The sequence below is a fragment of the Macaca nemestrina genome, chromosome 17, assembly GCF_043159975.1.
Source record: "Macaca nemestrina isolate mMacNem1 chromosome 17, mMacNem.hap1, whole genome shotgun sequence".
Lineage (NCBI taxonomy): Eukaryota > Metazoa > Chordata > Mammalia > Primates > Cercopithecidae > Macaca > Macaca nemestrina.
Window position 1 is genome coordinate 54902462 of NC_092141.1, and position 72089 is coordinate 54974550.

Below are 72089 nucleotides of genomic sequence, written 5' to 3' on the forward strand. Positions count from 1 at the left end.
TGCACATGCAAGGGATCTAGGTATATGCTCCTTATGAGAGTCTAATGCCTGATGATCTGTCACTGTTTCTCATTACCCCCAGATGGGACTGTCTAGTTGCAGGGTGGCAGGGAAAGGAGTTCAGGGTTCCGACTGATTTTACATTATGGTGAGTGGTATAATTATTTCATTATATATTATAGTGTAATAATAGAAATAAAACACATAAATGTAATATGCTTGAATCATCCTGAAACCATCTGCCTCCATCCTTCCAGTCCATGGAAAAATTTTCTTCCATGAAACTGGCCCCTGGTGCCAAAAAGGTTGGAACCATGGCTCTGCAGCCTATGGCTTCCTCTGCCATAAATCAGTTCCTGTTTCTCTACTTGCTTTTAGTCGTTAAAAATTTCGGTTAAAATCTTCAAAACTACAAAAATGTAGATATCATTTTCCCCATTTCTTGTGCACTGAAGCCTTTGTATTTATGCGTCATAATTCTAGTGAGGTCTCCGGAGAAATGGAGAAATGAGTGATAAAACATGTTGACTCAATCTGCTATTTAAAACTAAAGTTGCTTCCATTTTATGAACTTCATAAATGAGTTATCCATATAGTTTAGAGTTAATTATGTATTACTATTTATATGTTCTTCTGCATTCTCTTTTCTTGGATTCAGGTTTCTGTTTTGCTGGAGAGCATACTTTAATAATTAATCAAGGGGAAGGAATAAGTTTTCAGCTGCCTGATTCCTTGAATTTCTGAAAATGTATTTCTTTTGCATTCATATTTGAACATAATTTAGATGAGTCTAAAATATTTTCCATAAGCCCTTTATAGGCATGATTTAATGTTTTCTGTAATATCGGAAATTTGTATTAATTCTCTCACTCTGTTAGTTTATGGAATTTTCCATTTGTTCCTGGGCATTAACAAATTTCATCACAATGTCTCTAGGTGTTTTTTTTTCCAATTGTAATTTTAGTACTCACTGGCCCTTTTCACATAAAGACTCAAAACGGTTCAGATTAGTAATTTTAAAAATTATTTTTCCAGTTATTTCTTTGGTAGGAAATATTCATTGACTTCTTACATCTATTCTTCACATCTCTTAACTTTATATATAATATCTATCTATCTATAATTTTCTAATACATATATACACATACATATATACAAAATTACATATACACATTTATATATGCCTATGTATTAATATATAGATTATATATGTATATATACATATATATTAATATATAACTAAAGTGTAGGTATATAATTAATGTAGATCTATTTATATATGTATATATATAATTTTTTCTGATTTTTTCTTTTGCCTGTGTTTTGAGGAAATTCTCTGTCTTAATCTTCTGGTTCATTTACTTAATTTTCAGCCACAGTCGTTCTACCATTTGGCCTTGAGTCAAGTTTCCACCTGCCTGCTCCCTTTTTTTCCATCTACCCATATGACTTATCTGCTGCTTCAGAACAAATTGCTCCAAAACCTGATGTCTTAAAAAAGAAAACACTTATCTCATAGTTTCTGTGTTTCTGGAATACAGGCATGGCTTAACTTGCTTCCTGTGCCCTAAATTCTCCCACAAGGCTGCAATCAAAATGTGGCCAGGGCTGAAGTCTCATTTAAAGACTCAGTTGAGGGAGTGCCTTTCAAGCTCACTCGTGCGATTGTTAGCAAGATTCAGTTTTTCATGGGCTGTTGGAGAGAGATCCTCAGTTTTTCACTAACTATTGGCTGGAGGACTCCATCAGCTTTTTGCGAAGTGGGCTTCTTCATAGGGTAACTCACAACATGGCAGCTGACTTCCCTCATAGTCAGCAAGTAAGACAGCAAAAGCAGCAGCACACGCTGGAAACTGCAGTCTCTTTGTAACCTAGCCTTGCAAGTGTTATCTGTCATGTTTGCCATATCCATTTATTAGAATTGCTAAATCCAAACAATACTCAAAGGTAAGAAATTACAGAAAGGCATAAATACCAGGAAGGAGGAATCATTGGGAGACATCTTAATGGTTCCCTACCATACACCCCCTCCCCATTATGTTCATTTTAATAGCAAAAGATTCTGATTGGTTTTTAAATAGTGATCAGTTAATTTTTAATAAATGTGAAATCATTCTGAAATTCTCAGAGGGTGCTATTTATAATTAATTTGAGCACTTCTTCTGATTCTTGCACTAACTGTTTTGTTCAGTGGTGGGTTCTGATTGTTTAATATGACTGCTTAGTGATTATGGCATAGTTTTTCATATTTATAACTAAAAGACTAGTTTGATTGGTATCGTATGTACCCAACAAGAGAAAAAATCTAGATTGTGCTGGTAGAGAATACAAATACTGATTTGAAGATTCTGCTAGTATGGTCATGCAGAGAAGGGCTGGACAAAGATGGAGCCTGACTGGTCCACACAGCGTCTGTCTCCTGAGTGCACTCGAAAAGTTATTTGAGAAACTCCTCTTTTTCTCTCTAGAATCAAAGCTCATGCTGGGTGTTTTCTGCCTTTAAATAGAGAAGACTATTTTAGATTTAACCTGAGGGCATCTTCTCAGGGTGGAGCCTCCTGTAGCTGTTCCTGTGGTCTTTAATTAATTACATGGTACCTGCCCGATGGCTCACTGAATTTTTTCAACCTGACTGGCTTTGATTTGAGGTTAGGCCATGGCTTTTTCAGGAAAAACTTCCTTCTTTAGTTTCTCTCTCTTTCCTATAGAGATTCTCAGACTGCTCTGTCTATTGAGTTTTCTGGTGAAGTCAATGTATTTCCTTTTGTGATCTAGAATTTCTTTAACTCTTGGTCTCTTAGTGAAACAATTTCTGGTTTTTCAGTGACCAAAATGGTGTTAATTCCCCTTTGCTTTACTAAACTTTAGACAGGCTTCTTCCTGACTCTAGATCCCTGATCTCCCTTTTCTTAGAGCATCCACTTTAGAAAACTTAAAATTGCTTTTTTTTTTTTTCTCTGCTTAGTTAAGATATAAATTTTCCTTGAGCCTCTAGTTACTCTTTTTTAAAAAAATGTTTTATTTATTTTATTATTATTATTATTATTATACTTTAAGTTCTAGGGTATATGTGCATAACGTGCAGGTTTGTTACATATGTATACCTGTGACATGTTGGTGTGCTGCACCCATCAACTCGTCAGCACCCATCAACTCGTCATTTACATCAGGTATAACTCCCAATGCAATCCCTCCCCCCTCCCCCCTCCCCATGATAGGCCCTGGTGTGTGATGTTCCCCTTCCTGAGTCCAAGTGATCTCATTGTTGAGTTCCCACCTATGAGTGAGAACATGCGGTGTTTAGTTTTCTGTTCTTGTGATAGTTTGCTGAGAATGATGGTTTCCAGCTGCATCCATGTCCCTACAAAGGACACAAACTCATCCTTTTTTATGGCTGCATAGTATTCCATGGTGTATATGTGCCACATTTTCTTAATCCAGTCTGTCACTGATGGACATTTGGGTTGATTCCAAGTCTTTGCTATTGTGAATAGTGCCGCAATAAACATACGTGTACATGTGTCTTTATAGCAGTGTGATTTATAATCCTTTGGGTGTATACCCAGTAATGGGATGGCTGGGTCATATGGTACTTCTAGTTCTAGATCCTTGAGGAATCGCCATACTGTTTTCCATAATGGTTGAACTAGTTTACAGTCCCACCAACAGTGTAAAAGTGTTCCTATTTCTCCACATCCTCTCCAGCACCTGTTGTTTCCTGACTTTTTAATGATCGCCATTCTAACTGGTGTGAAAACCCAGGAATGTCTTTTCAAGGCCCTAAAGGCCACTTCCTAGAAACATAATCATGGAAGGAAAGAAATAGTGCTCCTATCTCCCAATCTCTGTGAGAAGGTAGGAGCTTAATTTCCATAATTAGTTAGCAAACACTGACGTCCTAATAACATTCACCAACCTCTTGGATGTTTTGGAGTACCCTTTCCACTAGCTTATCACAGCATTTAAAAACTCCTATTTTTTCTTTAAGCACAGTTGAATTCAGTCTGTTTCTCCTATGGCAATAGTCTTAAATAAAATCTTCCTTCCCCGTTTAACTCCATCCTGTGTAATTTTTCTTTGACATTAGAGCTGCTATAAATTTATACCTATTTTTGGAATTTGTTCTATCATTTCAATGAAATGTTGCACAAGCCAGAGGTAAGTGTGCTTAGTGAGACTTCTGGAATTGGCAGTGCTGATTCAATTATTATATTTTAAAAATTCATTTGTCACTGATTAATAAATTGCTAATGTTGGCCGGTCGCGGTGGCTCAAGCCTGTAATCCCAGCACTTTGGGAGGCCGAGACAGGTGGATCACGAGGTCAGGAGATCGAGACCATCTTGGCTAACAGGGTGAAACCCCGTCTCTACTAAAAAAAATACAAAAAACTAGCCAGGTGAGGTGGTGGGCGCCTGTAGTCCCAGCTACTCGGGAGGCTGAGGCAGGAGAATGGTGTGAACCCGGGAGGCAGAGCTTGCAGTGAGCTGAGACCTGGCCACTGCACTCCAGCCTGGGCAACAGAGCGAGACTCCGTCTCAAAAAAAAAAAAAAAATTAAATTAAAATTAAAATTAAAAAATAAATAAATAAATAAATTGCTAATGTTTCCATTTTATATAGTTCCTAGATTCTCTCAATGTTCTTCTTTAATTACAGTACTTTATTTTTTTCAGAGCAAGTTCAGAGTAATATATTATTTTTAACATAAGGTATATATTTTGTAAAATACTCTTCAGTTTAACTTCAGAATTTAGAAAATCAACTCATAAAATTTAGGATATCTAAAATTACATGTTACATCATATACTTCTCTGTGAGTCTAAACTTTCTATCAAGACAACTGAATATGACACAGATAAAAATTATAGATGTGTGGCGACTTCTGCTTTAAATTTTATCATAATACTCCAGGTCTTTATGCCAATTTGAAATAGGTTCCTCTGAATTTAGTGGTGTCAGGTCTATTTTTAGTTTGGTAATATTATACATTTGGCTTATCCCCTCTAGCCTATATCTTGTATGAGCTCAAATATTTTTGCCTAAATATTTTCTGATTCCTGTGGATTTCTCATGAGAACATTAGTTCTGGCTTTCAGCTTATTTGCATTTTACTCCCCAAAGGATGCTCTTCCTCAACTATCCAATAACCCAGATGTAGAAATCACTTTCTCTTGGTTATCTCTCGACCCCTACACCCACAAACCACATGCACCTGATATTCCTGTGTATAGGAAGCATCCTTAAGGAATTCTGGTTTTACATTAAAGCAAAACAAATAATCTAAACCTTATTGTTAGACATTTATTTCCATAAAAGTCTATAGACTTCTCAAAAGCAAGAATATTTCATAAGATATCTGTTTATTATATACTCCAAGTTTCTCTTAGTGTGCTTTTCTCTGCTCTGTCTCGATGTCCTTCATATAATTTTTGCTCTTCTAGGTTTTGCATTCCTTCTCGTCGGGGTCCTCTTCAACTTCTTTTCCAAAGAAATTTAGCGCTCAATTCATTGTGCAGTTCTAGAACCGATTTTATATAGCCAAGACTCTGTTGGCTCAAAGTCTTACTCTTTAGTTGGTACAAACTAATTAAATTTTTTTTTTTAATTCTGGTTTTCAGTTCTATTGAAAATTAGTAGCTATGATCAGTTTGAATTATAAATGTTATTTTGCTATGTTACAAATGAAATTGTCTAAACTTTCTTATAATGTCATTTTTAAAATGCCTATAACTAAGAGCCAGAGAATATTTCAGCTTTAATTTTCCTGCTAATTATTATGTTGCTGAATATGGTATGTTGTCATAGGATCAGTGGAACAGAATAGTTCCCTAAATCTCCTTTTTTAAATTATGAGCTGTCTTTGTTTTTACATGGATATGTCTACTTTGCCTGGCCAACTTATTTCCATGTGTTTTTCAAATGAAAACCTATATTCAATATATTTAGAAATAATTACTGTTGTCTTAACTAAAGGGTAAGGAAATCAGTACTTAAAAATACAAAAGAGTCTGTATCATTTGAAAAGCAAAAGACTAAAATTAATGAAGCATTTATTCTTAGGGACCCGGGAGGACAAATAACAACAAAATAATTATAAGGAAAGGAAAAGATAAAGATAAAAACCAATAGTTATAAAACAGAGAAAATATTCAGAAAAAGTAGAAACAAAGGTACCTAGGGAAACCGAAGCAAGTGGAGATAAAACCTGAAACGAGTAAAAGAGAAAAAAGACAATACAATAGATTAATAGATAAATCTCTGAACTAGTTCTTTTGAAAAATATAATTAATACATGATGAATTATTTAATCAAGATAAAATATTGGCGGGAGTGGGGAAAGTACAGAGGTACAAAATGAGAAAGAGAATTTAACTACAGATTGTAAAATGTAATTTTGCTCAATTTATCCACATTAATTGAAAACCTGCATGAAATGGATGATTTTCTAGAAAGAGTATAAATTGTTTTATGCTTCTGGAATTTGGAGAATTTTTCTCAGCAAGAAATAAACCTCAAAAGATGAAAAAAATAAATATTGATATACTTACCTATTTATAAGTTTTTTGGCAATAGGAAAATAAGATAAAGAAATTTGAAAGACTAATAACCAATTGAAGTAAAAATCCTTGCTGACAATAGCAAAAACAAAAACAAACAAAAAAGCTACTTTCTTTAACAGATAAAAAAACTCATATAATCAATGAGAAAAAGAATATCAATCTAATAGAAAAATGGACAAGCAACACAAACTAGTAGTACACAGTACACACAGAATAAATGGTTAGTAAAAGTAAAGTCAATGTCATTATGAAATAAATACATGCCATCCATTTTTTAGCTATCAGATTGACAAAAAATTACTTGACAAATTATATTTGGAGACAGTTTGGGAAACAAACTTTAGTGAAATGTGCATGTAAATTCTCATCCTTCATTACAATTTGCACTATTTACCAAAATTGAAAAGACACATAGCCTTCAACCCAAGCAATGCTACTTCCAATGAGCTAACTGATCTTCAAAGATACTGACACATTTGAGCACAAGTACATGTACTAAGTAGTTCATGGTAGCATAATAGCAGAAGTCTAGTTATGGAGTTGGTTAAATAAGGAATGATATCTTCACAGAAGGGAGCAATGTACAGTGATTTATGGAAATCAAATTGGTTTGTCTAATTCTCCTATATTTGGTGAAAAATATATCTACAAAACCATATATGGTTATATAAACATAATATTTCTAGAAGGACACAGAAAAATTGGCAATACTAGCTACCTCTACAGAGAGAGTTTGAGGGGGACTCAATGGAGGAAACAATTTTTTACTATCATCCCTTTGGTTCTAAATGTTTTCTATTTGCATGTGTTGTTTTTACATAACAATCAATTAATATGACAAAACCAAAATGAATGAGATACTGTGAAATGCACAAGCATATTTTACAATGAAATCCTGTGAAGTGTTTAACACTATTGACTCAATGTTCCTTAAAACATTAGCTAGGAATTTGTTTTTCAGCACCTATTCCTGTATTTACCAGCTCTATCAATAGAACTCCAGTTAAACTCCTCTTAAGCTAATTTAGAGAGACAAATACCTTGAGTGTTTTAAAAGAGAAATTCTATCATTGGTCATTTACTTTTATTACTTAGGGTCATTTGGCTTGAGTCATTTATTATTCCTGGGCACTGCATTAGGACTGATAAGTCATTCTATTTTAAATCATGTTCAATTCATGTGGTCATGTTTGTTAACACAAATGAAATTTTACATCTGTTAGAATCTAACAAGGATAAAATTTATGAAAATATTTTAGTTCACATAAAACTTTCTAAAGAGGGACATTTGGGGCTTGAATACTTGCCTTTACCGATTTGAGTACAAATCATGGTTATATCCCTGTGCCAGATTAATAATTTCAATATATATGAGTTCTAAGTACACTATGAATTGGTCTTAGGCAAAACTGTGAAGTATGGAGTTTGTCCTCATCACATTCGTATTTGAGTTTCACATTGTCACTTATGCATTCAGTGAATCTTATCAAACTGCCCTATTCTTCCAAATTCTATCCTCCCATGAAACCAAACTATGAGAAAATTGTTCATTTTTATCTTATTCTAGTAATAAGATCTGACATTTATTGAACACTTTAATACATGCCAAGGATTGCACTAGGCACTCTATCCACATAACTTTATTTAATGGCAACAAATTTTTCACTGCTGAGGGGAGTATAGATTGGTATGGTCATTTTGGCAGCCTTATATTAAAATAAAAATGTTTAGTTTATGTTGCATCATTTCTTTTCTTTGTTTTAACTCTAGAAAAAATGTTTACATTTGTATATTAAGACATCTTCAAGGAAGTTCATTTCAATATTGTTTGCTATAGTTAAAAAACAGAATAGGTTCTTTTTAATTTGAATGTCCACAGGAAGCAATGTGGGGATGAAAACATTATAGGACAGCTTAAAAAATAATATTACCCTATAAGTACTAACCTGAATATAATTCCAGAAAATACGATGAATAAAAAAACAAGTAAAAGAACATTATATAGAGTATAATAGTATCTGTCTATCTAAACACATGTAAGACAAAATGATCTCTAAAATTAGTTATAATTGCATAGGAAAAGTTCTGAAATAATATATAAGTAATATATTTTTAAAAATCAATAAAACTCAGATTATAATTAGTACTGGGGAGGGTGATCACAGGAAATTTTTATCTATGATGCCTAATTTTTACAAAAATAATATATTTACATATTTTAAGTTAAAAAAAATTATTTGAGAGCTGCTCTCCCTGACTTATGAAAGAGTCATGAAAGAAAGACCATTTTCTTTCAAATATTATTGCTGAAGATACAGAATTTCCCCCTTTTGTCTTTGTTGCTTGAGACGTTACTGGTAAATTTAGTGCACAGTTACATTTTATTTGCAGAAGAAGCGGCCCAGGGTAAAGAAGAAGGAGCAACTCTAAAGCCAGTTTCTTTTTTGCCTCTGGGATTATTTAATCTAGATAGCAAAACCGACAATAAGATATGTTTATTATTCATTTTACAGATCAATCAACTGAAGTTCTGTAATTTGCCCAAGATTCCATTGCTTATTAGTGTGAATACATAGCAATAAAACATGGGTGTAGAATAAAGCTTCTAGCCTGCGGATCATGCTTATTCTTCAACAGAATTCAAGGAAATTAGAAAAAGCCTGCTACTTTTCTCTCTTCCTCAACTATTCTGCTGTTTATTGACCAAAGTGACTATTTGGGGTGCGCGCGCACACACACACAACGCACACATGAATTTGTGGAATTCTCTTCCCTTGAGTGTAAATGGGACCTATGACTTGCTTCTGGTCAACAGAATGTCCCAAAGGTGAGGGGATGTCACTCCTATGGCCACATTACCTAATGTAAGAATCCATCTCGCTAGCAGGCTCAATGTAGAGATCCTTCTTTCTGGCCCGATGAGGCGAGCCATGTTGAAAAAGTCTATGTGACAAGAAACTGCAGAGGGCATCCAGGAGCCAGCGACAGCCTCTGGTCAAAAGCCAGCAAAGAAAAACCAAACACCAAAAAACAAACAAACGAACAAAAAAACCTGTAAACTCTTAATCCTATGACTGTAAGAAAATACATTCTACTAACTGAGTGAGCTTGGAAGCATATTTTTCCCCAAATAGGAATGTAGCCCAGCCAACACATTTTTGGCAGCTTTGGGAGACCCTAAGCAGAGAATCCAGCTAAGCCTGGTGTCCAGAAACTGTGATATAATAAGTGTGTATTGTTTTAAGCCAACGAATTTGTGGTAATTTATTACATAGCAGTAGACAACTAATATAATCAATCAACCATAGATGACCACAAATGAGATTCAAATCTCCCAGAATTAGACTTAGCAATTTGAAAGGGTAGCCCGAGGCAGAAACTAGCTCACTGGATAGCAAAGGGTGTCAGTAGAGCTGCCCCTAAGAGGATAACAAGTGGGGAAAGAGGATTTTGCCTAAAGATTGCTGATGATGAACTTTGCTCACCTCACAATTTTACCCAAGGCCCTGTAGTGAATACTGATCGGATGTCTTGATTCCAGTTTTGAATAGAAATAAAGCCTCCAGGAAAGGAAGTGTTTTTGTGTGTCTTTTTTTTTTTTTTTTTCTGTGTAAATATTAAACCTCTCCACCAGTTCAAGTCATATAAGTAAGGATCGGCAGCTGAAGGTTATAGAAACATTTGCTTTTGAACTTGTTATCAAGATGTTACAAATCAGAGGTAAGTTATAATCACTAAGAGATACCATGGCCCATCGGTCAAAAACTCTAATGATTTTCTGGTATCACACTGACCCTGATCATTTTATTCCATCCTTCCTAAGGTGATGTCTCTGCTCTAGCATAATTATTCTGCAGCTGTGGATTTTCAGAACTGCTTCATTGAATCTCTCTCTCAGTCATGACAGGGAAATTATACTTCTCTTAAGGAGTCTCCTCTTTCATTACACAGTGCAATGCTACTGGCGAAGTTTTCCAGATCTTATTAAATGTCAGATAATCAACTTTCTCATCATATCAAGGATCTCAAAGTTTAAGCCTTCAGCTTTCAAGGTTCTACTTGTCTGCCCTATTCCTTCAATTTTTAAGAAACACAGAAATAATTACTCATGGGTCTGGTATAAGATAGGTTTATGTATCATTTGTACTTAGTAAATACATGAAATGGAAAATGAATAAGTCTTGCCTGTAAAAGTCTTCATCTGTCAGCCTAATGTAGTATAAGGTAGAAGGAACATGGAATTTGGAATAAGTTAGACCAGGAATTGAACTTGGTTCTGCCACTTGCTTTCTGTGTCTGTTCTCCTTCAGCATCAGTTTCCTTATTTGTAAATAATAATGACAATATCTACCTCAGATATTGTGCTTGAAGACTGGTGAAGGCAAGAATATTAACATTGCAGATGACTAGACTTAATTCAAAAGAAGCCTAAGGGTCAAACAGAATTGGATTAAATGGCGTTGAAGGGCAGATGCTTGTTAAATCTCTATCTTTTGGCTTTCTGAATCCTAAGTTAGAATTTACATAAATAGTTACTTTTACTGAAGCCTTAATAGTCACCGTCCCCTCTGGCTTCTATCTAAAATCCTTTTGTGACCCGGAATAACTTCCTCCAAGTACTACATTTTTATTTATCTCAAAGAGGAGACCTGAAAGTATTTCCTGTTGGGCTGGAGCTCATCAGTCTGATTTAAAAAAAAAATCCAAAGGATTAAAAAGTGCCTATTTATTTTGTCTTCTATATAAATCTGTGCAACTTCAAATTTTTGACGTAAATGTTCTAGATGATGGGAGAACTCAAAGACTTGAAATATTATAATGGTGAGGAGTGATAAATCTGGAATCGCTTGAGATTATAATTTAGTTGAAGCTGTTTTCAATCATGGAATGGAATGTCAAGAAAAAAAAAAAAGAAAGGAAAAAATAAAACCTGGGAAGGCAAATGTGACAAACGCTCCTCCTGTCTCTTGTTGAAGGCTCTAGTTGTTCCACGTAGAATGTGGAATGTTATAATGATTGGGAGGCAGAAGCATGCATAGAATCAAGAAGACAGTAGATTAAATGCGTAAGGGCTGATTTACAAAATCTCTATCAATTATGCTTCCCTTGCTCCCAGATCTATTATTTACCCTTCCCTGTCCTTTCTGGGCACTGTAGGCTAATCTGTAAGCACTGTGTCACCTGTTCTCTCAAATACGGTGCTTAATAAGTACTAAACTTTTCCTTTGGTCTAGTTTTTCCACTGTTCAGAAATAGTATAATTTTTCCAAAATGTCAGTAATCTCATGAGATAAGAGTCTTAAAAACTTAAAAATGAGAACCCAAAATGTGTTCATAACTCAAATTTATTCACTAGCTTCCACATCTATGGTGTCACACACATATTTCAGGTTGAGCAAATGCTTATTTTTGTGAATGAATAAATAGCCTGTCATTTGAGCTTTAATGGGCTCTACTGTGTTTTAACGAGAGGAGGATCCAACGCTGGTTGCAGCCTATGTCTAGAAAAACGTTAACAGGATGTAACTGACCATATCTGGAGCCATATGGCAAAGCAAAACATTTTCACATGAAAGCTTGCCAAGATGTGAATTGCCTTGCTACCATGTGAAGCTACATTCTAGCTAAAAAAAACGACTTTATATCTTTCAGGTACATCAGTTAAATTATATTCATGATTCTTCAGATAATGAGAGATGATACTTTTACACAAATATAGATGGTGACTCAGACAAGCATATTTATACATACATTCATGGACCTATAAATGCAATCAAATAAAGGCTAGAGAGGAACTGTTACAGTGAATCTTGGTGTTTAAGACATCATTTCAACTGTGTCGACTGAGACTTGGGCAAAAAGAGAGAAAGACAAAGAAGACTTAATTACATAACACTGAGTAGTTGATAAAAATTGTTTCATATGGGCCAGGTGTTTTCAAATATGTGTGACTTAACTCCCACAACAATCCTTAAAAATAAGCATTATTTTTTTCATTTCCAGATAAAGTTCAGGGTTGTTAAATGATTTGGCCAAGGGCACACAGCATATAGAAGAATTAGTGTCTGACTTGGTGCCCATGACTTTAAACACAACACTCGTCTGTTTTCAGAGCATTAAATAACCATGTATCTACAGCCATACTACTCAAACTAGGTTTGGAGGTTGTTCATTACCCTCCCTGTTCTGGTAATACCTTTGAAAATTAGTATTTGAGTTCACTCCTGCTGCTATAGCAAAATATTACAAACTGGCCAATTTATAAATAATAGAAACTTATTTCTTGTAGTTCTGGAGGTTGTGAAGTCCAAACAAGATCATGGTGCTAGGAGATTCAGTATCTGGTGACAGCCTATCTCATCCTAATGGCACCTACTCACAGTGTCCTCACATGGCAGAAGGCAAGAGGGCAAAAGGGGAGAACAAGGAATGAACTATCTTCCTCAAGCCCTTTTATAAGAGTACTAATATTATCAATGAGGGCAGAGCCTAGTCATGGCCTAATCACATAAATTTTGAAGGAATGCATACATTTGAGCCATAGCAGACAGTAATTAATCTATCTCATGGAGTCCTCATAATTCCTATAGTCTGGGAGAAAATGAATATAAGTCTGATGGGAATGAGTAGGTTGATTGAGAAAAACTGCCCAATGGGGCAACAGGATGAAACCAGTCTGTCTACAACACAATTCAATTTTATCACCAAAGATAATAGAAAGGACAAAAGGACCTAGGTTCAAATTCTGGCTTACTGTCAGTTCTTCTGATCAGAATGAGGCTCCCCATGCCCCAGAAAAAAATATATATATATATAAAAAATATGTAATATAGAAAATATTAAAATATCATATTATATATTAATATATTATAATATAATATATTGTTCAACTGCAAAACATGGAATCTATGAAAGTAAAACTATATAAATGTAACTTAAAGAGAAAAAATGGGTTCCATAATTGAGATTTGGTGGTAACCCACTCCTGTGTTGGGGATTAATCAGCCATGGAATATGGAGAAAAGAGGGTCAAAGGGTGTAAATTAGATACCTATTTACATACTCAGGTTCTCTCAACTGTATCCACCCTCCAGACCCATGGACACCACCAGGGACTGACAAGTCACTTGACTAGAGTCGCTAACCAGGCCCTCCTTTGTGCCTCTACTGCACAGCTGTGGTGAGCAGCTTCAGCCTGAGGCTTCTGGCTTTTTCCACATTTAAATGAAGCCCACTCTACAGAGTGTGAGATCTGGCATCTCAAATGACTTCCAAAGTTTGCAAATGATAGAACCCAGTAGTGTGGGAGATTCCTTGTGGTAAGAGCACTGATCAATGGGAAACAGACAGTGGGAGGGAATCAGGCAGATGTATTCTCCCTTACGTATTCTTACGTGGATGTCTCTGAGACATGGTTACTCCGAGACACATGCTACCCTGCTGTCAAGCAGGTTCTCAACACCCTGGTTTCCATTCGACCTGTCTGATAGCCAGATAATTGTTTCCTGTGGCCCTCTCCTAACCCATACCAGGCCATAGACCACCTCCTTTGAGCATGCGCTACACACCCTTTCTCTTCGTGCCTGCCTGTCGTACTGAATTTGTGTTCACTCCATGGTGGCTTCCTGGTTTTACAGTGACTGTGAACCAAGTCTGGCTTGTGGAAACTAGTGAACTTCTACACTGTCCGATGCACTGCAAACACATCTTCAACGAAGTTCGAATTCCTGCCTTATTGTAGGGGTCCCCTTTCTTCTTGTCCTCTCTGGGGTACTCTCGCTCAGCCATAGGGTATTCTTAAGAGTTCTCTCCATATTTTTATAGTTACTTTCCTGTTATAGTTACGAATTCTTTATATTAAACTTTTCCTGTTGAAATTACTGTGTAATTTCTATCCAGTGACTGAACTTTGACTGAATCACCAGGTAACATGCCCCAGCATCACCACGAGACAAAATGGGAATATAAAGTTATTTGAGCCTCACTCTCAGAGGCTGAATCTGAATATTCTCATCTACAAATGGAAAAAATCATACCGAATTCATTGCTGTAAAAATTAAAGGAGATGATATCTATAAAACTTTATAAATTTCAGTGTACTCTATTATAGTTTGGAGAAAGCTTGACCTTTTAATGAAATGAGATTCCCTACCATATATGCAGTTAACTCCTTCTTATCCTTCAGGCCTCTGCTTGGGATATCCATATTCATATTGTAGCACCAAGGATGTTTCTCTATCGCAGCACTTGTTATAATTACCTATTTAATCAAGGTAGTCATCTTCTTGAGGTCAGAGGGTCTGTTCTTTCTACTGTTGTGTCTCCATCTTTTAATGCTTGATGGATGGGAGGCATCTTAGAAATATTTATTAGGTGCATCAAATACATCTGACAGGGCAAGTCAATGTGTCACTGGAAAAAAAGCTAATATAGAATAATTAATAGAACTTTTTCAAAAGAAAAATTTCAGAATGCTATTCTAAGTACCGAGAATATTGCAAATAAAAGCACAAAAGCATCAAAGTGTATGACATTTGTGAGAAACGTGGAGTGGCCAATTGTCCTCAGAGATTACTGTGCCTGAAAGGTGATATGTGTCAGGAAGAGATGCTGGAAAAATAAACTGATATCAGGCTGAATGCTGAGCTAATCAGTCTGGACTTAATCATTAGGGCTTTGAGTACCATCAAAGATTTAAAGCAAGATATAGCATGAAAAGACATAAAACTATGATTCAATTGGTAATTCATAGAGTGTGCAGCAGTTTTCTTTGGCATGGGAAAAGAAGAGGGCTTTAAATGATATACTTTTTATATAATTATAATGTTATATATTATAAAATATATATTTTATATATTATTATATATATAAGAACATAATTCAAGGGTTGCCATCCTATGCTATACACTTGGAAAATTTATATATATGTTTAATATATACATTTTAATATATAATATATATTATATAAATATAAATATATATTAAATAAAATATATATAAATAAAACATATTATATATATTATATATATGCACACAATTCAAGGGTTGCCATTCTGTGCTATACACGAAGTAAAACAAAAAACAAAAACAAAAACAAAATCATAAGAAATAGGGACATCCTCCCAGACTTCAAAGACAGCCAAAAGAGAATAAAATCATGAAATTAATGAACTGCCCTTCATGCTAGAATCCTGGGTGAAATGGTCCTGATTGTATTAATTTGCCTTGGGGACACCTGGGCAGTTGGGTCTGGGGCAATATTCAAATAGAATACAGAACGCGTGGTGTATTACAGAGTTGCACAACTTAGTATCCCTGGGCCTCACAGACGTAAGATTCTAGGATTTGATTCATTTTCTTTAGGGTATGTCACTGTAACATAAATGTTAACCAGACCTGAACTTTTTGTTCGTTACTTGCCAGTTGCCATGAAGATTTGTGGGTTTTTGACAGCTGCAGAGCACTAAGATGATTTCTGGTGACAAGGCTGCATGCGGAGACAAACATTTAGAAATTTTAATAAAGTCAGGTTATCTCTGTTTAAGGCACTAATCTATGATTTTTAGAATGAACTATTGTGGGGGTGCCCTATTTATGAGATGGGAAGAATAAATGTGTGAAAATAACCATAGATTTTAATCTACTGATATTTAGTTTTGAAAGAGTCCATTTCATGGTCTGTTTAACTGTATCACAGGAACAATCTAACAAGATGGGAAGTGAAGGGAATTGCTCTGCTCACATCTTACTTTGTATTCTAAAATGTGACATTTAAAACTAAAAGACCTTCAAGATTTTACAGTTAATATTAAATACTGGCATTGGGAAAAGGACATCTGTTCTTAATCAGCATTTGGGATTTTGTTTGTGTGTGTGTGGATGTGCATGTCCGTGCCCAAGGAAAAAGTGGAGCTTTGAATCTGTGAAAATATTGGTGACATTATAACAATAAGTAGACAACTGAGTATGAATTACTATATCATTAATGCAGATTTCTTGATTAAAGTCAATTTGATTCTATCATTATGATTTATCACATGCCTGAGGCATGCATTAAAGACTTCAAAGCACACACGCCTAGACTTGTTTTATTGTTTAGTTATTTATAACTATTATTGCTTGTTGTAACAAAAATATCTTAATAAAATTTAATAGAAGTTTACTATTTTCTTCATATAAAGTTGTCCTTCTCAGACTTAACTTGGGAAGCTGCCTATTCTCTGCCACTCACCAACTTATTCTCTCACGAACCACATTAGATAAAAAAAAAATGATGACACAACTTTTCACATGTATTTACTCACTGAGAGCCTTAAAGCAATTTATAAACATTGATTAATTATGTTTCAATACATCCCTCAGGGTTACATAGCTGCTAATTTTTCAGCTATGTACAGGATATATGAAACTTGTTTACACAATCTTTTTATTCCCAATTTTGCCCTTGGCTACTTAAGAGTGTGCAATCCTGTGGAGTTAAAAGGTGTTAAGAAGAACATGTTTAGTAAGAATGCAAGAAGAATCTGAATACAATTAAACAGCTATGGTAGAGTGAGTTCTCTGTATATAAATATATACATTTCCATGTCCTGGGACCATCCTTCTTCCCCAAATACAATGATTTTTAAAAATCTACCTAATTTTATACTTGCTATTTTGTCTGCCTAGGATGCCTTTTTGGTTCTTCAGTCTCACTTCAATCTCCTATAAACTCAACCTTTTAGACCCAAAGAGAGGCTTTCTCTCACTGATATCCCCATAAACAGAATAATGATTTTTTTTCTGTGCCAGTTATACCCATTTAATTTGGTTTACAACATTTACATCAATTTACTGGATATATGTTGTATCAACGTATGTCCGGTCTTGAAAATGGAAACAGAGAGTAATTATTAGGTTGGTGTGAAAGTAATTGCAAGTTTTAACATTACTTTAATGACACAAACTGCAATTACTTTTGCACCCTAATAATATAAGGAATTAAAGTCGAGAGAAAGAAAGGTAGAAGGGGCTTTCTCCAAAAATCAGAATGCTGCCACAGTTCCTTTTGTAGCCCATAGGCCTGTCATTGCTGCAGAAATGCTAGTGCATCTGGAGTCACTGCTGTAGATTTTATAGGAAGAATTGCAACCACCACTGAGTAGAAGTTACCTCTGTTACTAATTCTGGAATCACCAATAAAACTGGAATCACCAATGATGTTGGAGTCTACAGTTCCCTCAAGTCTCTTCCTGCTGCTACAATAGAGGCCAGAGCAGAGAACATACATTCTTTTTTTCTCCAAAATGCTAAAATCTCACCAATGTCTTTTATTTTATTATACCTTTTATTGAAAGACCCAGTAAGAGTACAATTAGCAAGAGGGATTTGGAAATATAGTTTTCTTCCTTTCAGCCTAGCAACAGAGTGGAGAATATAGAACAAGTATAGGGCTAAGAACAAACAGACAAACCACTGGCACATATCTGTCTGTATTTTAAACATAGGATGATTCTTGCTTTTGTAATTGATAATTTACTATAAGGTGGCCAGTCAAGGGAAGAACTTATAGCCATAATTTAGGAAAGGAATTCTGGTGACTTGAAAGTAGTAGAGATCTTTAAGAAGTGGTCAGATATTGAATATATTTCAATATAGGGTAGGAATTTCTGATTGACTGGATGTAGACATGAGAGAAGATGGTAGAAAGATATATTTGCCATCACCTGAAATGTGGTACATTATAAGAAGAACTGGTTAAGGAGGTGTTGATCATGAACTCAGTTTTGGACTTCGTTATATTTGTCATGCTGCTTAGATATCTACGTGAAGACATTTAGTTGGTCATATAAATCTGGAGTTCAGGAGGAAAATTCATGCCAAATTAGTCATAACAACAGGTTAAGATCACAAGGGAAGTGAGAGTAGATAAAAAGGAAAAGAGAGTCAAGAACTGATTCTAGGACATCTTAATGCTATAAAGTCAAAGAGGTTAGGAAACATCCATAAAGAAGAATAAAAAGATATCAGTGAGTAAGAAGAAAAGTAGAAGAAGGCGATATCCTGAAAGGCACATAAAGAAAGAACAATTGAAGAAAGTGTATTAGTTCGTTTTCATGCTGCTGATAAAGATATACCTGAGACTGGACAATTTACAAAAGAAAGAGGTTTAATTGGACTCACAGTTCTATGTGGCTGAGGAGGCCACACAATCATGGCAGAAGGCAAGAGGGAGCAAGTCACATTTTATGTGGATAGCGGCAGACAAAAAGAGAGCTTCTGCAGGAAAACTCCCCCATATAATACCATCAGATCTCATGAGACTTATTCGCTATCATGAGAACAGCACAGGAAAGCCCTACCCCCATGATTCAATTATTTCCCACCAGGTCCCTCTCACAACACGTTGGAATTCAAAATGAGATTTGGGTGGCGACACAGCCAAACCATATCATTCTATCCTGGCCCCTCCCAAATCTTGTGTCCTCACATTTCAAAACCAACCATGCCTTCCTAACAGTCCCCCAAAGTCTTAACTCACTTCAGCATTACACAAAAGTTCACAGTCCAACATCGTATTTGAGACAAGACAAGTCTCTTCCGCCTATGAACTTGTAAAATCAAAAGCAAGTTAGTTACTTCCTAGATACAATGGGGATACAGGTATTGAGTAAATATAGCCATTCCAAATGGGATAGATTGGCCAAAACAAAGGGGCTACAGGTCCCACGCAAGTCCAAAATCCAGCAGCACAGTCAAATCTTAAAGCTCCAAAATGATCTCCTTCGACTTCATGTCTCACATCCAGGTCACGCCGATGCAAGAGGTGGGTTCCCATGGTCTTGGGCAGTTCCACCCTTGTGGCTTTGTGGGGTTCAGCCTCCCTCCTGGCTGCTTTCACTGGCTGGCACTGAGTGTCTGTGGCATTTCAAGGTGCACAGTGCAAGCTGTCAGTGGATCTATCATTCTGGGGGTTGGAGGATGGTGGCCCTCTTCTCACAGTTCCACTAGGTGGTGTCCCAGTAGGGACTCTGTGTGGGGACCGCTACCCCACATTTCCCTTCTACACTGCCCTAGCAGAGGTTCTCCACGAGGAACCCACCTCTGCAGCAAATTTCTTCCTGGTCATCCAGGCATTTCCATATATCTTCTGAAATCTAGACAGAGGTTCCCAAACCTTAATTCTTGACTTCTGTGCACCCGTAGGCTCAGCGTCACTTGAAAGCTGTCAAGGCCTGGGGCTTGTGCCCTCTGAAGCCGAGGTTCAGGCTTTACATCAGCCCCTTTAGTCACAGCTGGAGTGTCTGGGACACAGGGCAGCAAGTCCCTAGACTGCATACAGCAGAGGGACCCTGGGCCTGGCCCACAAAACCATTTTTCCTTCTAAACCTCTGGGCCCGTGATGGGAGGGATTGCTGTGAAGACCTCTGATATGTCCTGCAGACATTTTCCCTATTGTCTTGGGGGTTAGCATTCAGCTTCTCATCACTTATGCAAATTTCTGCAGCTGGCTTGAATTTCTCCTCAGAAAATAGGATTTTCTTTTCTATCACATGATCAGGCTGCAAATTTTCCAAACTTTTATACTCTGCTTCCCTTATAAAACTAAATGCCTTTAACAGCACCCAAGTCACCTCTTGAATGCTTTGCTGCTTCGAAATTTCTTCTTCCAGATACGCTAAATCATCTCTCTCAAGTTCAAAGTTCCACAAATCTCTAGGGCAGTGGCAAAATGCCACCACTCTCTTTGCTAAAGCATAATAAGAGTCACCCTTCTTCCATTTCCCCAAAAGTTCTTCATTTCCATCTGAGACCACCTCAGGCTGGACTTCATTGCTCAGATTGCTATCAGCATTTCAGGCAAAGTCGTTCAACAAGTCTCTAGGAAGTGCCAAACTTTCTCACATTTTCCTGTCTTCTTCTGAGCCTTCCAAACTGTTGCCTGTTACCCAGTTCCAAAGTCGTTTCCACATTTTCAGATATCTTTTCAGCAATGCCCCACTCTACTGGTACCAAATTACCTTATTAGTCTGTTTTCATGCTGTTGATAAAGATATACCCAAGACTGGGCAATATACAAAAGAAAGAGGTTTAATTGGACCCACAATTCCACATGGCTGGGGAAGCCTCACCATTATGGTGGAAGGCAAGGAGGAGCAAGTCACATCTTACATGGATGGTAGCAAGCAAAAAGAGAGCCTGTGCAGGGAAACTACCTCTTATAAAACCATCAGATCTCATGAAACATATTTGCTATCATGAGAACGGCATGGGAAAATCCTGCTCCCACGATTCAATTACCTCCACTGGGTACCTCCCAGAACATGTGGGAATTCAAGATGAAATTTGGGTGAGGATACAGCCAAACCATGTTAGTGTTTCAAGGGAAAGAAGTGATAAATAGTGTTAAATGCCACTAGTAGGTTAAGCAAGATGACATTTAAGCGTTCATCATGGATCAGAGATAATAGATGGTGGAGTGAGGATCTGAACCTAAGAACTCTGACACTAGTGGCATGTGCTTAACTATGACATTGAATTTTAACATTATCACCAGCTTCCAGACAACTCTTGGGGATGGAGACAGCTATAGGAGCTTCTCTTTCATACATGTACTAGAAAAACCATATACTTATATAGCTAAAAACTAGATATAGAAAATTTAAGGAGCATTTTTTTTCTGCTTACTTTACCTGCTGTAGCTGGGGTACAAAACAGAGAACAATGGTGAGTTTTACCTATGACTATTTAGGTAATTAGGAAATGGATATGCAAGAATTGGGACATGCATTTCTGTGTGTGTTTGGAAACATAAAAAGATAGAAATTTTTCACTAATTAAATAATGGAAAGGTTACTGTCTTATGAGCATCTTGATTGATTGCATTACACACTAGCTCTTCTGTTTAAACATGGTTTATTCAGCCAGCAACTGGCTTTGTAGAGACTCAGGATTGGCATTATGCTAACAGAGTGTCAGGCAATGTTGACAGCCAACTGCTATTTCCAAAGGAAATTTTTCACTTATTCCCAGAACAAGATTATAAAAAGTATTATTTGAAAACCTGAATTGAGTGTAGTCACTCCTACTTTCTGATGTGGGAATCTAGGATGAGAGTTGCATTTCATCATTGCAACCTCCCACTAAGAGTGATTTATGTGGGAGGAAGAAAAGATAGATGAATTTCAAAGGTTTTGGCAGCTCCTTTGTCCTTCCTACCAATGAGGGAACTTGGATTATATGACATTTATTTTGGCATAGTACATTAAAAAATACTTTTTATAGATTTAGGAAATACAAGTGTGGATTTCTTAACATGAATATACTGTGTAGTGGTGAAGTCTGGAATTTTAGTGTACCCACCACCAAATAATGAACATTGTACCCAACAGGTAAATTTTCAAAGCTTGCCCCACTTCCACTTTCCCACCTTCTATAGTCTACAATGTCTATTATTCCAACCTTTATGTTCATGAGAGTACATGAAAGAATCTTTGGATGTACAAAGGTAGATAAAATAATGGATGGAAAGAAAAAATTATTCTGCCGACTTTTTTTTTTTTTTTTTTAATGAAAATTGAGCTATGAGGAGAGAAAGAGTAGGGCCCCAAAGAAACATGACCAATTAAGTGGCCTTAATGAGAAATCCCCTAGTGTGGGGGTGATTAAAGAGCTTTTCTTAATAGACATTGCTAATATTTTAAGTAATGTGCTTTTCTGAAATATAAATCCTTCCAATCACACAAGGCCTTCAGTAAGTTTGTTACTCATAAGTGTTTTGCATTATCTATTTTTGAAAAATTAAAGGAAAAAGAGCTTAGCCTTGCATCTGGGTTGGTGCAGGGCAGATAAGAGAATGGTTGCTGGAGTGATAAGTGAGTGAAATTGATAGTCCAAGAGAGTGCAGAAAATCAAGCCATGAAAACAGCCCCTGGCAATTTACAGAAATGTTGGGGAATGCATCGGACCTTCTAGAGAGTAGGAATAGCTGCCAAGACAACTGCGTTTAAGCTATATGGAACAGGATAATGGTTAACATATAGATATTACAGATACCTAAAGTTCTGTGTGTGTGTGTGTGTGTGTGTGTTTTGTGTGTGTACATGTGTTGGCTATTGGTTACGCCAGGGACCAAGATATAATGATTCGTCTCTAGTATTGAAGCAGCACAATATGAATAGTCATAGTAGTGTAATGTCTGATCTGGGAGTTAGGATAGCAGGTTTCGAATCTAGTTAATTAACTGAATGCGTGATTTTTGGTGAGTCCTTCACTGCTGGGGACATATATTTCCTTGATTGAATAATCATAAAATTAGAGCTTGTTAACTGATATACAAGAATTTATGCGTCAAATCCTATGACGTACTATTTAAGCAATTTCAACACAAATTCTGCCCTTGAGAGAGTAAATAACAGAGTGAAAATCAATAATTTAAATTTTGGTTATGAAAGTGTTTTGTAAACTCTGAGGCGTTCTCTCAACATAAAGTTTGCTATGTTTCACTAAGTGATTGCTTGACTTGCATTCTGCTAGAAGCCCTCTCTTGATTTCATTAGATTGGTCATAGGATGATCGTGTTGGGTAGGAAAATGCCCCAACACAAGATGGAAAGTCCTACATCTTAGTTAATTACAAGTCTGACTGAGAATTCATACAACACGTGATTGTTTGGCGATTCTTTCAATTTTGTATGTAAAGGATTGGCTCAAGAGCCAAAAGACCTGTCTTAAGTCTTGCCTTAGCCATCGACAAGCGCTGAGACCTCAGACAAGTTTGTCATAACTATCCTGAGCCTTGGCTTTTTCATCCATAGAAGAAGTTAGAAAATGTCTGCATTGCCTAATTTACAAGTTTGTAGTGACTTAAGAGAGTGAGCATGAAAGCACTTTGTAAGACGGAGAACACTACATCAAAGTTAGAAATTATTACAGTATTTCTGTTTTAATCACTAGCTTCTCTCTCTCTAGTAACTACTACCTACTGTCTTTTGATTGGTGATATAGCAATATTGCTAGATTTGAAGATGGTTTAGGGCGAGATGGATGTATCCATATGTGAACAAGATTTATAGCATTCCTTGATTTCGTGATGCTAATAAGTACAACTCTTGACAGTTGTGGTTTTCCTAGTGGCATCTTTATATGGCTTGCCTGATTCTTTTACCAAGATTTATGTTTGCTTGAGCAGCCTCCCTGAACCACAATCATAGTCCCCATAAATTTCCAGCATATTTGCTTTGACAATAGCCACATCTCCTGCCACCTTAAGATACCACAGAGGGGTGTCTTAGATGCTGTGTTTCTTGCGGTTGGCAGAGATTTCTTTGAGTTTTGCTATGTTTGCAGGGAGGGCAGAAGTTTTGGGGGGAAGCTGAATGGCATTAAATTAAGGTCAATCCCAGTGCAATGGTGTTAAAAGCAAAATGGTCCTTCCTGATGAGTCCTTGAACAGTTGGGACTTGGAAAAGTTAGAGGAATATCAGACTGCTGCTTCCTTTCTTTTCCCATGACTTAGGGCCCCTAATGCCAAATTAAAAGATAAAAGTCGGCTGGGCTCGGTGGTTCACGCCTGTAATCCCAGCACTTTGGGCGGCCGAGGTGGGTGGATCACCTCAGGTGGGAGTTCGAGACCAACCTGACGGACATGGAGAAACCCCGTCTCTACTAAAAATACAAAAATTGGCTGGGTGTGGTGGCGCATGCCTGTAATCCCAGGTTTTTGGGAGGCTGAGGCAGGAGAATTGCTTGAACCCGGGAGGCGGAGGTTGCAGTGAGCCGAGATTGTGCCACTGCACTCCAGCCTGGGCAACAAGAGCGAAACTCCACCTCAAAAAAAAAAAAAAAAGAAAAAAAAATCGTTTAGAACTTGCTGTGTCAAGGTTTTTGGCCCAAACAGCAAGTGTTTAATCAAGAAAACCATTTCACTGTGTAGATAGATAAGGGGTAAATCAGTTAAATACTCAACCTTGGGTCTACAGTTTGGGAGATGCATTAAGAGGGCCCTTTAAATTTTATAAAGGACAGGTGAATCCTGGCAGTAATTGTGATATTCCACTCCCTAAAAATTTCTACTCATTACTTAGGGAATATGTTCCAAATGCTTTAACAATGCAATCTCAACCAACATTTGCAGTTTAATGTTAAGCTACTCACTACACATACTTTGTTTATTGACAACATCTAATTACTTGATACTTTAGAAACATATCATGCAATTTATTGCTTTCATCCTGTTTTTTTTTTTTTTTATGCTGCTACATCTATCTGGAATATCTTTCTTCTTTCTTAAAAATTCTTATTTACGTTTTGAAATCCAGCTTAAATATTGTATTAGTCAGCCCTACATTAAGAAACAAACTCAGTGGTTTGCAACAACTAGAATTTCTTCTAATGTTCACAGACCTTCAGTTTGACTGTAGTTTGAGTACTCCAGACTGAGCTTGTTTGTGACTCTGCTTCATACTGTAGCCAGCTAGGCTTGGTTCTAGACTGCCAGTTTTACCTGGAGCTCCTGCTGAAGTGACAGCAGCTCTTCAGGGTATATTCATCTGGAATGGCAGGGCAACTCCAAATTCACAAACAAGTTTTAAGTTTCTGTTAGTCTTGTGTCCAATGACATCTGCTCTTCTAAAGCAAGTGACGTGACCAAGGCCAATGTTAAGGGATAATGGTTCTACTTGAACCATCATGAAGCATGTCAAAGTGTGGATATATAATTATATCACAGTGAAGTTAGCTTGAATACAGTTATTTAATCTAATGCAAATGTAAAGCTTTCTTCATCCTCATAGACAAAGTTAGCCATCCCCTCTTCAGTGTTCTTTGAATACATTTCATAATGCTTACCTCATTGAATTGTTCTTATTTAATTATGTTTATCTTTCCCAAATGTGTGGCGAATTGTAAAGAATCCTCTAATATTTATTTTTGTGAATATATCACACCACACTTTGCTCATAATAGAAGATCAATAAATATTTGTTTGAACAGAGGAATGAATGATCTGCATCTCAAGCTCTCACTTATGAATCCTTTCTACAAAGTCCTTCTGTTGGTTTCAAACAGATTTCACTCTTTCTAGGCAATACAAAATAAATCAAATGTGAAAATATCTTATTATAGTAATTTTCTCTTTATTCAGTAGGTCTCTGATCTCACAAGAACAATTAAGTTCAGAGTCTGGGATCATTTCAGGTGGGACTAGTGACATTGTTTCTCAAGCCCATGCTTAAGTATTTTAACTGAGGAATAAGTTATTTTACTGCATTAGTCCACTAGCTGTGTGATTCTGGTTATAAGTATTGTGGTCTGAGAGATTAATATTTAGTCATACGCTTCATGTCTGAGCTCATAAAATGTAATATTCACTGGTTGGTTTTAAGCCAACAAGAAATGTTAGCATGAAATGAGAATCTCCTTCTACGGCAATTTAAAGCAAATTAACAGTGACACTAATGCCGTTTTGCTTGACAAAACACTTCTTCATCCTTTTTGTCAACAGCTTTCTAAGGTTTTGAAGTTTAAACTGATTTTGGGTCTTTTATATGGAGACGGAGGTGGATAAACACATTTTCATCGTTATATATTTCAGCTTTAGTGAAAGAATAAATGGAACATTTACATTTTATTTAAAAGCCCAACTTTTACAAAATTGTCAATGAAAAATGACAGGATATATATTATATTTATATTAAAGCTAGAACTCTTTACCTCTAATAAAGCAAGAAAGTCAATTTAAAATGGAAGCTAGCTTCTAATCCCTTTGGAGGAAGAAGGTTGGAACAAAAGACTCCAATTCATGATTTTCTAACAAGATTGGAAGAAGCTAAAAAGCAAAGCAGCTGCTATATTAATTAATCAGATGTTGAGAATTACTGTTACAATATGGGTTTGATGAAAGCACATGACTAATATAATTTTAAGGTATCAAGTGTTCTTAATTCATGTTTTGCTTAAACAAGCAAGGTGTTTATATTCTTTTTTTTTAATTTATTTATTATTATTATACTTTAAGTTGTAGGGTACATGTGCATAACGTGCAGGTTTGTTACATATGTATACTTGTGCCATGTTGCTGTGCTGCACCCATCAACTCGTCATTTACATCAGGTATAACTCCCAATGCAATCCCTTCTCCCTCCCCCCTCCCCATGATAGGCCCCGGTGTGTGATGTTCCCCTTCCTGAGTCCGAGTGATCTCATTGTTCAGTTCCCACCTATGAGTGAGAACATGCGGTGTTTGGTTTTCTGTTCTTGTGATAGTTTGCTAAGAATGATGGATTCCAGCTGCATCCATGTCCCTACAAAGGACTCAAACTAATCCTTTTTTATGGCTGCATAGTATTCCATGGTGTATATGTGCCACATTTTCTTAATCCAATCTGTCACTGATGGACATTTGGGTTGATTCCAAGTCTTTGCTATTGTGAATAGTGCTGCAATAAACATACGTGTGCATGTGTCTTTATAGCAGCATAATTTATAATCCTTTGGGTATATACCCAGTAATGGGATAGCTGGGTCATATGCTACATCTAGTTCTAGATCCTTGAGGAATCGCCATACTGTTTTCCATAATGGTTGAACTAGTTTACAGTCCCACCAACAGTGTAAAAGTGTTCCTATTTCTCCACATCCTCTCCAGCACCTGTTGCTTCCTGACTTTTTAATGATTGCCATTCTAACTGGTGAGAGATGGTATCTCATTGTGGTTTTGATTTGCATTTCTCTGATGGCCAGTGATGATGAGCATTTTTTCATGTGTCTGTTGGCTGTATGAATGTCTTCTTTTGAGAAATGTCTGTTCATATCCTTTGCCCACTTTTTGATGGGGTTGTTTGTTTTTTTTCTTGTAAATTTGTTTGAGTTCTTTGTAGGTTCTGGATATTAGCCCTTTGTCAGATGAGTAGATTGCAAAAATTTTCTCCCATTCTGTAGGTTGCCTGTTCACTCTGGGTGTTTATATTCTTAATAAGATTTGCTTCTTTTACCCTATACTGGTCTCTTTATTATTTCTTTGTGGTGCATATTACAGCCCAACTATGCTGTATTCATCCTCACCTAAAGCACAACCATATTGAATCATTGGCTGGCTCTAAAACATGTCTTCGTGACTTTGCAAATAAGAGGTTTTGTCTTGTTTTGTTTTGTTTTGCTTGCAAACCCATTCTTCATTCCTGCACTAATGCTCCCAGCTACAGTTGCAACTTTTCTGCATAAATGTATGCACTCGGCTTTCTGCTTTTGTTGGCCTTGATATGTTCCTTTATCACAGCACTTAGCGCAAGGCATTTGTAATAGCCTCTTTGCATACCTATCATCCCAAATAAACCATTTTAGTCCTTATGTGTCATGCAATGTCTGGGCCAGAGAAGCACTCAATAAATTTTTTTAAAATACATAGATTTATTCGAAAGACATAATACATTATTTCTACTATGAATTTCACACTGTTTAATGGTTGCCATGGCCTAAAAAGAAAAGCCTGTGATGTCAGCCAGCTGTTGTTTGCCCTAATTCACTCCCAGTGCTTTTCAAAATGGTGAATTTTCTCTATCATATTTACTAATCTTAAAAATAGGTTCTGTGCTGTAGCCTTTGCTTGTCTTAGTTAAGCATGGTGAGATTCTCTGTAATTACTGCTTGTAAACCACCGCAAGGTTCTCAGATGAATTAAAGTGTGAAATCTTATTACAGGCTGTATATTGCTGTAGTAACAAACAGGCATGGCAAATTACACCATGTCCTCGTCTCTATTGCTTTTAAGGAACAGCACAATTCATAATTATCCACAAGTATTGATTCAATTGTCTCCTGCTATCTTGACTGCCAGATTAGCAATCCTCCCTGCACTTGGTTGGTTTGAGGGTATGTAGAAAAGTTTCTTTTTCCAAACGATGGGTTTTTTTTTTTTGGCAGCTTCAGATGTTCATGTCTGTAGAAAAAGCATTCTGCATAAGCACAATGAAATTATTATGCCCACCAGGGACAGAATAATTTAAAATTATACAGAATTTCTCTAATTGCCATCAGTGAGTAGTTGCATGTTCACAACAGCAATAGATATTTTAGGCTGCCTCCTCACCTCTAAAGGGAGGGGGTCTAGTAATTTTTGCTTGCAGTAAGCAATTTGCCATATTAAAACTATAAGCCATCTATACACCCTACAAGATAGCAATGGAGAGATTAGTTCTGAACTGAATTTTGCTATTAGACTGAATTGCGGGGTTGGGTGGATATAGAAGTGTCTAGCAAATCAGTTTGGCCGTGCATGCCAACCAACTCAAATGCTGAAGCTGTGGCTATATAAAGATTTAGTTTCAAGCTGTGGGGGAGAAAAAAGGAAACACTTAAAACCCAGGAATCATGGATAAATTAATTTAGTAATTAAGGTACAGCACAGCAAGCTTGTAGTGATTAATAGTCATACGGCTTTTGTTTCCCTTTGTGCAAATAACCACCTCTGTCAACAAATCTGGTAACAACCATTTTCTTAAAGAGTAAAGTTTCTTGAATTTCTTCTGCTTTATTTTCTGACTCCCAGTAGTCATAATTAATATAATAAAACCCCCATTAGAAACTCATTAGTGTAAATGCAAAAAAGGTCTTGCATTGTGAATGCCCCTACCAGGCCCTTAATCATTTGAAATGTCACGCTGCATTAAGTATAACATTGATTACCTACGATAAAAACACGCAATACAAAAATTATTAAAGTGGTATTTTCAAGCTGTTATCTAGAGCAGAAGGGCTTTGAAATGAATTTCTTTCCAGAGGTTTGAACATTTTGGAGGCTAAAGGCTTCATTAATTTATCAGTAAAAGCCTTGAGTCCCAAAATAACCTTTTGGCTTTTTCCTATTTTTTTAGTTGTGTCCCTCAACCCTCACTCGTTCACTCTTCTTTCCTTTTTAAAAGCTTTTCTCATAAGTGATAGATGTTTGGAGGAACCTTTTGACAACACACTAAACATACTAAAGTAGTTTAATCTTGAAGTTGTATTTAAACATCTTAATATTCTTTTCTTGAGGGAGGGGGATGGTGTGTCTTCAGAAATGGGAGAAGTGAAAATTTGATGGTTATAGTTCTTCCAGAATGAGGCTTTGCTGAGTATGATGGAATAATAAATACTCTGCACTAAACCAAGAACTTACAATCCTAAAGCCTATTAGAATTTATGCAGCATTGCCTTCTACATGATCTGATTGACCACTTGTAAGGTAAATCACAACATCGATCATTTTTTAACTAACTTTTCTTAAGGTCATTGAAAGTTATCTAATTTTTCTGGAAAAAAATGGTTAGAATCTTCAAAATAGGTCAAAAAAAAAAAAAAAAAGAGATGGAAAAAAATAATTACCAAGTCTCTTGTATTGTTCATCCTTCTAGGTTATAGCCACATTTTCTTGCATTGGAGATAATCTGCAACTCTATAAATGGTAGAAAACTGAAAGTAATGCAAATAATTCTGGTACATAGAAATGTAATTAGTTGTGTCCAGTGAAATGCAACTGATGATTGCCCTGTGGACAGATCCACTGTAATTCTGTTTGTAAATTCATTTCAACATTCCTTATATGCCTATGTGTATGTGGTACTCCGAATTCTCCTTCCAACACTTGACTAATGAACTCATCAATGAATTAATTGAAATGTTTGATACTAGTTCATTTTATATGTATAAGAGTCATGATTATACCTTTAAAACTATATTCATAGTGGAGAATACCTGTGAAACATCCTAATGAAATTCAAGGAAAAATTTAAATTTCGTCTTCTACCCTACCCTGGTCCCACATTTCTTTGCTTTTCACCAGTGCATCTGCAAAAAGCTTCTGCCAGCCATAGATCTAATCCCCCATGACCCCACCCACCCCTGTATTTTTATACCTATAGAAGTCATGAGACACCACATAACCCAAAGAATACTTAGAATATCATGGTGAGGCTGCTGTCAGGAATTTCAAGATTTGCTGTCAGGGATTTTAAGAGTCTGCCTCACCAAAGAGCCCTTTCTTACCTTTCTACATCTTTTGTAATCAGAGTCGTATTTATGCTTTTTCAGGGCTCAGTGACTTTGACAGCAGTGATAACAGAATGCCAGAAGGTAGATTCAGATGACTTTCTGGTTGGCACTCCTTTTTACGTCCTTGGTTTTTATAAAATGTAAGTCTGTCATTTGACCTAGCGTTATCTAAAATTCCTGCAGCTCTTCTGTTGCAGTCACAAAGGCAGGAGCAGAGAATGGAGAAAAACTCACTTCTTTCAAAAATGCAAAGAGACAATTTTCAAAGAATTATTGAGGGAAAGTAAAAATGCTAGGATGGGAGTCCTCAACTTCCTTTCAGGAAAAAATTCCTAGATCGGCCTTTTGCACATAGAGGTAGAGGCATCCATCCTTTTGTACATAGAGGCCTTTGTAAAGAATAGGCAACTATTCTATGGCATAGGTAACATGCTTATGCTGAAGCTGCATCAGATATTGCTACACTGTAGGTCCTATACTAGGAACAAGGTGGCACCTCTATATCTGGCAGAGAAGAAACAATTCAAAGACGATATTGTTCCTAGTATTTATTTCACAACGATATTTGAATTTCATACTGGACTTTCAGAATGAAACTGTTAGATAGGTAGAAAAAAAAAACTCTTCCCTGTTGTTGATTCTTGACTAAAGGCCAGAATGTGGACAGATTGCCCTGTGGACAGATCCACTATAATTCTGTTTTTAAATTCATTTCAGCATTCCTTATATGCCTTACATCACCTCTTCTTAGAGGTGAGTTACAAGCCACTGGTGAAGTTGGGCAACAGCTAAACATGAGAAAACCTAGTAAGACTCTCCATCCTAGAAACTTGCTACCTAAAACAAGGGCAGAATCTTATAATTTGTAAGCCAAGTGGTTGAGAGTTCTTGGAGCCACTGTGTTTATTTTACTTTTGTTATCCCTTTGTGTTTAGAAAATCTTTTGGAAGGTTCCAGCATGTATTAGCTGGACTAAGAGGAATCAAAAAGAGATTTGGTTTGGGTTCAATCAAAGTGTTAAAGGGATTGAAATAAACCCTGGGGCCAATGTGCAATGGCAGCAGGAGAGCGAAATAGAAAAAATCTCAAAGGCAAGAGAAAGTCGGGATGGTAGAATAAATTCCTATTTGGTACTCATTTCTTCCTATAAAGATTTTCCCTTACTAATCAGAATATCTGAATTCATGGCATCATCCAAAAGACCACTAGGGTGGCTAAATAGGGAGAGCTTTATTGACAATATTGGTTTGTAAGCAAGCAAGAGAAAATCTATAATGTGTACAGATGGTGCTCTCTCTTTGGAAAGGGGAGACACAGGCTGGATTTTATGCCTCACAGGGACCGTATTACACAATAAAGTCATACATGTTTAGCATGTTTGAAGGAAAAGCTGCACAAATTTATGAGGGGAGCCAAGCACATGTGCAATGGGTAAGAAACATGTATCATACCATATTCACTTTGGGGAGGGGGTGTGGCATTAAAATAAGGTGGAATTTACCTCTTAACATCATAAGGTAAACTATAGGACACAAAGAATTTGAACATAGCCTCTATAAGCTGACTGAAACTGACCTCAGATCTGTAGTAGTTTATGAGAAAAGAATGTTTGTAAGGCCAGTCCTCTGTCCATTCAGAGTTGCAGTGGTCTGGGTTGCAAATCAAAGTTAGGTGAGGTCTGATAGCTCCTATTATTAGAGAGTTTAGAGAAATAAGAATTCAGAAATTTGCCATACCAGATGATCCCTGAACACTTGACCCTCAGGTTACTTGGTTTCTTTATCCTTAGTGTTAAGTAGAGTCTCAGTTGACAAAGGGGTATCTATTTTGGTCTCTCAGATCACAATTGTATTAAGAAAGTTCTTATTAACTTTAGCATCTCTACCACAGTAAAAAAGTGGGCATGGGTGGATAGAGAATTATGTAATGGTCTAGAATGTATACTATGTTTGTACCATAAAACATTTTTCCGAGGTGGGTGGATCACCATGGTCAGGAGATGGAGACCATCCTGGCTAACACGGTGAAACCCCGTCTCTACAAAAACAAACAAAAAATTAGCCGGGCGTGGTGGTGGGCGCCTGTAGTCCCAGCTACTCCGGAGGCTGAGGCAGGAGAATGGCGTGAACCCGGGAGGCGGAGTTTGCAGTGAGCCGAGATCACGCCCCTGCACTCCAGCCTGGGTGACAGAGCGAGACTCCGTCTCAAAAACAAACAAACAAAAACATTTTTAAAATCAAGAAAAATTTGAAACATACATTTCTGCTCGCATTGAGCATTATTTATTTGCAACATTCATTATTAAGCATGAAGTCAGAGAACAGATAAATTAGCCATGGTGCTGTTCCTGGTCAGTAGATGTTAATGTTGCAACATAGATGAAATACTGCTGCAAGATATTGATGAAAATGTTGCTCTGTGAGAGGAAAGATGCATACAAAGTGAAAGTTGCTTCAATTTCTTTTGTTCCCCAACTCTAAGATTCTATGATAAGGAGTAGGTTGCACAGTAAATCTGGAAAACAAAGGACACAACTGTGAATATCCCTGAGTCACAGAGTTCACTGTGAGTGCTAAAAAATTTTACAAATGAAGCGTCTCACCAAGCCCTCGAAAAGTAGAGTTTGAAAGATATACCAACTTTTTAGCACCCCAAGCAAGAAGAAAATTCAGAAGTTTGTAATGTAGTAGTCCAGAAATGTCCAGCTTTTATGTGCCTTCTACCAATTTATTGCTTTTATTTATTTCAGTATATTACATTACTCTAAGCAAAAGATTTGAACAAACTTTCTAATTTTGTCCAGCTTTCTAATTGTGTAATTTATTTATGATATTTAGGATAATAAAAATGTATTTAGGATAATAAGTTCGCTCCTTTTTATTCCATTATGGATGGACATATTATTTATAAGAAAAAAGTAAAATAATTAATTAAGCATATTTATAAAGACTATTATTAGATAATAACCATTACTATTTTAATATTCCTATTCTAAATATTGATGGGAATGGTTTTGAAGCAGTAAACTTTTAGTAAAAGTAGAACTCTAGAAGATAGTAGCATATTTTCCTGTTGTTTTTCAGCAGAATTTTAATTTGCACGAGTACAATTAAACTAGTTTTCTAGTTTGAGGATGGGGTTAGTAGAGGAAAAGGGACAGTGAAACCTTAATTCCTGGATATTAGGTACAATTACAGAATCAGAGAACGCAGGAATGGTAAAAAAAAAAAAAAAAAAAAAAAAAAAAAAAAAAGCTTTAGTGGCAGAAAAAAATAATTTAGACCTCAGCTTAATTGTTTATTAGCCATGAAATTGCATTCAATTTCTCTGAGCTTCAGTTTAATTCTCTGCAATATGGGCACAATAATAATTGCATCATATAGTCATTATAAAGCTTACTTGAAATTTTCTATAAACTAGAGTTCTTGGAAGTGCCATAAAAATGCTAGTTCCCCTCTATTGGGCTGATTGAAGAGATTTATTGAATTTATTAAAGATTTATTAAACTTTGTGGAGGTGGTTTCTTTCAAGGTGGAGAAAAATGAAGTTTAGAAGAGAGGAATACGTTTCCATACAATATTTCAGACAATCACAGAATGTTAGAACTAAAATAGTTCCTGGAAAAAGTCTCCAGAGATTTTATGCCTTTCTTTTGCCCAATAGATTCATTTTTAAAAAACGAAATCTTTTTTGTTACATCTGCAGTTTATTCTCTATTTAGCCTCTCTCCTTGTCTTCCAGCCACTGTCCAAATCCAACCAGAGGCAGAAAGCAAGGGACACGAGGGTTATATCCCATAGGACTCAGCTCTCTAGGGGCAAAGCAGGGCTGGGAAGGTTGGAGAATGGATGGGAGAGGCCAAATAGAGAAGAGGTTAATGCGTTCTCTGCCTTTCTCCCCTAGATCCTGTCCTGTTTGGGTGTGTCTTCCTGCAGCGCTAGTGCACTCCTACAGCTTCCTCTGAACTCCTCTACAGCTCCAGCTCTCATTTAGTTCTCATAAAGATAAAGCTGTTTCTTCCTTTATTTCTTTGTGGTTAAAGGTGGCAAAGGTTCCTGCTTGCTGTTGTTCTTCTCAGAGTGCCTATTCGGATCCTCCAATCTTGTCCTACCCCCTTGAAAAAGTATCTTTATGAAAGTCTCTTTTGATGCCTGTGGGAACTTAATTACTCATTTCCAGTGGTCACAGTAACACATTACCATCAACTTGATGGTTAAAACTGCAGAAATTTATTCTCCTGTAATTCTGGGGGCCAGAAGTCTGAAATCAATATATTGGCAGGACTATGGTGGGGCGGGCGGGGGGGGGGGGATCCATTCTTGCCTCTTCTCAGCCTCTAATGGCTTCGGGTATACCTTGGTTTGTGCCTGCATCACTCCAGTCTCTGCCGTTGTCATCACAGGATGTTCTCCTCTGTGCTTTCCTCTCTTCTGTCTCCTATAAGGACACTTGTCATTGAATTTAAGGTTCATTCGGGTAATCTAGGATGATCTCATCTCAAGGTCCTTAATTGAACCTGCAATGATATTTTTTTTCTAAATAAGGTAATATTTGCAGTTTTTAAAACATACAGGTATATTTATTGGGAAGTTCCATTCACCCCACTACACTGACCCACACAAGTTCTTAATACTTAAAACACATCATAAAAGTGCTCTCCTGTAAGGGAGGGTTCTTGAACCACACCAGCTGGGCTTCCCCTCATCTATGTTATGCATGAGGAAATAGAAGCCTAGAGATCAGAAGTTATTTTCCCAATATCACAAACTTAGTTAGTAGTACTCCTAGGCATGGCTTTCCCTGTGAAACTTTCTCATTCCTGATATTTGAGTAACTGGGAAGGTAATCCTGTGGTCAGTATCATTTACTGTGCTAGTAGGACAATTAGGTATTCCTGGCAAGGGTTAATGTGTGCCTTCCACGTGTTTTCCGTTTAGCTAGGTAAAATATTATGATTAATGCTTCTTACTCTCATGATTTTTTAAAAGCTACAACGAAGGTAAAGAAACATCAAAGATATTCTTGAGCCGAATTACTGTCAAATTTAGAGTACTAAACACATTAGTTTCCCCTCCCAGTTCTGTAAATTAAGGAAAATAGAAGTAAAGAATGTCAAAGCAACTTCGAAATTTCTTTTGGCAATAGACAACAGGGCTTCTAAAGCTATATGAAAAGAATACCCTCTAGTTGTGTAATGAAGTGATTCTTAACATATGGTGTTTGCTATTTCCAGTGGGATTTCCAAAACTTAAAATCAGAGAAAGCAGCACTTTTTTAGACTGTCAGGTTGGCTCAGGTATGAAAAAGAACTGTTTCCGCATCTGGTATAATATATCTGAAATAGGGAGGTGAGGGGGCGGTAGAAAATTCTTATTAGTCTCTCTTTAGTTTGGATCCCAGCAGTGTCACTTATGCTTTATGTATTCCAACATGTTTGAATCAACTTTCTGGATCGTGGTCTACTAATCTGGATGAAATCAAATACCACAGGGAATTGTCAAATAGTTTGAACTATACTCCTAGGAGTTCATATCCTTTTTAATATGTTTAAAAATATACCACGCTTGCCTCTCTCGATCTTCAGTGGTCTGTTTAGTGTTTTTTTTTGTTGTTGTTTTGTTTTTTTTTTTTTTGTTTTTTGTTTTTTTTTAATGTGCTTTGGCTCAACTGCATGTTCTATCAGGCAGTGCAGATGGAAGCTCCTTAGTTAAAATATTCAGGAGAGAAAAGAGAATTAAGCCCACAATAGTATTTTTTTAAGCAGGCAGGACAATGCTAAGAATAAAATTGCTTTGTATTTTTGCTTCTGGTAATTTCATTTGGAGCTTGTGGGGAAAATGCTAACGTTGATTGAATGTATTGGTTATTGTGTTTTTAAGGCACTTCCCCTTCATTTATTCATTTCACAAAATGAATTGTGAAATTCAATGATTGAGAGTCTGCTGTATACCAAACCATGTTCTGGGTTCTGGAGTTACTGTGGTAAGCCAGAGAGCTAGAATCCTTGCTGTCTTATAAATTACTTTCTAAAAATAATAAAAATAAAATAAACAAGTAATTAAGAGAGAGGAAAATCAACAGGTTATGTTTTAAAGCAAAACAGGTTAGCAGGTTATTTGTGCCTGGGTGGTATGACTTAGGGTATACCAAGTCGTACCTTGAAAATAGGAACTTGAAATTAGGTGGAGCAGGCTGGGCAAAGAGGTCAGGCTCCCAGTGCATGATGCTGCTTCTCTTTCACCTCATTCAGCCTGAAGACCAAATCTTAATCTTCCCTCATCCACCATTTTTCTCTGGGACCTGACAGGGTGTTGGAATAAAAGGCTGCATGACAGGTATCATATTTCATAAGTGGAGAAAATAGTATTCTTTTATCCTATCTGCTTTTTTTCCCCACTAGATCTTAGGAGTGTATGAAGTAGCATTAAAGCTTGACTTTGTTTCATCCACAGGTTGTGTCCTGTGGGCAAATGAGTTCTACACGTTTACATACCTCTTTGCCTAGGCAGATTTTTTTTATCATTGAAATTCGAAAATAGAAAGTTTTAACAGGACTAACATACTCATGCATCCTAAGAGGAACCAACCTAAAACAACTATAACTTTTGAACTGATGCAGTCAGCCTGGTCCTGTAAATGTGCATCTCCACACTGATGAATGTTCTTTATTTAATTAAAATATATTGATTATGGCACATTTGTCTTTCTCAGAGTGGCCATGCATGATCTTTCAAGGAATTATTGTTTATTGGTTTGAGAAACGAATGGGCAGCTTTAAAAGAATATGTAAGCTTTTACATTTATTTTCTGTCTCCTAAGTAGTTACATATTGCTCTTAGTTAAAATATGCTGCCTTACCTGCTTAAAGCTTCCCTTGGAAGATATGTAGGTTGTAATAAACACTAATTAGTTTGTGCGACCATTCAGCAAACTGCTTTGGAAGAATCCAGTGATTTGCTTACAAATATCAGCTCTTTAATGGAATGTCTGATGTGAAGTGATTACACATTTATAGAGGATGTAGACTTAATCCAAAGTTATTAAGTCTCTTGTGATCAATTCACCAGATGCCACAGGAAAACAATTTAAGGGGAAGCTGTCTAAAATTAATATGTTAGCAGAGGTCACACTTACTGGAATTTGCAATTGCGCTCAGGGGTATAGTTCATTCTTTAAGTGGAAATTGACTAATAAGAAGGAAATTATAATTCGCTTTTAGAGATAATTCTAAAAAAATGCATGCCTAACTTATTTTCCGAACAAATTAGCATCCTGTTTGAATGTTTAAATATCAAATGAAACATCTTCCAATTGCAACATATAAGCCGTATAGAGAAAACAGTATTTTAGGGCATATTGAACACACATAGAAAGCTGTAAAAAGCCCACACTCTTAAGTCATGACCAATTCTTAGGGTCTGCCCCAAAACACTATCTGAGAAATATCCCAAAGATTTGAGATGTCTTTGTTCCGAAAGTGTAAACTATAAACTGTGATGAGAGCTATGAAAAGTTATCCACAATGCTGTTAGAACAGATGATACAGAGATCTGAGAGGTCATAAAGATAGCCCTGAGGAAGTGACATTGATTTGAGAGATGAAGCGTCTCAATATTCCTGTCAAGTAGCTCTCCATCTTATGCTAATGTATCATGTACTGTTTCCTTGCTACCCCAAAACCATGTAGAATCTCTTCTCTCTTGTTGCCTCTCTTGCAGTGTGGGTTGGCCATACATCTCAGACCTGGCCTATGAGAAAAGAACAGAAATCTGGAAAGATTTGCTTTTTAAATCGAAAAGAAAGAGAGATATAACTGGCAAAGCACTTCTTCTTCTATCTTCCTAGTTTTCACGTGGCAACTAGGTTAGCTATCTTGGTGTCCCGAGGCAACATGTAGGAAAAATTGGCCAAGGTTATTACAGAGATATCAGCTAGAAAGTCATCAATCCACTGAAACAGCAGCCAGAACTGCTTACTTCCAAACTCCACATTGTTGATACTTACGTTCCTATTTATTTAAGCCCCAGTATTGGGTTTTCTGTTATTTGCAGCCAAAAGCATCTCTAAATGTTACAATTACAAACCCCGTATAAGTAACTATGTGATCAACTCGAACAATCCAATGCAATTGTAGGCTGCAATGGTAGAAGTAGAAACATCTAGCTGGCAAATATTAACATGCTAATAGTTACTCACTAGTTTCCAACTCATCATTGCAGAGAGGAGAAAAGCCAATAGAATGTGAAGTTTGGGGGAAGGAAGTGCAGGAATCGAAAGGTAATTGTATGTCGAAGTCAGCTGAGCTTTAGGATGTTTATTTCCTGTATAATATTTTTAGAGTGAGATTTTCTTATGAATTATATTTTAGATTTACAAAGTGTATATTTTAAATTACAAAACAAAAATTTATATTTTATCCCTCTAAATTTCGGGCATGCTGAGGCATTACAGTATTTCTTTTTTGTTTGTTTGACTTTTTGTTTGTTTGAACTTTTGTTTGTTTTGTGAAACAGATTTTGATCTGTCACCCAGCTAGAATGCAGTGATGTGAACATACCTTACTGCGGCCTTGTCCTCTTAGGGGAAAGTGATCCTCCTGCCTCAGCCTCCCATGTAGCTGGCACTATAGGTGTGCCACACCACAACCAGCTATTTTTAAAAAATTTTTGCAGGGACAAGGTCTCACTTTGTTGCCCAGGCTGGTCTCAAACTCCTGAGCTCAAGCAGTTCTCTCACTTTGGTCTCCCAAAGGGCTAGAATTACAGGTGTGAGCTGGCCCCATTACAGTATTTCTGAGGTCAGGTCCATCTGGATTGGACTTCTTATTTCATCATTAGTTGTGTAACCTAGAATAAATTATTTAACCTCTTTGAAGCTTAAGCATTCTCATTTGTGCAACAAGAAGATTAAGGGTATCTTATGTTGACCATCATTGTGAGGATTACCTGAGATTTATTCAGCAGAGTGTCTACCACACTGTAAATGCTCAAGTGGTGTTTGCTGCGGTGAAGTGGATGCTGCCATTGACTGGCAGCTGCTCTGATACCATACAGGTGATAATGTTGTGATGCCCTTGTTTATTCTGTGGTCAATGTTGGTAACTGCCACTAACTATTCTTATATGTCTGTTTTTCTAGATTCCTGACTTTTTTAGGGGAAAGAAGTCAACGTCCAAGGCGTCAGGCTATGAAAAGGGTTAGAAGACTCAAAGTAGTCAGCCATGTATTATCTGTATTCTATTTGACTCCTTTTCCTAATAATTGTTTCAGTGTTTATTAATCTTTCTTCATAATGTTTTCTCTTTCAAATTCCTTAACTCTCTTTACTGAATACACATTATGCAAATCCATCTTTTAGACATTCTGGGGAATAAATATGCGAAAGATATGGTCTTTGATTCCCGGAGCCTACAGGTTACTAAGAAACAGAAGATAGTTAGAATAATAACTCTAGTATAAATAAGGATAAACACTATCTGCTTGATCCTAAGAAAGTGCTGTAGGAAGTCAGATAAAAGGGAGAATTATACAATAGGGCTGATCCTGGAGAACTTCACAGAGAAGGTATATTGCAATAGAATCATGTACAGTGATTAGGGTTTTAATAGTCAGACATAGAATTGGGGAAAAGAATGTTGCTGGCAGAATAAAGGAAGGAATTGGAGGAGTGGAATAAAGAGAGAAAAAAATCAATGCAATCTTGGGAATTAATATTTTCACTTGAGACTTCCTAAACATTTATTTGGCATGTGGAGGAGAGAAGACACGTGTCCCTCCACTAAAGACAGTTGTGATTTTTAAGTGAACAAGTGAACCTTTCAAAGAGCTTGCCATATATGTATTTACCTCTTTTCCTAGTCAGTTGTTTTTCCTCATTGCAGTTTGCCACTGTAAAGCCACAGAAAGTTAATGAGGCCATTTAGCTTGTCAAAAATCTCTCTAAAGAGTAGACATTAAAAACACTTCTGCAGAAAATGCAGATGGAAAGAGTGAAATTAAAGCAAATGACTGTAAGATGAATCCTTTACATTTTGAGGGAGGAAGATTCTGATATTGATCTTGGTTTTATCTCAATATGATTTACAGATTTAACTTCTGAGGCTTTATAAAGGAAAGTAAAATTAATAATTTTATACTATGTATTTGTACATTTTTTTTTTTTCTGGGAATATAATCTCCTTTGGAGGTGGGGAGGAGTGATATATATGGGAATCTTTAAAACTGTTTTGAAGGAGGTGCCAGCTGAACAAAATTTTGAACGTTTTTCAGACAGTGGAGATTTTGAGAGTGCATTGAATGGACCTAATCAAATTTAACAAGGAGCTAAATGGCAACCCCTGTTTAGGAAAACATAAGCAGTTCAGAGCTGAGAAAAAAAAATAAATAAGGGAATAAATCAACAGTAACTAGGCTAAAGAGGAAGGTAAAAGCCTCAAGAACAAATGGTTAGCATTTTTTTCCTTTTGTTTTTAGTCAATACATAATAATGGTATGTATTTGGGGGACACAGAGTGGTATTTTGATATGTGTATACAACGTATAGTGATCAAATCACAGCACTTATCATATTCCTCACCTTGAACATTTATCATTTTAAAAAATTCAACCATGATCTTGCTTAACTTTTGTTATTTTTCTTTTTTATTACCTTTTATTTTAGGTTTGGGGGTACATATGTTGGTTTGTTACATAGGTAAACACGTATCACGGGGCTTTGTTGTACATGTTATTTCATCACCCAGTCATTAAGCTCAGTAGCCAGTAGTAATCTTTTCTGCTCCTCTCCCTCCTCCCACCCTCCCCACTCAAGTAGACCCCAGTGTCTGTTGTTTCCTTCTTTGTACACATAAGCTTTTATCATTTAACTCCCACTTATAAGTGAGAACATGTGGTATTTGGTTTTCTGTTCCTGCGTTAGTTTGCTAAGGATAATAGCCTCCAGCTCCATCCATGTTCCCACAAAAGACATGATCTTGTTCTTTTTTATGGCTTCATAGTATTCCACGGCGTATATGTACCACAATTTCTTTATCCAGTCTGTCGTTGATGGACATTAGGTTGGTCCCATGTCTTTCTTTGTTATTGTGACTAGTGCTACAATGAACATTCACTAGTATGTGTCTTTATAGTAGAATGATTTATAGTCTTCTGGGTATATACCCAGTAATGGAATTCCTGGGTTGAATTCTAGTTCTGCTTTTAGGTATTTGAGGAATTGCCATACTGCATTCCACAGTGATTGAACTAATTTACACTCCCTCCAACAGCATACCAGCATTCTTTTTTCTTCACAACCTCACCAGCATCTGTTGTTTTTTTTCTTTTGAGAAGGAGTCTCACTCTGTCGCTTAGGCTGGAGTGCAGTAGTGCAATCACGTGCACCTGTAATCCCAGCTACTCAGCAGGCTGAGGCAAGAGAATCACTTGAACCCGTGAAGCAGAGGTTGCAGTGAGCCAAGATCACGCCACTGCACTCCAGCACTCCAGCCTGGTCAACAGAGAGAGACTCTATCTCAAAATAAAAAACAAACAAACAAAAAACCCAAAGATTTTCTCTTATCTTTCCAACATAAATTGTTGCTTTATATGTTAACTTACAAATAGGTAGGCATAGTTTATTGCATTGCTTTATTTCATAAGCAATCACCTTTACGAAAAAATCTGATGAAGAAAAATATTAAAAAGGCCTTTTAAGTTGGAACTTTAATGACCAAATACAATTTCATAGCAAAAAGAAAAAGAAGAAGAAAAATATTAAATGGTAACTTTACCTTGGAGAATGCAACTAAGAGATATCCTAAAAGGTAAATATTAATAAATTTAAACTTATATTTAATGAAAGTAAATTTAATTACAATTATTAGACTAAGCTAAAATGCTTATATTTTGGTGTTTAAAAATATATCACAGCAAAATGTGATGTTTTTACAACAAATTCATATATAATACAACAAAATTATGAATACTGCAACAATTGTTTTTACTACTTTTTCTCTAAGGCATTTCTTTTATCTTTAGTTATTTCACTTTTATTTCTTTTGCAAGTGCCTGTTTCATGAAAACTATCATTGAATTTCTCTTTGTGAACCATTATCTGGTCTAACTTTCCAGAATTTTATTTATTAAAGATTTTGCAGGTTACTCCAGCAGTTATTCATTCCTTCAATTTCTTTAGTGAAACCAGTATTTTGACATGTATATTTTATTTGGGTATTATTTGATATTGTATATGCAATATCCAGCAATCAACAAGGGACCTTCCAGAGAGATATGGAATGACTTAGTGGGAATAGACACTAGAATAAGGGTGGAATATTTGAATGGAACTAAGGGACAATTAAGTGACCAATTAATGTGAAAGTATTTTCATGTTACAAAACTTTGTTTACCTACAAAAGAGGGAGATTACTTGACCATGTGGTAGCTTTGAGTATTTTAGAAAATGGTGCCCATTCTAGGTAAACACAACCCTCAAATTTCCATGTCTTAGATTCACTCGTTGGCAGGGTTCTCTTGTGCAGAATCATAATCTGTCAGTCACACATGGTGGCCAAGCTATTGAATATGACCCCAAAATTTTACTGTATAGTAATAAGTACAAATTATAAATAACTGGACAATTCAGTTAATAAACCTAATAATGACAATACCAATAGCAACATTTGTCAATTCATTGGGGAATATTTGCAAAGCAGTTTATTTCAAATAGACAAAATTCTTAACTAACTAAATGTCCCTTGAATTTCATTACTAGTGCAGGTCGTCCCAACAGCTAAGTTGTTTGCTTTCTTGACAAAGAGAAGACTTATGCCTGTCTTTATGCATATAAGTAAATAAGGCTGTGTGCCTTCTCTTCCATCTAAAACACCTTCTCTTTTCTATCCATCCTCAAATTTCTGTCTTTATCAAGGCAAGGCAAATATATTCATCTCTAGTATGAGCCTTTGCTCATTCCCTGTTGGGAATTTCTCTTCAATAAACTTAATGCTGTTTCTAGATTAGAGGTTTATTAAAACCGTTATCACAATTAAAACACGTACCACAATTCTGCCTTGTATTAAAAACACAAGTGTATGTCACCCTTCCATACAGAGGGTAATAATAATGGTGTACTTATCTTAACAATTTTCTATATCTTTTCTACTTCTTACTATTAGACAAGTTAAATTAATACTAAATACACAAAGAAGTTAAAAAAAGATGGAAGTCAAATGGACTGATAAGAGATTTAAATTTTTGCATTCAAATTATTTTATCTTGAATAGATAATACTTGATCATGGCAGAACGTTTGAAGTGAAATGCATAAATTTTGTCTCCTGACTCATACAATTCCCCTTCCAAGGGACAGTAGTATTACTGCAACTCATGCATTGTTCCAGAAATTGTCTTTGTCTGTCTGTCTGTCTACCTACCTATCTATCTATCTATCTATCTATCTATCTATCTATCTATCTATCTATCTATTCCACCTTTTTAAAACGCTTATTGTAGTAGTATATTACAAACCTTGCTGTGTATTTGCTATACTCTATTACAATATACCTTAGGCATCTTTCCATAGCACTATCCAGATACTTCCTCATTCTTCTTTAAACCAATAGTATACTGAAAGGCCTTTAAGATATTCTAAATCATTTGTTATTATAAAAAGTGTTGCAATTAATAACCTTGTAGATATATTGTCCTACACATGTACTGGTGTATCTGTAAGATCCCAAGAAATAAATTTTCTGGGTTAAAAGTTCCTTGTGAAGGGCCTAATTGCCCTTCACAAGGACTGCAACTGTTTATCACTCCATAACCCTTTAGTGGAAGAAAGTGCCTACTTCTCACTTCTCCTCAATCTAGTACATTATCTTTTTAATTTTTTGCCATTCTCAAAGCTGAAAAATGGTATCTCAATATTCTTTTTATTTACATGAAGAGTGAAACTGAGCATCTTTCCATATTTTTCAGAACAATTTATAGTTTCTTTCCTCTTAACTTTCTGTTTAGGTTATCTGCCCATTTACGTGTTGGGCTATTGGTCTTTTCAAACTGTCTTGTAAGAGCAATCTTTATATGTTAAAAAAATCAATTATCTCTAAGTTTCAGATGTTTTATTCCTCAGCTTGTAATTTGTGTATGTGCTGTTCATAACAAATTTTTCCATGTCAAAATTTATGTTGTATATAGCTAGTTTATTGACATCAAAAACAACTTAAATAATTTTTCTCCTTTGGCCATGAATAGCATGTAAGAAATACACACGAATTACAAATGCAAGAGATTTGAATTAGATATAAAGAAGCTTTAAGAAAAGAAACTATCATTTGAGCTGATTTTGTAGAATGTTTACTGAGTATCTTTCTCCAGAGAGATGTTAGATTATGGGTAAAATAATGGTTGTAGTCCTTGAGTAGCTCTTGCCTGAAATCAGCTAGATTAGATAACGTTTTGAGACCATCTTTGGCACTATGGATATAAATGTTATTCAAATAAGTTGCTATACATATTGAAGAATATATAGTATCCTCCCAAAGTTCCACAGGGATCATTCAGGCTATTTTTTCCCCTGTACCAACAGGGAAAAGGGGAATAAAAGATGAACAACTTGTCACTTCTATCACAGTGAATAAATGGGACACTGGGACCAGGATCCCCCGCCAAAATGGCTTCATTGCCAATGTCATCAGCAATGTCTTGGCTCTTTTCCCCCCGATACAGAGGGCTTTCTCCCAAACTGAAACCAGCACTAAACTAAGCTATGGTGAACTGAACAAAATTGCATTTGCCAAAGTCCAAATGATTGGAAACACTGTCCTCTTAAAATTTCATGTGATTTGGCCTTTTACAACATTCAAATAAACAAACAATACATGCATAAATGAACTTCAATAGTGTGCTTTTGATATGAAGTTCTCTAAGCAACACATTAGTGTTTATACAGCATCAATCTGTCCCTTTGGACTAATTAGCTGACTTAAATAAAAAGGCATTTCTAAGAATATATTTGAATAGAAAATAAAAGGACAGATTAAAAAATTTAAATATTTCAGAGCTTCATTTACCTCTTGAAATACAAATCAAATCAATATGTTCAAAACCCCTAGGTTGAAAGTCTGGAGATGAACACACACAGATGTACATGCATGTATATAAGCTTGTCCATGTTCTTAAAATATCCATGAAAACTATAGACTTGATCTGAATTAGAACAAAGCCACTAACACTACTTTAGGATGGTAGGTATTTTTAAGGAGCAAACATTAAGACTTTGACATTTATTCTAAAGTCAGAAATGTCTCAGATAACTGGTGAGAGATAGACTCAGTATTGGTTTTATATCTAAGTCCTGGGCACTCCAAAAATATTGTCACACGTATTAAAGAAAGCCCTTATTTGTTATACAGAGTCTGTTTAACCATTAAGCATAATCAAGAATGCACAAGATGGCAGGGGTCGGGGGAAAGGGGGAATAAGGATTGCTAATGGGTACAAAACTATAGTTAGATAGAACAAATAAGGTCTAACATTTGATAGCACAATGAGGTGATTCCAGTCAACAATAATTTATTGTACATCTAAAAACAACTAAAAGAGTATAATTGGATTGTTTGTAACATGAAGAAAATATAAATGTTTGAGATGATGAATCCCCCATTTACCCTGATGCAATTATAATGCATTGTATGTCTGTATCAAAATATCTCATGTACCTCATAAATATATAAACCTACTATGTACCCACAAAAATTAAGAATATTTTTAAAGAGAATGCACAAGACACTTTAGCTCTTGGTCAAGGCTACCAGATTCCTGGAAAATATTAAGTAAAAAATATGGACATAGGTAAGTTTAATGATTCAGTGGACAGAGGGAGAATGGCAGACATCATAATAGAATGAGCCATAACAGATGGTTGCTAAGAGAGGCTCTGGTAAAGAAATTGGAACAAGTATAATTGGAAGTTGACTGATGGAGAATAAATAATACGCAGGAGTTTTTTTTGCTTGTTTGTTCTTAATTAGGAATTCTCTGTAAAGCACTAACCAAAAGAGGGTTTATTACCATGAATGTACACACTGGGAAAAGTCAGAGGAGTAGAGGATTAGTCAACGGTTATGATACATGTGCGTGTGAAAGCATAGAGGAAAGAAAGGGACATGCAGTGTTACATTTTCTGCTGTTCTTTCCTTATGGACAAACACCACCAATGTAATTTTCCAAATCCTAGTTTGGTTCCTCGATCCCTTTATAAGACGTCTTTTTATTAAGCTCTTGTGTTTTATTTTCTTGCAATCTTTAAAAATGTAGTCTCTTATGTCTTAGACTACGCATTTTATACAGATTTATCTTCCTATTTGATGAAGACCAAATCTTCTTAATGAAACCATTTTATTTAAGAGAAAATGTTTTAATACTAATCTTACTAAAGAATATTCTCTTCCTCTGGTTATTAAGAATGAGGGATTTTCCTTCTACAGTAATTTTTCCACAAGCCTGATGTTGAATGTTTGCTTATTCATCATCAGATAAGAAGCAATCTCTTCAGACTTAATGGTCAAAATTTGAAAGTGTACGTGGATTAGTGTTTAATTTCTTAAATAATCAAGAGAATATGAATAGAAATCACAGTAAAGTGTCATTGAACACCCATCATCTATCAAATTCACAAAAGTTTAAAAGCCTGATATTGCCAATGTTGATGAGAATATGGAATAATGGGAATTTTTTAATACTTCTGGTAGTGGTATAAATTAATACAATTATTTTTTAAGATAAATGTTATCTGATATTGTTGAGTATATATGATCAAATGTCTAGTAATTACACTCAGATATAGATACGTTTATATTCCTGAGCATTGGGATGTAAGCAAAAGATTGTCTATAGTTATACTATTCGTAATAGCCCCTGATTTGAAACGGTTCAATGATTCTTTAAGAGGGGAATATATAACTATATCAAAATATATTCATACAATAAAATATTTTACATCATTAAAATGAACACAGTACACTTACAAACAACATAGATAAATCATACAAATAATGTTGAAAGAAAGAAACAAGAAAAAAAAAGTGCATTCACTATGATGTCACTAATGCAAAAGCTTGAACTTTTTAGAGATGCATACTTTGGTGATAAATCTCTGAAGAAAGTAAGGAAATGACCCATCAGAATGTCAGGATAACAGCTACTTCTGTGGGGATCAGGACTGGGAAATCTGAAGATAGGCAATATTCTCTTTCTTTATCTCAGTAATGGGAACATCAGTGTTTATCATTATTCATTAAACTAGCATTTATGTTTTATGAACTTTTCTATAAATGGAATATTAAAAAAAAGAGTATATAGATTTCTTTCTCTTTTTTTTTTCTTTCGAGATGGGTTGTCACTCTGCAGCTTAGACTGGAGTGCAGTGGTGTGATCATGACTCACTGCAGCCTCGATTTCCCCAGGCTCAGGTGATCCTCCCACCTCAGTTTTTGTATTTTTAGTAGAGATGGGGTCTCACCATGTCGCCCATGCTGGTCTCGAACTTCTGGGCTCAAGCAATCCACCCACCTCGGCCTCCCAAAGTGCTAGGATTACAGGCACAAGCCACTGCACCCAGCCAAGTACATATTTCTTTGGCCCCATTCATTGTCAACTAAGGAGACTTGACTGGATAGACAAGTCAAAAGAGAAAAAGCAATCAGCAACGCAATAGATTGTAATTATTTGTCTACACATTTAGCTCTGCCACTGAACCTCACTAGACACTAACCTGGAGATTAGTCCAGAATTCATGTATTCAACCCCAGTGCCTAGTCCTGAACTTCATAATAACCACACTCAAAAATGTGTGTTGAAAGTATAGGTGGGTGAATAAATGAGTTATGCAGAATCCACAGTCAGCTACTATGGTCCTTAGAGAGTGTGTGTGTGTGTGTGTGTGTGTGTGTGTGTGTGTGTGAGAGAGAGAGAGAGATGAGGTAAAGGTTTGTTGTCTCTGTGATGGGCCAATGAGATCTAGTTTCTTGTATAATAATAGCCAGGAAAGTAAAAGACTGCAATATTGTCAGCAAGCCCTACATAACATGTATCAGAAGTGTTTACATTGATCAGTCATCGAGTTCTATTGTATACATGTCGAAATTGAATGGATGTTTATTTAGGTAAATAAGCACAACCAGAGACAAGTTAAAAATAAAAGCATCAGTTTACCTGTGGAGAAAGAGAATTTTGAGTTCATCTACAGAAGTCAGCAGTGGGGATGGGAAAAGAAGGAGGGACCTTAAGCTCAGCTGGGACAATTTCAGAATAATTGTCTGCTAAGAGGTTTACATATCCCAAGTAGGTGGTTTTGGCTCCATGCAGAGGAGTGTTTAACACAGCCTTCCTTATGAGGGGAGGCAAAGTATGGTGGCAGTTGTTTTGATTTCACTGACTTCTGGACAGTATGTCCTACGATAATTGGTGTTATTTGCAAATAATATGAAGAACTCTGTATTAGACTTTGAAATATTCTGGAGTAATATTCAAAATAGTAATCACGATATTTCCCTTTTCCTTTTCTGAACATTTTTTCTCCTTTCCTTTCTTCCTGAACGGTTGTATTCTTTTCTTTTTTTTTTTTAGATGAAGTCTTACTCTATCACCCAGGTTGGAGAGCAGTGGTGCAACCTCGGCTCACGGCAGCCTCTACCTCCTGGGTTCAAGCAATTTTCCTGTCACAGCCTCCTGAGTAGCTGGGACTACAGGCCTGTGCCACCACGCCCAGCTAATTTTGTATTTTAAGTAGGGATGGGGTTTCACCATGTTGGCCAGGCTGGTTTCGAACTCCTAGTCTCAGGTGATCCACCCATCTTGACCTCCCAAAGTGCTGGGATTACAGGCATGAGCCATTGCTCTCGGCCCCTGAACAATTGTATTCTAAAGTCAATAGGTGGAGCTGAATATGGTAGACATTCATTTTGAATATAGAGGAGTGCAGTGGCCCAGACCTGGGGGTAACCTGGGTATCTATACAGGAAAACTGCCTGTCATAGGTGTCAGAACCTCGGTAGAGTGAGAAGCGCATCCCTTCAGGGGGCAACATGGCATGGGGGATCAGAGTGCAAATAGGTAAAGAAGGCAGTCCTTTGAACTTTTCACCAAGCAGGGTGAGGAGAGAGTCCATGTGGGAGGATACCCAAGTGCGTTACGTCAGAGACTGAGCAGCTTGAAGAGGGTGTCCATATCAAGTTATGAGATTGACAGACATACTAAAAAATAACTGACTCATCTATTAAAGAATGTCAAGGGCAGATGGAGGCACTCCTCCAAATGAAAGGTTGCTGAAGTGAAATGACAACTAAAAGAGACAGATGCTTTTAAACAGGACTCTATTGCTGTAAAGGATACAGTTAGGACATTGGGTAAAACTTGGAGTCCTAGGATCAGATAACTATACCAATCCTAATGTCCTGATTTTGATGGCTGTACTGGGGTCATGTTGGAGAATGTCTTTACTTATAAGAAATACACACTATAGTTCTGGGGGTGGATAGGGTGTCAGGTCAGCATTCACTGCTGATGAAACCCAAGCTTGGGTAAGTTAATTGTTCAACTGGTGATTGAGCTGGAATGTGAAACTACAGCGGACCCTTTCCATTAGATTTTTCCCTTGCTTCTCCGAGCATTTAATAACTAAGTACATTGTAGCCACTGGGCATCTTCATTTCTCTGATTGGGAATGTTCATGATAGAGAAAAATGGTGAAAAGAAAGCGTGAGATTCCTGTAGGAACATTTATAAAATGGCGCTCCTCATTAGATAGCAAGGCTTAGCTCAAATGTAACCACCTCAGAGGGACCTCCCCTGGTGTCTGTTTCTCTCTGTTGGGTGTAAGCCCAATCACAGCTGATACCCTGTCAGTTTGTTTAATTGTATCTTCTGTGGCCAACACAGTGCCTGGTATAGGGAAGGCCCTCAATTAAACATGGATGGAAAAAAAGAGAGAGTATAGTTTGCTTCAAGAGCTATTCCATAATTCTCCATTTTGAAGTCCAATTCTCATTTTGGGAAGTCCAATGAAATATCCAATATCAATCATTTACCAGCAGTCTTCTTGGAGTGACTTGAGTTTTTGTGCACCTGCCCAGATGGAAATCCCCAACAAGCCTGCCATTTAGCCTGTGTTTCAGAGACTCAAACTGCAGAAAGTTTCTTGCCCTGCCTCTGCTTCAAATTAGTCCCAGAATAAAGCTATATACGTTAGCGCATGCATTTTCTGTAACAGCCACAACTTTCTTTGGTCTTGGTTGACCTACATTATGTGTTATCACGGAGATGAGAAGGGTAGAGGTGCAAGTCAGACAGGTAGAGGAGACCGGCTATTAACTTTCTTTCTCTGCAAGGTTAACAATGTTCTTGTTTGCAGACTGGAAAAAAAAAGAGACAGAAGTTTGTCTCTCATTTAGCTGGATTCACAGAGACCAAGTTGCCTTACTGGGTTCTGTGAGCATAATCATCCCTATGGCAACGGAACTCTATCTATGATAGTGATTTCACTATTGCATCAAAGAGACACATATGGTTTTTATTTGTTTTTTGGAACATGACAGGGTCTTATTCTAATATTCCATACTGGCATAAAATAAAAGGAAACATGTAAAATGTGAGTGGAGGTAACATACCTTTTAAACTCAAGGTCCTCTCTTGTTAGTCAGACTCAGAAAGCTCCTCTCTTTTAAGGGTTTAATTTTGATGCTTTCCTTTTCTCACATTCTGATATGGTAAATGACTGCCTTCTATTTCTATCAGACTGACACAATCAGTCAGCCTTCAGATCCCAAACATGTTTGCAAACCATCTGTTACATTTACTAACAGAGTGAAACAAAAGATCTGGCACTTGACAGTGTTTCAGATATCAACTTTGAAGCCTCATGAATTTGCTAAAATCTGCTGGTATGCTACACTCAACTATCTATGTTCCAGAAACTTGCAAAGGACCTCTAACCAAAGCCTTGTTATTACTTTCCTAAATGCTATAATTAAAATGCTGAAGGTAATTTGCGACCAACCCATCGCCTTTACATAGAATGGTGTATTATTCTTGGAAAAGGGAATCGGATCTGCAAATATTTTATTATATTCTTGAACATAAACATGCAATTATTCAAATCAATCCTCTATGCTTGTACACTTGAACTGCGCTATCTGCCAGAGATCCATAAAGTGATGTCAGATGAATAGAATTAGGGGATTAGAGGATAAACAGCATTTAGCAGTGATTCGGGGGTATATGATACTTCGTGCTTAGCTAATGGGTTCTCTAGAGTATGGTAGAAATATTGTTCTGGTTGAAAAGAAATGAGCTATTGGGCAAAGTTTTAAAAATAACTTTATGACTGTTTCTTTTCCAGGGAGTCCAATCGAATAAAGCATAAGACAAATATATTCATTATTAGCACGAGACAGCCGTGAGTTATGATGGTACCAAACCCATATGTCCATAGAGTGCTCAACTGTTTACAAAGTATTCCATTAACATTATCCTACTTATTCCTTCGATGACGCTGTGAGGGGAGAAAGTAGTTACTCTCTACCTTCTACATCTGAGGAGGTAGACTCAGATAAGTGATATGTTTCACTTGAAATCCCAAAGTTAGTAAGACAGAAAGCTGAAGGTAGGGTAGTCAACCATCCTTATTTTCCTGGGACTGATGTGGGTATTGGGGCATGGGAATCTCAATTTTAAAACTAAGGGTAAAAGGTTTCCTGGGACATGAGACTGTTATTTTTAAAATCAGAAAAGTCCTGGACAAACTTGGAGAAGTTGATCACTTTAGCTAGAGATCTATGAATCAAAGAATTCTGACTTCAGTCCTCTTACCTTGCTACACAACTTCGATGATAAGTTTCATGGATCAGATTCAACGATTCGGTTTACTCAATATGCCTTTATTCACTCAGGCTGGGAAACTGAGGCTTATATGGTGGAAATATCTTACAGTGGGTTTTACATGCTTGCTTATTTTAGATGGGACAACAAACCAGCATTAATCCTCAGTTTTACAAATTGCATTCTTCCTTCACGTGAAACTTTAGGAGATTGTGCGAAGAGGAATATTGCAACTCAGAACCTAGAATAAAATTCTGCAATGAATCAGAGAAAAATAAGTGATTTGTAATGTGTGGCTTTCATTTGAAAACAAACCACATTAACTACATGTTTCTAGGACCCAGTGAAATATTTTTACTGCTTCAAGGCCATCACAAGTCGATAGTTCATACTGTGAACTACAAATTAATTCCAGCAGCAGTCCTGATGTCCCGAGTCTCTGTTTTCACCATCATGTATACTTTTAATGTCAAAAGCTCTGCATCCAAACCCCTACTATCTATTAGAATGCTATGCTAGCAAATGGTGACATCATCCGGAACCTTAAAAATACTGAGATCTGGCTTTGCATATAAGGGTTAAGCTAAAAAAGATTACATATTATGAGACTTTGAGTTCTACTAATGGAGCTAGAAGACACACTATTATGAAAAACAATAGAAATAAATAGATGAGCCTTGCCAAACCCAGTTAGTTTGCAGCTATAGGTTTCCTTGATTTTGTCAGTCAGATAAATATTGGTAATTTTTGACATGTTTTGTTAGAAAGTTGTTTCTAATCAGCAAATAGATGATTTTTAAAGTTGTAAAACAAATCCAGCTAATAAATCCTGAATATGTAGATGCATAGTGACAAGAATGAATAAAAAGTGATAGCTCCTCAATAAAGAAGGTTTTATTCCATTCTGGTTTTTTTTTTTTTTTTTTTTTTTTTTTTTTTTTTTTTTTAAGTTCAGGTGTAGATCTAACAAAACTTTTACAACAGTTGTGTGCCAAAATCTAAAATATGTTGATGAGAGAAATCAAAGATCTCAATAAATGGAAAGCCAAACTGTGTTTGTGGAAGAGAAAGCTCAACATAATAAAGTAATAAATTCTCTCCAAATTGATATACAAATTTAGTGCAATTTCTATCAAAATCTCAGCAAGATTTTTATTCATACAGTCAAGATTATTCTAAAATTTGTATGGAAATGCAAAGGAACTAGAATAGCTACAATAATTTTGAAAGATTACAAAGAGAGAAGAATTGCCCCTACCTGATTCAAGACTTATTATGTAGCTGCAGCAATCAAGACTGGTATTGATACAGAGACAGACACACATTGATCAATGGAACAGAATAGAGAACCTAGAAATAGATCCACAAAAAAATGTATCCAACTGATTTTTGACAAAGGAGAAAAGGCAATTTAATAGAGGAGGTAAGATTGCTTTTTTTCATTAAACGATGTTAGAGCAACTGAACATCCATAAGAAAAACAAAACAAAGCAGAACAGAACAAAACCCCTTGACCTAAACTTCATAACAACAACAAACTTTTGCTTTGAGAATGACCCTGTTAAGAAGACAAAAGACAAGGTACAGATTGGGATAAAATACATGCAATGTATGTATCCAACAAAGGACTAGTATCTACAATAAATAAAGAACTCTCAAAACTCAACAGGAAAAAAAAAACAATTAAATTAAAAAATACATAAAAGATTTGAGGAGACATTTCAAGAAAGAAAATATACAGGTATCAATTCTGCACTAGAAAAGATTTTCAACATCATTCATCATTAGGGCAGTGTAAATTAAAACCACAAGAACAAGATATCACTATACCCTCTATCAGAATGCTTAAAGACTAGTAACAACATTAAATGCTGTCAAGGATGCAGAAAAACTGGATTTCTCACACATCCCTAGAGGGAATGTAAAATGGTATAGTCATTCTGGAAAACAGTTCCTTAGCAAGCTAAATATGCAGCCACCATATGGGCCAACAATTACACTTCTTGGCATTTATCCCAGAGAATTAAAAACTTATCTTCACACAAAACCTGTACACAAATGTTTATATCAGTTTTATTTGTTATAGCAAGAACTGGAAACAATTCAGATATCCTTCAACTTGTGAATGGTGAAACAAGCTGTGGTACAACTATACCATGGAATGTTACTCATCAATAAAAGACCAATCAATATAAGAAATAATTTAGATAAATCTTTAGAAAAGTATGCTGCATAAAAACCTCTAATCTAAAATTGCTATGTAACATATAATTCCACTTATATAACATCCTGAAATAACAAAATTGCAGAAATAGAGAACAGATTAGTGTTTGCTAGGGTTTGAGTAGGAGTTGAGGGTAGGAAGGAAGTGGGTGTGGCAGTAAGAGGAAAACATGAGTGATCTTTGTGGGTGATGGACATGTACTGTATCTTGACTTTATCAATGTCAATATCTTGGTTTTTATATTGTACTATGGTTTTGCAAGATGATGCTATTGGGGGAAACGGAGTAAAGAGTACACAGGATTTCTCTGTATTATTTCTTACAACTATGTGTAAGATGATAATTATCTCAAAATAAAAAAATGTAATTGCACGACTTGGATGAGATTGGAGACTATTATTCTAAGTGAAGTAACTTAGGAATGGAAAATGAAACATTGTATATTCTCACTGATATGTGGAAGCTAAGCTATGAGGATGCAAAGGGTAAGAATGATACAATGGACTTTGGGGACTTTGGGGACTTTGGGGGAAGAGTGGGAGGGGGGTGAGTGATAAAAGACAACATATATGGTGAAGTGTATACTGCTCGGGTGATGGGTGCACCAGGATCTCACAAATCACCGCTAAAGAATTTACTCATGTAACCAAATACCACCTATAACCCAGTAACTAATGGAAAAATAAAATAATAAAAAATATAAATAAATACATTTTAAAAATGTAATCACAAAACAAAGAAGTTCATTCATAATCTGATAACATGTTCCATAGCATAACCTGTGTGGTTGATGGCTTAGGTGATTTTAGTCACCCAGAATATCCCAGATAGGTGCTTAGTCTTCTATTTGGGGTGGTGCTTACCCCAGATGACCATGAGAGAAGAGGATCAGGGCTGACTAGGAAGCTGTGATCTTTAAAGTTTGCATTCACTTGGCTAAGCTACAGTGCCCAGTTGTTTGGCCAAACACCAGCCTAGATGTTGTAAGGTATTTTTAGATGTGATTAACACCTAACATTTTCAGTAAAGAAGGTTACCGTCTATGATGTGGCTGGGCCTTATCCAATCAGTCAAAGGCCTTAAGAGAAAAGACTGAGATCCTCTGAAGAAGGAATTTTGCCTCCTGATTGTCTTCAGACTCAAGACTGAAACATTAACTTTTTCCTGTGTCCCCAACCTACTGGCCTAATCTCCAGATTTTGGACTTGATAGCCCCAATAATTACATAATTTATTCCTTAAAATATGTTCTCTCTCTCTCTCTCTCTCTCTCTTTCTCTCTCTCTCTCTCTCTCTCTCTGTGTGTGTGTGTGTGTGTGTGTGTGTATTCTGTTGGTTCTTTTTCTCTGGAGAACCCTAATACAGAAGGCTAAGACATTTTTTTTGTGAACTTAAATACCATGGATCCTCTCAAATATCCATGTGGTTACACAGCAGTTTCTTCTGAGGCTTGAGGTTATCCCTTACCCAAGGTGAGGCATGCATGGTGGGTGGTGATTGGATCATGGGGGTGCATTTCCCCCGGGGAGCTACTCTCATGATAATGACTGAGTTATCATGAGACCTATTTTTAAAAAAATGTGTCGCACCCTCCTCCTCTCTCTCTTCCTCCTATTCCAGCCACATGAGGTGCTTGCTTCCCCTTTGCCTTCCGCCATAATTATAAGGTTCCTGAGGCCTCCACAGAAGCAGGTGCTGCCATGCTTCCTGTGCAGCCTGTGGAGCCATGATCCAGTTAAATCTGTGTTCTTTATAAATTGCCCAGTCTCAGGTATTTCTCTATAGCGGAGAGAAAGGATTAATACGGAGTGCTTACATCAGACAGCTTATGCACGTCTCATTGAACCCCAAAACAACTCTGTGAAGCAGGCTCTATTAGTAGTCTCCATTTAATAATGTAGGAAACAGAGGCTTTGAGAAGGCAAGTAAGTCATCCAAGGTCATAATTCTCACTTGCAGGTAACTTCCTTTGGGTCAGGAAACTGTCATCTCTCAGGGATTTGATCATCTACAGCCAACATTTCCATAATGGAGATACAGAGAAGGCTACTTATTCTCAAGACTTATTGATCTTTTTGTCAGATATTTCTAACAGTTTTCTGAGTTTAGTGAGTTCTCTTTTGGGAAGGAGCATATCCTCTAAATAATCAAAGTTGCATAAATGATTACTTTGACAGGGTGTATATGCCAGAGAAGCAGAATGGGGAACTGACGCAAACCAACAGAAACAAAGAAAACTCATTATACATGTGTTTCTTCTTTTTTTTTTTTTTTTTTTTTTTTTTGAGATGGAGTCTCGCTCTGTCGCCCAGGCTGGAGTTCAGTGGCATGATATTGGCTCACTGCAAGCTCTGCCTCTCAGGTTCACGCCATTCTCCAGCCTCAGCCTCCCGAGTAGCTGGGACTACAGGCGCCGCCACCACGCCCAGCTGATTTTTTGTATTTTTAGTAGAGACGTGGTTTCACCGTGTTAGCCAGGATGGTCTCGATCTTCCGACCTCGTGATCCGCCCACCTCAGCCTCCCAAAGTGGCATGTGTTTCTTTTAAGATGTATGCACTTGTAACCTCATGAACTTGTGTTCTTACATGTATACATAGAAATAGTTGTGGAGACCCAGGAGGAGATGCTGTACAGTTAATGATGACCCTGAAGAAGAATTACTGTTAAAGTGAAGGACACTTCCCTCCCCAAATAAAGAAAAACACATAGGACCATATAGAAATTAAAAACCAAGAACTTCAATAAGTATATATCATTTAAATGCTGAGGATCTCTCTGCTCTAGTAGATGGCAGTAAAGGTTATGTTTTTATCTAGATAAACAAAATGTTTCTAAGAAACATCTTGTTTCCAGAACATCTTGTCAGTTGATTCTGAAAGAAAAAAGTCAGGCAGCTCAGAAAGAGTGGGCAAGAGAACAAAAACAATAGGAATTTTATCCACGAAGTAATGTGAATTTTAAAAATACACTTTGCAGAACTTAGGCATCTATATGAATATTGTCCTTCAAGCTGGCTGCTTTGTGAATACTTGTGAGGGTTAGAGGAATAAATTGTAGTTATACAAAATGTTTTCACTCCTCTTTGGGAACCACATCTAGAGGCCGTTTGTAAACCACATAATGATGTTGGCCACATTATTTATTCCACGATGCACTACAAAGAAAACAGCCTTCGGGAATTATTTAGCCTCCATAAGTCTTTGTTTCCTCATCTGTGAAATGGGTCTAATACCTAACCTCAGTATGTTGTCATGATAGTCATGGATAATTATAATAGCTACCATTTTGAATGTGATATGATTGGATCTGGGTCTCCACCCAAAACTCATGTTCAATTGTAATCCCCAGTGTTGGAGGTGAGGCCTGGTGGGAGGTGAATGGATCATGGGTATGCATTTCTCCCTGGGTGCTGTTCTCATGATAGTGACTGAGTTCTAGTGAAATCCGGTTGTTTAAAAGTGGGTAGTACCTCCTCACTCTCTCTCTTCCTCCTGCTCCAGCCATGTGAGGTGCTTGCTCCCACTCTGCCTTCTGCCATGATTGGAAGTTTCCTGAGGCCTCCACAGAAGCAGATGCTGCCAGGCTTACTGTGCAGCCTGTGGAACTGTGATCCAGTTAAACCTGTTTTCTTTATAAATTACCCAGGCTCCGGTATTTCTCTATGGCAACGAGACAACAGATTAATACAGAGTGCTTACATCAGATCCTTCGTCCATGTCTTATTGAACCTCACAACTTTCTGAAGCAGACTACTACCATTAGAAGTCTCCATCTAACAATAGAGGAAACAGAGGCTTTGAGAGGGAAAGTAAGTTATCCTAGGTCATCATTTAGTAACTGACAGAGCCAAGAGTTGATTCCAGGTATCTCTGACTCCTAAGTTCATGTCTTAATGACTGTTTCATAATATCTCTCAATAATTAAACTTACCCGAGGAGGTATCTATTGTGCTGTATACACATAGTAGTTATTCAAGATTAATATATATCATACTCTCATCTCCACTCTTTTTTATAAGCCCACGGATGCTTGAGTTGATTTGGAATCGTTCTTTTCAAACGTAAAAATGACTGGAAGCAACAATCAATCTTAGATAAATTTCTTGGTGATTGCTCTGAAAACAACATACTTACGTAATTAAGGCAATCCAAACAGCACACAAGTAAACATAGGCAGGCAAGTCAACTTGCTTTTCCACTGACCTGCCTTTGTAAACAAAGATGGAAAGGTCCTCTTTCTGTTCAGCTCCTCTCATAGGAGTTTGCCAGATATAATAGAACTCTACTCTCGGTGGGTCAGTCTACCCACTGGAGCATGTAATTGGTTCTTTTTATGCATCGGACTGGTCCCTGGCGTTCATAACCTTGGTTAACTGGAGATGACTCCTGTGTCTCACTGAGTAAAGACAAAGAAGATCCTGAAGTTACATCTTCCTGAAACTGAAGGTGCAGCTTCATCTGTGATAGGAGATAGTGGCATGAGGTCTTTATAGTTTAGAAGCTAAATTGATTACATTCTTATTCAAATCCTTGCAACAATAAATTCTGGGATAGTGGAAGTGACTTGGAAATAAGGAACACTTCCTAAGGGAATTGATACTTCACCACTTGGAAAAGGCATCAGGCTAGAGCAGGGCCCTTGCTCACCTTTCATGAAGGGCTGATAGTCAACAGGTAGCTTGAGTATGGCTGTGCCAGTCGTTTATGGTCAGTGGTCTCCTGGTTAGTCAGTACCTGAGTGCGATCAGTTGCTACATCTTTTGCGTATGAGTGGGTATAATGGTGCTTCTGTAGCCAAAGGTAGAATTAAGCCCAGATGAGAGTGGATTACTGGCTATGAACAGATTGTTAAAGTGTAAAATAAAAGAACTTTCAAGAGAATAAAAATTTATCAGACCTGTTATTTTAGTTATATTCTGCTAAAGGAGATATAGCTTCTCCTTAGATTGGAAAAACACCTTCCAAAGTTCCCTTATTTTTCCAGCACAGAAAAAAAGCTGTTGCTACTTACGGTCGAATTCAAAAAATAAAATAAAAAGACCAGTTAAAGAAATAGTGGCAGTAACACAGCTAACAACCAGCATAGTGGGAGCCATACCAGGGGAGCAGGGAAGCAACACACACTGTGTGAGACTCTAGGAGGGCAGAAGAATTATGTCATTTGGATGGATGCAAACAGTGATTTCTGCTTTCTTCAACCAAAAAAAAAAAAAAAAAAAATTGACAGTGAGGAGTTATAGTTTTAGGTAACTTGGGGACTTTAGAATATATATGCTGCATAATAGCTAATAGCTACACATTTTTTGTTGCAATAAAGCTTATTTTTAAAGCAATACAGTGTAAATTGGGGATGTTGTAGTCAGCATACTTGGTTGTCTTACTAGAGTTATTTCCTGGAGTAGCTAAGCGGATGTTCAAACTCAATAAAATGTGATCTCATAAAGTAAACTGGGCCATGGTTATCTTTCACTTAATTGATATGTATTTTACCAAAATCTTACATTCTAAAGCTATCCCAACTCAATTAAAAAATGAGTTACATGGCTAGGATACTGATATATTAGCCTTCATCTCAGCATCATGTAGGACATTACCTAATTTCTCTTAGGAAGCGATCCTTCCTCTTTTCCAGTTTTTCCTCTTTCAATCCCACTGCTGCCATTTGTGTTTATCTGTTGATTATTGTCCCCTTTTATCACCATTATGAGAAATCTAAGAGCTCATTTGGAATAAATTAAATTATTTATCAGATATGAAGTAGCTACTATGTATCACAAATTGTGCTACATGTGGTGGAACTGAGAAAATGATCTTTAATTGTAATGTCTAGCAGAGGCAGTCCAGAGGAAGAGAGGGGTGAGGGCTTTGGAGTCAGGGAGACCTGGCCCTGTCAGATAGATTTCATGTTGTTACATTTGTAAAGTTATAAAGAAAATGATAAGGTTGTTGTGAGGCTCAGGGAACAGAGTCTGGCTCATAGTAGGTGGTCAACAAATGAGACCTTTTAAAACATAATCTAGTGTTGTTTATTGAAAAATTATGAAACGCACATTCTAGTTTAGTTCTTTAGAGATTATTCCTGAAATTTTAGTATGTTACTTTATATCCCTGAAGATCAATTGTTTAATCTGTAAAAATATGGTGCAAATAGTCAGTTCCAAGAGTATGTGATTCTAGTGACTCTATGAGCTATTTCCCTCTGGAAAATACACAATCAATATCAAAGAGGACTTTGTACAAAACTAAGACAATGGACAGAATCTAAAAATGGGACCAACAAGTGCTAGTTTCTTAGGTGTTTTACTTGTTTGTTTGTGAGATGGAGTCTTGCGCTGTCGCCCAGGCTGGAGTGTAGTGGTGCAATCTCTGCTCACTGCAATCTCTGCCTCCCGGGTTCAAGCGATTCTCCTGCCTCAGCCTCCTGAGTAACTGGAACTACAGGCGCCGGCCACCATGCCTGGCTTATTTTATTTTATATTTATTTATTTATTTTTATTTTTATTATTATTTATTTTTTTAGCAGAGATGGGGTTTCACCACGTTAGCCAGGATGGTCTTGATCTCCTGACCTCATGATCCGCCCGCCTCGGCCTCCCAAAGTGCTGGGATTACAGGCATGAGCCACCACGCCCGGCCTTCTAGGTGTTTTGAAGTCCAATAATATAAAGCATTCGTACAAATATGCTGCGACTTAAAAGCTGAACCAAGAAGACAATGACAAATAACAGGGCGGCATACAAGATCAATCTTTTCATACTTTCCTAACTCTCTGCTTTCTACTTGTAATCTTTTGATTTGGATGTTATGATTTTTAGCAGTGATCCTACACAAACTCCATAACAAGGTGTAATCACAGCAACAGCAAACAAAAACCAAACAGCCACAAACAATCAAAAACTATGGAGAAAAAAATTAAGTTTTCAGGAGGGTATCATTGCTTACTGATACACAGGACAAAAAGGCACTGAGTTTATTCATTTAACAAATATACATTGCTTAATTATTATGTGCCACGCACCGTGCCAGCACATTGAGATAAACCAGATAACCATTGCTCCTGATCCATGAATCTTGGTCTGGTTTGGGTTAGGGAGGAACCCACAAACAACTACAGTACAATGTAATCAATGCTGCGAAAGAGAGATCAAGCATGACATGAGCACACGAAGAAAAACACATGTCTGGATCAGTAGTTCTCAATCACGGGCGATTTTGTCCTCCCAGGGACGCCTGACAATACATGGAGGCATGTTTGATTGTTATAACTGGGGTTGGGGGTAGGGATGTTACTTGCATCTAGCTGGTGGAGGTTGCAGGACAGCCCCCTCCACATCAAAGAAATATTCATTCCACAGTGTTAACAGTGCTGAAGTGGGGAAACACTGACCTAGATGTAAGGGGCTGAAGAAGACTTCATAAAGAAAGTGATGTTTAATCTGAGAGTCGAAAGAGGAGTAGGTGTTAACGATCTATTGAATTTAGCAAGAAGGGGGTTGTTACTGACCTTGACAGGGTGCAGTTGGAAATGGTTTGAGGAGAGAGTGGGTAGTGAGAACATGGAGAGCCAAAAACAATTCTTTTAAAAAGCTTGCCTGGGAAGGAAACAGACAGTGCAGAAGCTGGAGTGGGATGGGATATGCTAATGCACAATTATGTTTTGTTTGGTTTGGTTTTAAAAATGGGCAGGATTTGAACATGCATAATGCTGATGAGAAAGAACAAGTGGAGGAGGAGATATTAAAAACAAAAGAGGAGCAGAGGAAAGTTAATAGAGTGAGGCTTCCACATACCATATGATTCCATTGATGTAAAATGTCCAAAGCAGACAGACCTAGAGAGATGGAAAGCAAGTTAACGGTACCTAGGGCTGGGGCTGGGGATGAGGGGGTTGGGGTAATGAGGAGTAACTGTTAATAGATAAACTTTTTGGAGGGTGGGGAATGAAAATTTTCTAACATGTATTGTAGTGATGGTTGTACAGCTGTGTGAATAGATTAAAAACTATCAAATTGTAGGTTAAAAACTTTTAAATAGTTTTGTTTTATGGTCTATGGGTTATATTTTAATAAAGCTGCTATTAAAAATAGAGTGAGAAAGTGAGGGTGGAGGGAATAGGATTCCTCAGAGAGGGCGAGTGGTGATTTTTACATAAGAGAAGAGAGCTCTAAGTGACAGTAGAGGAAGGGAGCGCCTGATGGATCCAGGTGGAGACCCAGCCTTAAGGTGGCAGAAAGGTGAGAAAGTCTGATGACTTTCTTGTTTGTGAAGTGAATGTATAGAATAGAGATCAAGTGAGGGTGAGTGAGGAGGTGGTGGGATGCAGATTGGAGAAGACTGTATGGTTTAGAAATAGCCGGTCCCACAAAGAGTAGCAAGCAATGAATAAGGAGTCAAAGATCTTGCCTGGGATTACCTAGAGACTGAATTTGGAGACCATGACTTTATAGTGGCCTTAATCTAGCAGACCATGTTATTAGGTTGGTGCAAAGTTATCTGTGATGATTGCCATTAAAAGTGCATTCACAGTACTTTTCATGGCAAAAATCGCAATGACCTTTGCATCAACCTAATAATATGCCAGACTTGTAGACCTAACATTTAAAGAACAGGCAGCAGCTATGAAGGACTCAGACTCAAGATCGCCTCAAGTCAGTACCCAATGATAGTGGGATGGGTGCACTGGGGATAATGGCAAGAGTGAGTTTGAAGTGGTAATCCACAAATTTAAACTGTACAGGGAAAGCAGTTCCAAATTTCATTTGTAGAATAGGCCAGTTTCTTATGGCATATTGTATATTTGATTATAGTTCAGATTTTTGCCATGCATTACAATGATAAAATATGTTTGCATATTTTATTTTGTCTTACTTATATAATGTCTTAGTGTCCTTGGGCTGCTATAACAAAAAAAAAAAAAAAAAAAAACCCGGCCGGGCGCGGTGGCTCAAGCCTGTAATCCCAGCACTTTGGGAGGCCGAGACGGGCGGATCACTAGGTCAGGAGATCGAGACCATCCTGGCTAACACGGTGAAACCCCGTCTCTACTAAAAAATACAAAAAAAACTAGCCGGGCGAGGTGGCGGGCGCCTGTAGTCCCAGCTACTCAGGAGGCTGAGACAGGAGAATGGCGGGAACCCGGGAGGCGGAGCTTGCAGTGAGCTGAGATCCGGCCACTGCACTCCAGCCTGGGCGACAGAGCGAGACTCCGTCTCAAAAAAAAAAAAAAAAAAAAAAACCCATTTATTATGGCGTTTATCAACAACAATAATTTATTTCTCACAGTTCTGGAGGCTAGGAAGTTTAAGATCAAACTGCTGGCAGATGTGATATCTGGTGAGAGCCTGTTTCCTGGTATACAGATGGCAACTTCTCTCTGAATCCTTACATGATTGAAGGGGCAAGGCAGATTGCTGGGGCCTCTTTTATAAGGACACCATTACCACGTATGAGTGCTCTGCCCTCGTGACCTAAATATCTCCCAACAGTCCCACCTCCGGACGGGAACAGATTGGTGATTTGATTTCAATCTATGAATTGTAGGCAGACACAAACATTCAAAGTAGAGTAAGTAATGTCTATAACGTTTTATGTATATCATTACAAGATACAAAAAAGACAGCTCTTTTTTTAACTCCTGCGCATCTACTCTCCCCCACACGCATGCATGTGCACACACAGAGTCTTGTTCACAGTGGATGTTTAATAGCTGATATACAACAGCTTTGCTGAACGCAGGTGACTTACATAAGCTTAGAACTCAGTATCAAACTGCCTACATTTAAGTTGTAGTTGTATCTCTTCAAGTGTGTAGATTGGGGCAAGTTATTTCACCACTCTCGACATTGATTTCTTCCTCTTTAAAACAAGGTATGTCACCTATCCTGATTTTTGTTTATTCATAGGTGTTTTTTTTAGAAGGATTGCTATTCAGAAGCAGGGGATACTTTTCCATCATTCTCTCTAGCTGCTGCCTTACCGTGTGGTCTAGTCCCTCTGCTTCTGGACACAGTATTTCATCTTTGTTCTTCTTCATAATTATGCCAATCACCTGATAAACTAAAGGAGATGTATTGTTTTGAACTGAAAGGGAGTTGCTACACAGCATTAAGATACACATCAAGTGAACAAGTCCCAGCTGAGCACTCGTTAAATCATCAGGCTTTCCCCAAGGTCTTGCTCTCTTTGTGATAATTGATGCACAGCTGTCATTGGCCCAGGACCAGGCCTCCAGCATGTAGCCAAGAAAAGGAAATCAGAAGCTGGTGCTTTGCTAGTGTGATGATATAGTAAGCTATACACCCTCATCTAGACTTTTCTGACCTGTTTCTTTATGGGTAGGCATGGAAAACACTCATTCAACATGGACTAGGTTTTTCACTGGTGATTCCAAGCATGTAATAACATTGCTGTTTCATTAAAGGGAAAGCAAGATAAGAGAGATGTATTCAGCTATGGGCGGGACTGTGGAACAAGGCAAAGAAGGAGTTATCTTCAGCCATGGGGATACTGGTTGGCATTCCAAGCAGGCAGGCTTGGTCTCTAATAGAGAGCCAAGGAGATGTGTAGCAACCAAAGACAGCAGAGTGAACAAGAATAATATGTCACCATTGATTGTCTTTTATGGATGTTACTTTTCACTAAAAGCTAGGGTTATTTCCCTGGTTATAACAGCCCAGTTTGGGGGCAATAGGGTAGATGTGTCTTTCTAGGCACTTAAAATGACTAATGACATCTTTTGTGTCTCCCTGTGTGGATGTGTGTGTGCACTAGAAATGTGAGACAGTCTTCACGGAATAAAGTATGTGAAAACACGTTATAAAAGGCAGAACATTATAAACTTGTGATGGACTGTTGTTTTTAATTGAATTGAATCCTCCATACATCCGCTTCACTTTTTTTATGCCATTCTCCTGTCCCTATGCTTAGCTAGTTTCTAATGCGTTAATTAATAACAGCTAGAGTCATAATCCCTTCCTGGGGTGCAAGAATATATATATATACCCACACATATATATATATTCTCATTTAAGTATTATTTAAGTGTAATTACTATTCTTTTAAAATATGAAAGTAATATATGCTTATTATAAAAATCGGAAAATGCATAAAATAATGAAGAAAATTATATTATCTATAATCTCTCTGCATCAAGATAATCATTTATTTGTCATTGCTTTCAGCTCTTTTACTATACATACTAGGATATAAAACATATATATTTCTTATGTTGTGATCATCCTGCATATTATTTTTGAATATTCCTTTTCCATTTAAGTTTATATGAAGGGTTTTATCTTGTGATTAAATGTTCTTCAAAAATACTTTAATGGATTCACAAGAGTTCATTACATGAACATAACTTAAAAACTAACTCCTGAAAACAACATTTTATTGTTTCAATTTTCATCATTATTTTTAAAATCTAATATATTTTTATCATAAAGCTTTGGTTTATTTTGTCTTGTTTTCTTAAATTTCTACTTTTATTTTTTAGGATCATGCCTCAAAATGATATTATAAATTGATGGGTTGTGCATATGTCTATGTATTTAGTAGAACTCTCTTGAAAGTACAAATGACTTAATAGAGAATGTAAAACCTTATGCATTTTGTCAAGAGCAGCAGTAAGGACGATGTGTGGTAATGACAATCTCCCATACTGTTCAAGTTACATGCTACCCATCAAAGAAAGCATATTCTACATCTTTAGCATGATCCAAGTATAATTGACTTAATTGAAAATTTTGTTCTTTAAAAACTCTGTATTTTCTTGGTATGACTTGAAGTCTTCTCAATCAATGAGTTCACTTTGGATAAATTATTATAGGAACCTGGTTTATATATCAACACACTCATTGTACTATCCTCTTCCTGGACATTCAATCTTTCTACTACTGGGAGCATATGAACTTGTATTATTTACTGTTTGTAGGTTTCCCTATATACTTTCAGACTTATGACTCCTAAAGGCGATAGAATGTGTTACTTGTTTATTATGATAGCCTCTGGCTGGATTTAGAAGCTACATATCAACAGAGTAAATACTATTTTAAAATATTTCCATATTGTATCTGTATTTTGGTATTATGTTGATGATTTTCAATTGTTCAAGGTTAAAGAGGTTAAACACCCCATGTACTCCTGAACCACCCATATCTCCCACATATACATTGTTTGATAAAGTATAAAACCAAACAAATAAAGATGTGGGAAAATGAGAATACTGGCATTCTTGGCCTGTTATTTAATGACTCTACCAAGGTAACTCTAATTTTTGACATTTTTCCTTCCCCTAGGCTGGTTCTGCTACTGAACTCAGCAGGCTAATCACGCTTGACCTATCCATGCAGAGGTAGAATGTCATTAAAATGATTGAGGGGGTACACATACCTCAAACACGACAGTGGTGATGGCTTCCTCACGTGACATGTTGCTCCTGAAATAATTTTGAGATTGTTTCTCTATTATCACAACAGAGCCCTGACGTATGTTTCACAATCCGGTTAGCTTCTTACCGGGACCTTGAACAATTATCTTATTTTAGTCAGTTACAACACCTTTTCCCTGATGCACCATTGGATTGATGCAGGAGGATGTAATTATGTGAAATTGAGACAGCAAAGGCCCCAAATGAATCAGCAGCTTATTCTACTGATACAGGGTACAGGGAAGCTTCTTTTGTGTTTTCCTGGCCATTTGAATTCTGCTGTTTGCTGTTCTCTCCAAGTTTGCTTCTTTGATCCAGAGTGTATATGCCTGCTCTGCTTTTGTTAACTCAATGCCTGCTGGACGTTGCCTTGTCTCAGTCTTCAGAATATGGATCTGAAGACTGGATCACAAAGACAGATCATGCTGAGGCTGGGGAGGCGTATCTGATCTCTGGGTTTGAGTTCTGGTTAGTAACAGAAGGACTTTAGAGCAGCACTAAAATCTCATTCATGGCATGAAACAAAGTCAGAGTTGAGCCATAGTCAGACATTAAATCGAAGTGTCAGATGTGACAAATCTGAGCAAGGCCGTGCATGAGAGGATGAGTGTTCTTGAGCAAAAGGGAAGTCTAAATCTGTAGGGCTGACAAAGAAGTAAATATGCTGAAATGAGGGAGAGCCCAGGGGTAGGTTTAAACCATTATTCTTGGACTGTGCCTTGCTGTGGTACAACAACTGGTAAATTTTGACGTCCCTTGCTCTGCTAAAGTTCCTAGTTGGTCTTTAAGGCACACTGTTTTGAAACCTGTGCCTGTCAATCCTAAGCCTAGTAGTTCTACTAAGATTCAATAGCAGTATCAAACCAGCCACATGGTTTCAGTAGACGACAGAAGGCTGTAGTGAAAATGAAAACAGAGGCGGTTTCAAGTTAAAGGCTATTCCTGGGCTGGTTGCTGCAGATGCTGTGGGTCTGTTGTTATATGTGGTTCAGCCATTGTCCATTTGTATATTCAGTCTCTCAACATACACATATTCTAAATTCTTGTCAGGCAATTGTGGTGGATTCATATCTTCATATAAATTAATTTCAGTTAAACTACTTCAATGCTAGGGGCAATGCCTCTCTTCAAAGGACTTTATAATCTGGTGGGAAGAATAAATAAGCATTGCACAGTAAATTCCACAAACAAAATGCTCTAGGAATCCAAGTATGCATGATCATACCTAGTTTTGTTGATTGGATAAATTAAAAAGGGCTTCACAGGCAGATCGCATTTGAAATGAGCCTTTAAGAATGCGAAAACAGCTCTTTAAAATGGGGTGGGTAAAGAATTGCGGAGATGGCCTCAAAGAAAACAGTGGAGTAGGGAAGTAGGAACGCAAAGACAAATTTACTGACTCCACTAGGTTATACTGATCTGAGCAACTCTGTTTTGAATTATGTTATAGATTCTTAACTGCTACCCTGCAAGTTTTCTTATTCTGAATTTCATTCCCCTCTTTATGTTGTTCTGTTCTGATCCCAACCATTACCTGTCATTTTTTTGTATGAAAGTGTGCTAAATGGTAAGATTCCAATTATCTAATACTGCTTAGAGATAGTCTTACGAAACCATTCCCAGAAAGAACCTGAAGATTTTCAAAGTATTCCACTAATGTGAGAGTCTGGAACTATAAAAGTCCAGATAGTGAATATTTTTGGCTTTACAGGTTTTACAGTCTCTGTTGCAACTACTTAACGTTGCCACTGTAGCACAAAAGTTGTAAAGAATTGGTGCAAACAGAGTTGGCCTCATAGTGGGCTGACTTTGGCTCACGGCATGGATTGTTTGCTGATCCATCTATTAGTGGATGGATATTTCTGAAGAGAGATTGGCTTTGTTAAAGCAGATATTGGAATTGAGATAATGCCAAAGTACTGGAGACATTTGGGAAATAGTCCAAATATATGTACCACTTGTCTTCATAGAACCTTATCTCTGTACTTTTTTTTTTTTTTTAAACAAAATACACAGTTTCTTATTCAGAGAAAAAGGGTTAGAATATTTTTTCTCTTGTGAGACATAAATGTAACTTAGTTATAATGCATGTAACAAATGTTTACTGGGCCTCTACTGCTGCTGTGGATACCCAGAAGAGTAAGTCTTGACTCCTTGCACATTTACACCTTTAAAGATCTTATAGATTAATAGTAGAACAAGGTAAGCACTAAGATAGAAGCACACACACACAATTTATGAATATTTATGGTAAGAAGAGATTATGCAAATGGACCCCACCATTTTTTTCCTTCATGAGCACTTGAGATGCAATTCAAAGTCTAGGTAAAATTAATGAGTGAAAACATGAAGTATTAAACATTTAGACAAGAAAGTTAAGATATCTGGGAAACAGTGTATAGTCTGCTTTAAATTTTACTCAGATCTCTAAATCTATCACATCCCAACTTTCCTCTTGACTTTTCCCTGGACTTAAGTTCTACTCATTAACCAATATACATAATATTGCTTAGGTATATTTGTACCAAACTGTTCCCAGAAAGGATTCAAAGAAAACCACCATCTCATCATTTTCTCAGCTTAGAAGACTAGTATGTCTCCTTTTTTCAACTCATCAATTTATTTTACTTGCATTCCAAATTTTGCTTACATCAGAATATAAAATATGTTTTTAATTCTTCAACCTTTCTCCATCTACGCTTCCACCAATTAGTCCCAAGCACAGGACTCACATGCTTGGACTCCTGGACTAGTCTCCTAATGATTCTTACCACTTCCATTCTTGCTCTGTTCTAATCCCTTCCTTACATAATTGTCAGAATAATATTTTTTAAAATCATAAAGTAGACTGCTTTAATGCCTTACTGGAAACCCTTTAGGAGCTCCCAATTACGGTCAGGCAAACAACCAGACTTTCAGCTCTGCCCGTCTTCAGCAGTCTTCCCTGCCCTCAAATGTAATCTTTCTTTCCTTTGGAGCACTTTCGTTGTCACTTTTGAATAATTGATTCCTTGGCTTTTTTCAGATCTTATGTTAATTTTTAACCCTTTAGGGGCTCTTTCTCTGATCATCTTATTATAGAAGATTGCTTGTTCATGGATTTCATGACAACACATATTGCTTAACTCTTCTATTAGCCTGAATCACTGAAGGCAGAAATAGGTTGTTTGGTTCACTGTAGATATATAGCACCTAGTAGTACAGTGCCTGCCAGTATAGGTATTTATTCAAACGGTTATTCAATGGTTATTTCTTGAGAACAGTCAGGACAGTTACAAACTCAGTTTGGGAGAGTGAGGTATTGAGGAGTGATTGATGCAGATTTGGCCATCACTTGCATAGAGGTGATTGATGGTTGAGATTACAAAAGTGGATGATATTTTCAAAGAAGATAAGAAATGTTGAGAAATAATTTAGAATGCTCTGGGTAACTTAGAGTAGGTTATCTAACCACTTTTTCTTTATTTTTTTTTGTCTCTAACATATGTATAATATGATGGCCTCTATGTATGTATGCTATCATGTCTCTAATATATGCATAATAATAGTACCTTAGGTAACTAAGTCACCTTCATAGGACCTGGCCCGTTAAGTACTCTCAGAGGACCTGACATATAGTAGGGTCTCAATAAACATCTATTCCTTGTCCTTTCTCATTCTAAACTACTACACTCTCATGAAATATAAAATAAACAAATATAAGATCTCAGGTATGCTTTTTAAAAATAGTAAAATCTCCTTCAACAAACATTCAACAAGCACTAATTTATCATCTTTTGTGAATATCAGGTTTGATGCCAACTGCTGAGAGTATTTTTAAAAAGGAGTTTATGGTTTGGAGGAGCATACAGACTTTGGAGAGAAATAAAATGGGTGATTAAAATGTAGTAAGCATAGAGGCAAGGGTGCAAAATGAACACAGAGAAAAGTGGTTTGCTCTTTTTAAGAACATGGATATTTCAGAGGGATTCAGCGTGGTCTTGCAAGTTCTTGAATCTCTTCCTTAGGCCTTTACTAGGATGCCACATGGTACAATTTACTTAACTCCTCTGAACATCATTCCCCACCTGTAGAGTAAAAATAAGAATCACATCTTTCAAGGTTGTTGTTAGGTGTCACATAGATTAAGGTAAATGACTTGATCTATTCTAAAATGCTTTAAGTGAGGATCTACCGTGGTGAGTCAAAGGGAATCTGAAATAAAGCAACTGCAGTTGGTAAACGGCTTATCAAATAGTTTCAGCCCAACAGGAATTACAGAACTCTCCTCACCTACCCATATGATCTAAGGTTTCCACCATCATGAGAATACTTAGTTATAAATAAAATCATAGAACTGAAATTCTTTTATTATTATTATTAGACTTTAAGTTCTAGAGTACATGTGCATAACGTGCAGGTTTGTTACATATGTATACTTGTGCCATGTTGCTGTGCTGCACCCATCAAATCGTCAGCACCCATCAACTCGTCCTTTACATCAGGTATAACTCCCATGCTTAATTAAATAGAATATTTAGGCATGCTACTCTTTAGAGGATAAAGAAAGTGATGAGAAAGCAAACTGATAATAGGGAATCAGTAAGAAAAATAACTCCAGGCTATGTCTTGGAGATAGTAGACATTTCAGATCAATCTTTCCTATCTTTTTTACTTACTTTCTATGCTACACACAGAGAGCATATTTAGGAAGACGAACCTCAGGCAGCATAAAAGCATCATCCAAGAACATTTCTTTCATGTTCATTATACACACTCTACAGCAAAGGCTGGAAAATGGGTGGCTATATTTAGCACAGACTTCTGAACAACACAGTCTAGAAAAATAGTATACTAATCAATTTTTAGGTAAAAACTTTAATTTATCATCCACTCAATATTAACGGTGAAGTGTTGTAACAGAGATTAATTTTAGACAGCTTGGAAAAGAAAAAGAATCTGCATCACTTGATTCCAAATTAGACCTCCTGTGGTTTTTATGCAAGCAGGTTTTAAAAACATATTCATTTTAATATT